General features: G+C 40.9%; 5 protein-coding genes and 1 long non-coding RNA gene across 11 annotated transcripts; 5 read left to right on the top strand and 1 right to left on the bottom strand.

Annotated features, from left to right (window-relative positions):
- Positions 1–7,905: 7,905 nt before the first annotated feature.
- On the top strand, positions 7,906–10,661 carry LOC9269912 (anthranilate O-methyltransferase 2). Its single transcript, XM_015786591.3, has 4 exons — positions 7,906–8,015; positions 8,898–9,308; positions 9,446–9,721; positions 10,091–10,661. The coding sequence occupies exons 1-4, from the start codon at positions 7,938–7,940 to the stop codon at positions 10,469–10,471; spliced, it is 1,146 nt and encodes a 381-aa protein (XP_015642077.1). The 5' UTR covers positions 7,906–7,937; the 3' UTR covers positions 10,472–10,661.
- A 24,100-nt stretch (positions 10,662–34,761) lies between these two features.
- On the top strand, positions 34,762–37,862 carry LOC4340627 (anthranilate O-methyltransferase 1). Its single transcript, XM_015787298.2, has 4 exons — positions 34,762–34,888; positions 35,491–35,901; positions 36,034–36,306; positions 37,169–37,862. The coding sequence occupies exons 1-4, from the start codon at positions 34,808–34,810 to the stop codon at positions 37,529–37,531; spliced, it is 1,128 nt and encodes a 375-aa protein (XP_015642784.1). The 5' UTR covers positions 34,762–34,807; the 3' UTR covers positions 37,532–37,862.
- Positions 37,863–38,959: 1,097 nt separating this feature from the next.
- On the top strand, positions 38,960–39,529 carry LOC136356790 (uncharacterized). Its single transcript, XR_010741783.1, has 2 exons — positions 38,960–39,067; positions 39,195–39,529. It is a non-coding gene; the product is annotated as an uncharacterized lncRNA (long non-coding RNA).
- A 1,516-nt stretch (positions 39,530–41,045) lies between these two features.
- LOC4340626 (LRR receptor-like serine/threonine-protein kinase SIK1) lies at positions 41,046–46,508 on the bottom strand. 6 transcript variants are annotated; one of them, XR_010741776.1, is made up of 8 exons: positions 45,968–46,508; positions 45,443–45,514; positions 45,284–45,356; positions 45,145–45,169; positions 44,791–44,850; positions 44,571–44,671; positions 41,470–41,607; positions 41,046–41,371 (listed from the first exon to the last, which is right to left on the bottom strand). XR_010741776.1 is itself a non-coding variant. In XM_015786188.3 (6 exons), coding segments are annotated over exons 1-6 (318 nt in total). In that variant the 5' UTR covers positions 46,054–46,508; the 3' UTR covers positions 43,815–44,669. The 6 variants fall into 6 exon arrangements, 2 of the variants coding, with proteins under 2 accessions (XP_015641674.1, XP_066167304.1); XR_010741775.1 differs by having other exon boundaries at positions 44,571–44,640; XR_001546478.3 differs by lacking the exons at positions 41,046–41,371; positions 41,470–41,607 and adding an exon at positions 43,815–44,017.
- A 5,383-nt stretch (positions 46,509–51,891) lies between these two features.
- LOC4340625 (G-type lectin S-receptor-like serine/threonine-protein kinase SD2-5) lies at positions 51,892–54,373 on the top strand. Its single transcript, XM_015786527.3, has 2 exons — positions 51,892–52,503; positions 52,634–54,373. The coding sequence occupies exons 1-2, from the start codon at positions 52,419–52,421 to the stop codon at positions 53,881–53,883; spliced, it is 1,335 nt and encodes a 444-aa protein (XP_015642013.1). The 5' UTR covers positions 51,892–52,418; the 3' UTR covers positions 53,884–54,373.
- Positions 54,374–56,470: 2,097 nt separating this feature from the next.
- Positions 56,471–61,073, top strand: LOC9267163 (benzoate O-methyltransferase). The gene is made up of 4 exons (XM_015786769.1): positions 56,471–56,548; positions 59,794–60,204; positions 60,358–60,627; positions 60,711–61,073. The coding sequence occupies exons 1-4, from the start codon at positions 56,471–56,473 to the stop codon at positions 61,071–61,073; spliced, it is 1,122 nt and encodes a 373-aa protein (XP_015642255.1).
- Positions 61,074–71,655: the final 10,582 nt, after the last annotated feature.

The raw sequence follows: 71,655 nt of genomic DNA, 5'->3' as shown, positions 1-71,655 counted from the left end.
CGTCTCCCTCCGCTGCTTGAGAGCGAGGAAGAAGAGACATGTTTACACCCAAATTTGGCACCTAGGATTAAAATAGGAAAGATGACCAAAATTTAGAAGTCTACCGGTTTTCTCCGAGTGGGCCGATCTGACCGCCGTGTGTTGGGCGGTCAGACCACCGGTTGAGGGCTGGTCAGACCGCCGGTGTGTGGCCGGTCTGACCGGCAGGTCCAAGTCCGACTGTGTTTCGTCGGGTCTCGAGGTTTCCTTGCTCGGGAAAGCATGTTTCGGGTTTCCTTTGGTTTCTATCCCGAGTTGGACGTGGAGGAGGGCCTGTAGAGGGCAAGATCAACCCCTATATAAGAGACATGGCCGGTTCTATTGTAACTAACCAATCTACAGTCAATCAATTGAATCGTTTTTCATATTGCTTTTAGTTTTCTCTTAGTTTGTCTATCTTTCTCGGTTTGCGCCGTAAACCGTTCGCCACCGCTGCGAGAGTGCGACATCTCTTTGTAGGTACGTCACGGTGAACGAGACGGCGGAGCGCGCGCTGTTCTACTAAAGGCGAGGCCGACGGCGGCTCCACTACGTCGTCCAAGGCGCCCCTCCTCCTCTGGCTCAACGGTGGCCTTGTCTGCTCGTCAATCCGGTACGGCGCCATGGAGGAGCTCGGCCCGTTCCACGTCAAGAGCGACGGCGAGACGCTCAGCGCGAGGATGAGGTGGCCACCAGTGTTATCGCACCACGTCGTGCTGACCTCGCCCCACTGCTCTCTGAGGCCGTCATGCCGTTCCCGACGATGTCAACGGGAAGGGGGAAAAGAAGAAAGGAGAAGGAGAAAAAGAAGGAAAGAGAAGGGGCAATCCGGGTATTTAGAAAACTATCTCACCTCTTTTATCCCTGGAAATAATAAAATAATGCGACCGGTGTTCTACGGCCAATTATACGCATTTTTAGTGTCCATTAGCTGTGTTACGTTTTTTAGTGTTTTCTAGCTAATTACATGTTTTTTACGTGTCCTGTAGCAAATTTTGCCGAACAAAAGAATAGGGGGTATAGAGAAAACGAAAGAAAAAAAGAAATAGAGAACAAGGAGTGTGAAAATGAAAACTAGTCAGCTAGATAGGAGAAGAGAAAAAACAGAGAAAAGAATATGGGTTACATTTAAAATGAAAAAAAAAAGAAATAGAGGATAAGGAGAGAAAACGAAAAAAAAAAGCTATATAAGGGATACAGAGAGAACGAAAAAGAAAATAGAGGATTAGGAGACAAAACCAAAAAAAAAAGAAATAGAAGATAAGGAGAGAAAAAAAAGAAGTTATATAGGGGCACAATTGGGGCTCGAACCTAGCACCTCTTGTCTCATACTCTCTCCATTTTTATAACGTAAGACTTTCTAACATTACCCATATTTATATGGATGCTAATGAATCTAGACACACACATATGTCTAGATTTATTAACATACATACGAATGTAGACAATGTTAGAAAGTCTTACATTATGAAACGGAGGAAGTAGCTATGATATCTCCATCATTAAGGACTTGTTTAGTTGGAAAAAAATTTGGGTTTGATTGTCACATCGGATATTAAACGTAGTCTAATGACAAAACAAATTATAGATTACGTCAGGAAACTGCGATACGAATTTATTAAGCCTAATTAATCCATTATTAGCAAATGTTTGTACCACATCGTTAAATCATGGCGCAATTAGGCTTAAAGATTCGTCTCGCAATTTACACGTAAACTGTATAATTAGTTTTTTTATTTTGTACACATTTAATACTCCATACATGTTTCCAAACATTCGATGTGATAGGTGAAAAGTTTTTATTTTAAGAACTAGACAAGACCTAAGCCAAGCAAACCTTTTGTAAATCAAAGTGCATATTTATGGTTTTATCCTATGAAGCTCTCAGCACCAAGTAGTATTGCGCTGAGCTCGGATGATTTAGCAAGTCCTTGCCATCTTGGACGGAATCTCAGTGCTAATATTAGTGGCGTTAAGATGTTATAGCTTAGCGCCAAGCATGATGACAATAAGTAAAAGATTTATTTTTTATTTAGTTTTTATCATGGTTCAATCTTCAAATAAGATTTCTGAAAGAAACATTTTGTCAAATTTTCGGCCGCTTTTTCCACTGCTCAGCCTGCACATGTATCACGCACGGGACCAGACGCAGTGTGAATGGCCTGATAAGACAAGCGAGGGCAGTACTTATTCCAGCATCGTGTCAATTGGCAAGTTGATTACAACACGGAAAATCGAAAGAACGTAACTCACTTGAAATATTTTTATATTTTTTTATGTTTAAATTGGGAAGAGTAACATTTTTTTATTATTCTCTCTTATTTGTTTCTTTTACTCTCCTATGAAAATTAGAAAGAACGTAACTTTCTTAATTCTTTTTATATATTTTTATCTTTACAGATAAAGAAAGAAAACAAAAAATAAGCTAGATAGGAGAAGGAAAAAAAGAAAAGGGCAAAATTTGCCACAGGACACGCAAAAAACGTGTAATTGGCTGGGAGACACCGTAAACACATAACACGGCTAATGGACACTACGAAAAATGTGTAATTGGTTATAGGACACCGGTCGTATTATTTTATTATTTCTAGGTCAAAAGAGGTGAGAAAATTTTTAAAATAGCGAGATTGCCCCTGACGCCATCTTCTCCAATCCGAAATAACAAAAGTTTTGTAGCTGCCGGCAAGGTAGCTGGCGGCGGCGACCGCGCGCCAGGAGCGGCAGATGGCGCGGAGGCGGACGTGCAGCGATGGCTGCTGCATCGCACTGTTCTTGCTGGTGGCAGCAGCGCAATGCCTCGTGCTGCTCGCTGGCGCAGCCGGAGCGGCGGAGCCACGCACGCGCCAGGGAGACTACCTGGACAGACTGCGTGGCTCGCCATCGTCGAGGGTGTCGCTGGCCGTCGTGTCAGCCGAGGATCGTAGCGCGCCATCACTCTCCGATAGGTGGCATGCGGCGCCAACGACAGCGCCGGCGGCGCTTGGGAGCCAGGAGGCGGACCGCATGGTGATGCTGCTAGGGCAGCCGAACAGCCTGGGCTTCGCACAATACGTTGGGTATGTGTGATGGTGGACGAGGTGACGGGGCGCGCGCTGTTCTACTACCTCGCCAAGGCCAACGGCGGCTCCGCCACGTCGTCCAAGGGGCCCCTCCTCCTCTGGCTCAACGGTGGCCTTGGCTGCTCGTCACTCGGGTACGGCACCATCGAGGAGCTCGGCCTGTTCCGCGTCAAGAGCGACGGCGAGATGCTCAGCGCGAGGATGAGATGGCCACCAGTGTCGTCGCACCACGTCGCGCTGACCTCGCCCCATTGCTCCTCTGAGGTTACCATGCCATTCCCGACGATGTCAACGGGAAGGGGAAAAGAATGAAGGAGAAGGAGAAAAAGAAGCTAAGAGAAGGGGCAATCCGGATATTTAGAAAAATATCTCACCTCTTTTATCCTGGAAATAATAAAATAATACGACCGGTGTCCTACGGCCAATTACACATTTTTTGCGTGTCCTATGGCAAATTTTGCCCAAGAATAGAATAGAGGATACAGAGAAAACGAAAGAAAAAAGAAATAGAGGATAAGGAGTGAAAACGAAAACTAATAAGCTAGATAGGAGAAGAGAAAAAAATAGAGAAGAATATGGGATACATTTAAAACAAAAAAAAAGAAATAGAGGATAAGGAGAGAAAACGAAAAAAAGAAGCTATATAGGGGATACAGAGAACGAAAAAGAAAATAGAGGGTAAGGAGAGAACGAAAAAAAAAAGAAATAGAGGATAAGGAGAGAAAAAAAGAAGCTATATAGGGGGACAATTGGGGCTCGAACCTAGCACCTCTTGTCTCGTAGCTATGATATCTCCACCATTAAGGCCTTGTTTAGTCGAGAAAATTTTAGGTTTGATTATCACGTCAGATATACAGACACACATTTAAAGTATTAAACGTAGCCTAATAAGAAAACAAATTATAGATTCCGTCAGGAAACTGCAAGACGAATTTATTAAGACTAATTAATCCATCATTAGTAAATGTTTGTAACACATTGTCAAATCATGGCACAATTAGACTTAAAAGATTCATCTCGCAATTTACATGTAAACTGTGTAATTAGTTTTTTATTTTGTCCATATTTAGTACTCCATACATGTGTCCAAACATTTGATGTGATGGGTAAAAAGTTTTTGTTTTGGAAACTAGACAAGGCCTAATCCAAGCAAACCTTTTGTAAATCAAAGTGCATGGTTATGGTTTTATCCTATGAAGCTCTCAGTGCCATGTAGTATGGCGCTGAGCTCGGATGATTTGGCAAGTCCTTGTCACCTCGCATGAAATCTCAGCGCTAATATTAGTGGCACTAGGACGCTATAGATCAGCGGCAAGCATGATGGTGCTAAGTAAAAGACTTAGTTTTGTAATTAGTTTTTATCATGGTTAAATCTTCAAACAAATTTTCTAAGAGAATCATTTTGTCAAATTTTCGGCCGCTTTTTCCACTGCTCAGCCTGCACATGTATCACGCACGGGACCAGACGCAGTGTGAATGGCCTGATAAGACAAGCGAGGGGCAGTGCTTATTCCAGCATTGGGTCAATTGGCAAGTTGATTACAACACGGAAAATTAAATTGGATGATCCTTAAATTGGAAGTATGTCAGAACAATAAAAGAGTGGCAGCCGTGCAAATTAGCTTTATGCAAAATCTAATTCGCGCGCGCTCTCTGTTTTGTCTTGTTGCGCCACATACTCATCGGCCGTCCGATCCAACAAGCTCTGGTGCGTCTGTACATAGCCTGGTGATTCACGGACGTGCCATCATCCAGAGGAATCCAAATTGGAAGCCATGTGACGCTCTACGCTACGCCGGCTTCAAAAATAATTTTCTCTTAAACAAATCATCCGATCTACGATCCGATTACACCGTTGTGTTCGTAAGAATTGAATCTTTATAACAAGATCTCATATGATTATGTTTTGATGAAAAATTAGAAATTACTTTTATAATATATCTAAATTACTTTTAGATTTCACTAAATTACTTCTTAGACCCATAAAAGTAAATTTAAAAAAGCCTAAAAGTAATTTACATATATTATAGAAGTAACTTAGAAAAAAAAATAACTTTATCACGACATTAAAAGTAAATCCGTTATGGAGGTAAAAACATGAGTCTATATAGAAATTAAATTTAATCAGCACAAATTACATCATTGACTAAAAATGATTATAAAATAAACAACTCACAACATGAATGTATAGATTTCTTTTAATGCCGTAACAAGTTACTTCACTTTTGTTTTAAGTTACTTTTATAATATAGGTAAATTACTTTCTGGCTTTATTAAATTAATTTTATGACTAAGAAGTAATTTAATGAAATCTAAAAGTAATTTAGATATATTATAAAAGTAATTTCTATTTTTTCATAAAAATATAGTCATGTGAGATCTTGTTATAAAGATTTAATTGCTATGAACACAATGGTGTAATCAGATCGTAAATCGGATGGGTAATCTAAGAGAAAATTCTATAAGAAGAAAAAAAATACATGCACTTTTGAATATAATAGTAGTAACTAGATATGAGGTTGAGAGGTAGCTGGTTATGACCATACAGAGAACGGTCTCGTTGTAGACACGTCCTAGCTTTATCTATTGTTGCCACGTTTATTTTGTAGTCATGTCTGATGACAGGTAGCTAGGGTGGTGGAGACCATTTGATTTTTTTTCACGAACATAAAAAAATATAAACATTAATATATTAAAAAATAGAAAAAAATAAGTAGAACCCATATATCAGTAACATATAGAAAAAAAAATATTTTTCTCCTCTCATTTTTCATTTATTTTTTCAAAATTAAAAACAACATTTTATTCTTTCTTTTTAAATTTAATTGTTTTCTATGTAACTGACATGTGGATCCCACTGACACGTAAGCGTTACCGTGGTATGCCACGTCATCTCAAGAATCAGGTTGAAGTCTATTTGAACCTATATGGCATTCATGATAAGTTTAGGGATTCAAAAATATATTGGTATGCCACGTCATCTCAAGAATCAGGTTGAAGTCTATTTGAACCTATATGGCATTCATGATAAGTTTAGGGATTCAAAAATATATTTTAATAGTTTAGAGATCTAAATAACACATCTGTAAGGACTACCCGTGTATTTCACTCTAATGTTAATTGTTTAGTTATGTGATGTTCTTCATAATAATAATAGGGATAGCATGGGTATTCTAATTAAATTAATTTTCTCATGCATGTACTTATACCAGCATTGCATCTATCGGCAAGTCGATTACAACACGGAAAATTAAATTGGATGGTCCTTAATTATGTCAAAACTATAAACGAGTTGCAGCCGCACAAGTTAGCTTTATCTATCATTGCCACATTTATTTTCCTACATGCGACACTGTCAGCACCTGGATCTGGACTTCACGACGCCGACGGCCTCGAGCTCCTCCCCAACCTGTCCTCACCTCGTCCATCACGTGCACGGTGCCCCGTTACCTCACCACCACATCGTCGGCTTCGCTGCCAGGAACTGCCGGCGCACGGTACCGGTGAAGGGGTATCCTCGCCATCACGGGCCTCTTCCTTATTTGTTTATAGTTGCGCCAAGCCGCCACTGCCACCGGCGGGGGAGGCGGTGACCTTTGAACGACGCCAGCCTCTCCTCGTCGCCCACCAGCTTGCTGGCCTTCTCCGCCACCAGCACCCAGTGTTTGAAATTTCGGTTCGAAATTTTCAAAATTTCGGAAATTTTGAATTTCGCCCCCCACCGAAATGCTAACATCTCGCCCGAAAATTTCGGTTTTTTTGTATTTTTTTGTGAATTTGGTTACATTTTATTCAAATTTATTAAAAATCTGTCAAAAATTCAAAAAATTTCATACGAATTTTTTCCGAAATTTCTGAAATTTCAATTCTATCGCTCAGCTGCGGCAGAAATGCTGATTTCGAAATTTAAAACCCTACCAACACCCTCTGTTGGCACCGCCACCTGCTAGCTTGTTGGATTAGGAAAGAAGTTTGATCCTAAGAGCAAAGCTATCATTTTGCAAAAATTATCTCTCCAAAATAGCAAGAATTCATACAATAACGTGTATGGTGTCTACCAGTAAATTACCACGTTTTTGAAGTGTCCTCGAGCAAATTTACATTCTTGTGGTGTCTCCCAACAAAAACAACATTTTTTGAGTGTCTTGTAGCAAATTTTGCCTAAATTCTAATAGGTGTTATATTATGATAGTGCTTGCTAAGGCAAATTTGCACATAGCATTTTTTTTCTAAACTAAACATTTGGAAAGTTATTGATAGTCAATTTTAAAAGTTTGATCAAATCTTGTGATATTTGAGTTTATTGCAATATCCTTTTTGTGTCAGATGATTGAAGAATATATAATTCTTATGTGTAGGAGTTACATTAGAATCGAAATTTTGGTTCACTGTTATGCTTTTTCTAACATTACTATTCTCAGAAAAAATGCAAAAAATGTTAATGCTTTTTCTACCTTTAGGAGGTATGCATTTTTAAAGTGATAGTAGAATACCCATGCAAGTGATAGTAGAGGTAGTCTCTTCACTGTTATATATATCTGCTAAACTGTTGGAGCCATTTATATCGTGCAATATTATATCTGCTCCTGAAATGTGTCTTAACTAATGGCATACCATTCCATATGCATCAATTAATTGGCATATACCATTCCACAACTCAATGGTCCTAGCAAAAGGCGAGTTAATTTGCGAGATGGGCTTTTCTGAATGGCCTTTTTTGAATGAGCTAATTAATTCTTTCAATAAGTACACTATATAAATAGCATGACAGTATACCTGGCCTCTATATAAATAGCATGCCGCAGGGTGATCAGTGTGTTGCCTAGAATTGGTGTGTTGTTCCCATCAGAAAATACAACCATGATCAACACGGAACGTGATTTCCACATGGTCGGAGGGGAAGGAGAAATTAGCTATGCCAGGAATTCTAGGGTTCAAGTAACTACTCTATCTATCTGTCTGGCTGTCAATCTGCATATATCTGTCTCTCTTACTCACTAACACATATGCGCGCGTTTCACTGCTTTTTTCCTTAAAAAAAAGAGGGTAAGAGGTTTGCCTCATATATATTGATATAGCAGAGTTACTTGCTATTGTGATACAAGGTATTTTGCCAATCATCTGCATGCAAGTTATGAGGTCTGTTAGAACAATAGCTTTAATTTATGATAGTATCAGCAAACAAGTAAACTATAAGTTGTGATAGTGCAAAGGTAAACTAGGTTGTACCCATGATGCATGATTGCATGGAGCATATTTATGAATTTGAAACCATATAAAATTCACTGACTTCATTAGTTACCAGGAAAAAAAATGCTTGTACAGCATACAAAGACAAGATTGGAAATTCTTTTTGTTGGCTCCTAGTATCGTACCTGATATGAACCTAGAAGTACAATGTTTTACGTACTTTTCATCCGAAGATTAAAGTGGATTAAAGTGTATTCCTTATACACCAGTTAGAATAGAGGGTATTTGCCCGGCGAAAAAGAAAAATAGAGGGTTTTTTCCTCTATCCATGGCGATCAAGGGAGCTTTACTCAGGAATCATTAAAAAGAAATTCTGATGAGTACAGCTTTTTGGCTTCCTTTGATTTGTAGAGAAAACGAAGAAAGCAATAGGTTCCTTGATATAGAAAGTAACATGTTTCATTTTTTGACACGAATGAATCGATGTTTTCTTTCTTTTTTTATCAGATTGATCAATGCACAATATTTAATTATTTGATTATGTTATACTCGAATTTAATTCCAGCTAATGATACATCATATATTAGTAGCAATAATTAACAATCTTTTCACATGCATGTACGCTGTTAGAACAAGGCTATGATGGAGACTAAGTCAATCCTCGATAAGGTAACCCAAGAAGTATACACTGGTCTTTTACCACGTAACATGGTTATTGCCGACCTTGGCTGCTCTTCAGGACCGAACACATTGCGTTTTGTCTCGGAGGTGATAAATATCATAACTAAGTGCCAAAATAAGCTAGGACAACTTGATTTAATGGATCTTCAGTTCTTCTTAAATGACCTACCTGGTAATGACTTCAATCACCTCTTTCGGACATTGGAAACGTTTAAGAAGGCAAATGAAACAAATCATGAAGGAGAAATAGTACCTGCATACTATATTTGTGGAGTGCCAGGTTCCTATTACACAAGGCTTTTTCCTCAACAAACTATTCATCTCTTTCACTCCTCGATATCTCTTCACTGGCTCTCTCAGGTACGCAATAAAATTAATCAAGTGTAACATCTATATATAGTACTACAAGATGTTCATACACATGTGGTCTCTGCCAATGCAAGTCAAATCATCAGCATGATACTTTGAGTTAATTAGCAGTGCTATCATTTACTTAGGTGCCTGAGGAGCTGAATGGCAGGAAAAAAGTGTACCTAAATGAAGAAAACATATACATCACAAAGACTACACCACAGTCCGTGGTGAAACTATTCCAAGAGCAGTTCTACAAGGACTTCTCCCTCTTCCTCACGTTACGCCATGAGGAACTCGTGCTTGGGGGCCAGATGGTACTGACATTTTGTGGGAGAAAGAATGAGGACGCACGCAGTGGATCAGAACTAAACAATCTCTTTGGTTTGCTTGCACAATCACTACAATCTCTTGTCGCTGAGGTACATATACAATTATCTATGCGAATTTGGTGTCACTCTCTCAAGATGCGATACAAGATACACCCTCTATCCCTAAATGTTTGACGCCGTTGACTTTTTTAAATATGTTTGACCGTTCGTCTTATTGAAAAAATTTAAGTAATTATTAATTTCTTTTCTATCATTTGATTCATTATTAAATATACTTTTATGTATACATATAGTTTTACATTTTTCACAAAAGTTTTTGAATAAGACAAATGGTCAAACATGTTTAAAAAAGTCAACGGCGTGAAACATTTAGGGAAGGAGGGAGTATATCATATATAAAAAGGAAATTTTCAGGTGAATACATGTAATTAAAATAAACTCTCGGCATGTATATAACAGGGCTTGGTGGAGAAGGAAAACCTTGAGTCCTTCAATCTACCACTGTATGGGCCATCCGTCGGTGAGGTAGATGAAATAGTGAAGAACGTCAATTTGTTCGAAATGGATCACATCAATCTGTTTGAGTGTAATTGGGATCCTTATGATGACTCACAAGGTGATATTGTGCATGACAGTGCCTTGAGTGGCATGAATGTAGCAAAGTGCATTAGAGCCGCACTGCAGCCCTTAATTGCATCTTATTTTGGAGAAGACATACTCAATGCGTTGTTTGAAGAATATGCTCACCGTGTTGCCAAGCACCTTGAGAAGGAGAAGGGTAAGTTTGCTTTTATTGTCGTATCTTTGAAGAAAAGATGCTACATAAAGATCGGGAGCTAGTACTCGAGTATATCACTAAATGTATTGCTACGTTAAACATATTTCATATCTGCTACTTGTTTGTTTCTTTCACCTACTTGCATGTTATTGTCCTCCCTGGATGTATATGTGCATGATCAAATATGGTCATTATATTTGTGTTTCCTTGTATCTCTATGGATATAAATAAAGGTTAATTGGATCCGTACCATTATAAATTTATCTGCTAGGAATAATATCATTGCTATTTAATAATTTGCTCTAATGTCATTACAATTTTATACTTATTTAAAATATATATATACCCCGTACTTAACCCTTCACTATATTTTCTAATATTTTTAGACCAAATCAACCCCTTCTCCTTGCTCGTCCTCTCATCTCTTCAATGGGTCTAAATCCAATCCAAATCCGCACCAACCCAACACCTCTTCAAAGCAGCTCACTCAACCAATCCACCCCACTTCTTCACCTCTGGGACCCAATCCAAACCAGTCCACAAGCAGTTTCAGGCCAAACCAACCCAAACCATAATAGTCTTAGTGGATTCAATCCATTTGGAATCCATGGATTCAACCCACATGCAGTCCACAACGGTGCTAAGCGCATCGCTCAATGGCCGCACAGATAGGAATCGTACAGCAAAGGCCGGACCCCACCATGGACTTCTTCGATACCAATCTTGCGAGGAAGAACGTGACATCCACACGCAGCGATGGCCTGCTTCTTTTTTAGGTGGATGAAATCAAGGCGACGGCGAGCAGGACGAACCCGACGTTCGCGGCGCTGGCGCTGCGTTTCGCCGTTCGCGTCGAGCTCGCCGGCCACCACGCAGAGCCCGAACGGCAGTAGGTCGAGCCCCAGCCATGGCCGCGGTGTAGTTTGTCGAAGGATTTGGGTAACGTGCACGTGAAGCGCCGCGACGGCGCGGCCTCCGCCGCAGCCCGCAGCAATGCAGGTGAACCCTCACTCCTGTCCGCATCTAGCCGGCTAGCCTCCGACCGTGCTGCGCTCTCCCGCTCCGCCGCGATGGCCCATCCCGCCAAGCACGCGCCACCAGCTCGGCTGCTCCTCGATGCGCTCCGCACCACCACCGCCGCTATTCGCGTGCGTGCGCCAGCTGCGCTCTCCCGCGCCGCCTCCGAGAAGATCGCCGTGCCGCGGATCGCACCAAGCCACGCCGTGCCGCCTCCGCCGCCGCCGCCTCAAGCACAGTAGGACTCAGGCCATTCAGTTCATCCACTCCTATTCCTGGGTTGAACCGATGGGTAGAATCCATTTTTGACCCAAAAAATTTAGGGAAAATTGGAACCATGCCATTATAATTTTGTAAAATTTAAGATATGTCATCCTGACCCACATGTCATTGACTCATGTAGGTCCTACATGTCATTGAGATACCGATGGCATATCTCAAACTTTGCAAAATTATAATGACATGGTTCCAAATTACCCAAAAATTTATTACGACATCGAAACCAATCCAACCCATATTTCAGTGAGTCCAAATCGCTCCAACCCATTCCAAGTCCTACCCCATTTCAATCCAACCGAAGACGGTCCATTTAAAAACCCAACCCATTCCACCATTTACATCCAGTTGTCGTCCTCCTGCATCAAAAGCATCATACGGATGCCACACGGCACCGGAAAGCTTCCACCAATTGAGGTGCTTGAACAGGGTGGATTGTATCACCATTTGTGTGAGACCTGCGGCGAGGAGCCCTCTCGAACAGTGCCACCCCCAACACCAGCATGTCGAAGCCCTAGCTCGTACAGCGCCACCACCTCGTGCTTGCGCCTCTCCTCCTTCATTTTTTTGCATGATGGCGTTGACGATGACGTCGACCGGCACGAACACAACCTTACTTGGCCTTACTAAAACTAGACTGAATTTAGAATCTAACAATCGATGTCAAACGTAATCTATTCGCCACAAAATTATCTACGACAACTTTATTATTCGATCGAGATAAAGTTTAAGATTGTTATTAGGCTGTAAAAGCTCCTTAATAAAATCTAAGTTTGGTGAAACTAGTGGTAAGAAATCTGATAGAGTAAGGTGCGATCTACGTTTATCCCACCACCAAACACTACATCAAAAACTGTAAAATCAAAGTGTTTTTGATTCTTTATTCTGTGATGAACAAGTGGCGTCTGTGATTATTGGTTTTGATACTTAGAGATTATTGGCGAAGTGGTTTTGGAGATGATTGGTTTTTACAGGTGATATACAGGTGCTGCTGGATATGTGGTCCGGTTAGACCGGGCAGTGGTTGCTGGTCAGACCGGCGTGTATCGCGCGGTCAGACCGGCTAGCCCGCGGTCTGACCGGCCGATTCTGTATTTCGGGTTGTTTGTTGGGATATCCGTGATTGTTTCATGTTTATGGCTTCTAGATGGATACTATGGGTATGTAATCACTACACTGGCCACGGTCACCTGTGACGGGCCCAAACCATCACCTTTGACGGCTTTGAGCATGGTCAGTGATCAGTGGTCACTAGTGAGTCCAGTCACCTTTTACGGGTGGCCGGCCGTCACAGGTGACACCCACCTCTGACGGGCAAGTTACTAGAAGGCCGTCAGAGGTGTTGGTCTCCGCTAGCCTAGGGCCAGTTGAGACCCGTCACAGGTGGCTCATCTCTGATGGCCCTTTAAGTAAAGGCCGTCAGAGGTGATGGTCTCCGTAGATAGAAGCGGTCACAGGTGATCTACCTGTGACGGCCCCGAAAGTAAAGGCCCATCACAGGTAGGTCACCTCTGACGGGCCTTTATTTGCGAGTCCGTCATAGGTGAGGTTACCTTTGATGAATTTTGGTTCCGACCCGTCACTGATGTATTAATTCCAGAAAAAAAAATAAATGCTAAATATTGGCTAGCCCTAGGATTTGCTAGCCATGCCCTTTAAAAACAGAAACATCACAAATATATTCCAGTTACCCCCCTAATATAACATCACAGATCCATCTCAAACATCACAGATCCCCAACATCACAGATCCATCTCAAAAATTGACATCATTCACATATGCAATTCAAATGCCACAATTTTGCACAGCAAATTCATACCCCTTGAAAGCCACAATTTCGGTCGTTACTCATAGAACTGCATATATGCTTAACAAATTGATTAAAGCCATAATGTCCTTGACCTCCACGACCTGTCAATTAGAAAAAAAGGAGAGAACAAATGAATAGTACAACGTAAATCGTAGTTGATCAAATTTGATGACAATTTAGCAAACTACCATAAATATTGCACATATGAAAGTAAATTACATTGCACTCCATAATGTAGAATCATAAAAACAACTTTTTTTACATCACAAGAATTTATCTAGCCAAGTTTATGAGTCTATTTGACATGAAAACATCCTTTCTTGTTCATTATTTCCGCAAGAATGAAGGTGGACACTTCGCCTCTAATAGCGGGAGGGTTGATGGGTGAGATCTTCAAGCCAGCTCTACCTTTCTGTTTAATAAATCAGAGATTAGCACGTTTAGAATAGCAATGTTGGTATTGAAATGAGCTTATTCACCATTAGCAACAACCTCAGTGTCGAAATCTTTCACCTCTCTTAGAAGTGTTGACATGTTGTGGCACACGTGGAAACCACACTGATCTCCGATCTGTTGTGCACATGCAAACTTGGTGTCATGATAGAGTTCGTCCTTACCCTCCTTGTGCCTACCACCCTTTTCCACATATGGGCCCCAAACCATATTTAAGGCCTTGGTGATTTCAGTGAAATCATAATCTTTCGTCTTATTGGAGTTAAGGTAGGTAACCCTACTCCACTTAGGTACGATGACTAAAAGAATCCAATGTTGCCTGTGCGGTGGTTATGTAGCATTAGTAATAAGAACCTTAACTTCAATAACAATATGCACAAAGGGTATTGTCCTCTTAATCCTGGTTGTGTGTACACATGATGTACTCCTTGTCTTGGTGGGCCCATAAACACCGGTTGAGATAGTCAACCACATCAGTGAAGCTCTAGAGTAAATTGACCTCGTTCACCATGGATGGATCATGGAACCCAACCTAATTACCAAGGCGACGACGCTCGATCCAACACAACCTTAAAACATTTACGTATTAGAACTAACTTAATTAGGAGATATAGTCCAATCATATCACAAGTATAGAAGGTCTGCACTTACAAGGAGTAGCATTTTAGAAGTCCAGTGTCCAACTTCCGGATCCTGAACAAGTCGAAGAGGTCATCAAAGCCTATAATTATATAGGCAGGCGACGATAGGAACGGCTGCTGGTCGTGATGTCCAACTATGGATGACTCCCTCATTTTCCGCTTGGCATTACTTAGCTCCATGTATTGCCTATATAGCTCTTAGCAAGCAATACCCATCACGGCTAACACATTGTCCTCCACCAATGGCATGCCTAGTTCAAATTGGGCTGGCGCCCTCACGACCTTTCCCGCTTTGCTCACCGACATCGATGTAGCAGCCTTGCCCCTTTTTGGCACCGGTGCCAACTCCCCGATCTTCCCCTTGCCGCGTTGACGCTTCTGGCCCTTGACAAGTGGTGGGGAACTATCGGCCTTTCTTGTGGTCTTAATTGGAGCCAAGCTTTGAGCTATATCTGCCAAGTCCATAGCAGCTCCACTAGGAGAATGAGGTACTGACAATGCCGAACCACGGGGAGCCTCAATTGATAGCTTAGACTTGGGAGGTGTAAGCTCCGTCGGTTGACTTGGACGAGGAGTCATCTTCACAACTATGTCTTCTTTGGGCCATTGTATGAACATCTTGCGCGCATCGCCCAAAGTCATGATTTCATCATTGGGGGGCACAGGCAGCGGATAGACTGACCAGGTGTCCTTTACTGTATCGATGGACACCTTGGCATACCCAGCTAGCAAGTCTGCGTTGTGGACCTTATCTATAACCGAGGGTTTGAAAGCCATGCCCTCAGCGACTTCGGGAGCGAAAGTTGGTTGGACCCTAGCCAGTAGGATACACTGTGCTACGCCCTGCATATGTAAAGTTTGAATTTAATATTGGAACGTGTAAAGGTTTTTGATTAGATATGGATCGGATAACATCATTTACCTCTATGTGGTCCACTGCAGCTAGTGGTGCGACCGAGAGACCAGGTGCCGGCACCTCTGTGGATGCACAACTACTCCTACGCTGTGACAGACTCGCGTTGTGTTGTGCACGAGGAGTTGGATGCATAGCGTGTGTTGTGCCTCGAGGTATATTCATGTCGGCGAGGACCTTTTTAACCCTTTCTTCCACCCTAGCGTCCATGCTTGCTTCTAGTTCTTGAATGACCTCTACCTTAAGCTCGGCCTTCAAACGAGCGTCTCTCTCTTCCTTGGAGACTTTCCGTTTCCTATATTGGGAGCTGTATTGTGGCAGTCCATGCTTCCAGGGCACATCGCTGCCAATTCCCCGAGTCCGGCCAGGATGTTCTTTGGTTCCGAGCGCCTTTGTGAGGATGTCATCTTCGCGCCTCTTCGGCGTGGACTCAACCTCGCTTTGTGAAGCTTGTTCAGCAACCAACCCCAACTATAAAAACAAGAATCGTTTATTCAAACTTCTACTTCATGCGAACGGTAATTAGTTAGGTTAAGTAGTGAACTCACCAGTTCCTGATAGATGACGGCAGCACTTTTGTTCTCAAATGTGACAGAGTCGTTCGGGTTGACCTTACCACATGCCCGCGCCCAGTTGCGAGCTCTTTGTTCAGGGATGTTCGAAAACGGGGCAGGGACATTCGCTGCTGCAGTGGCTGCATCCTCTTGGGCTCATATTAGCTCCTTGCCGATGTACCCTTCGGTGCCCAGCCGATGCGGGTGCTCGAGAAGCTCCTAGTTAATTACCTCCGTAGGTCTAGGTCTGCGAGAGAACGTCCGATTAAGCTGTCTGTGGTCTTCTTCGCTTCGCACTCTCCATACATGGTGTGATAGTGGTAGATGTGCAGATGTGGGAGCCAGCAGCGATCCACGGCCTCGTCGGTCCGTGCGCCGATGTTGGTGAAATAGTCTTAGCATCGTCTTCACCCGCCCTCGTCGTCTAGCCTCCTCAGTCTTAAACGACATGTTGGTGTAGATTGCTTGATGAAGACATGCGTGGAGCTGCGTAGCTCGAATAGCTTGATGTCACAACAGTTGAGTCGGGATTATATTAGGAAAGGGAGAAGTCGTTGGAGATGGTAGGTGCAGATAGCGGACTCCACTTAGTATATAGCGATACACATCCCCACAGCCAAGTGAGTATAGCTTAGTAATAAAGCATTTGATTGTTTTTGTGTGTCACTGTAGTGTACAGTTGCATGCATGCACAAGCATACACACAATGCAGTGTACAACACTAGCATGTGAGGATTGTGTCACAATATATGGCTCCGTCTATATATGACGCGCTCATCTCCGGGGACCTTCACGGATGACTTGGCCAGTGGCTTCACGGGAAAACCCCGACCACACGGATGCATAACGCGACGCCTGCGGCGATGAAGATGGAGAGAACACGTCAAGAAGGAGGCAGTGCCGGCAAGGATGATTGAGTAGTCATCGACGATGCCCAAAGAGACCGCGACGAGCGTGAAGGTGTCGCCAGCCAGTGGACTCTCAGTGAGACATCCTCACTCCTCATTGTTGTTGCAAAATCCAACATGCATGGCAAGGGCATCTCTCCCATAGGAGAAAACCCAAGCTTGGTCCCGAGTGGACCAGGAGAGTGGATGGAAGAGGGTCAGAATCAGTGGAATGGGGGAGAGATCTCCCTCTCTTGCCCTTGGAGGGCTCCTTTTATTCATATGTAACAGAAAATTACTTCTTTGCCATTGATTTATTATACATATACAACACCCTTTTAGAGGTATTTTAGTCATTTTATACATTAGTTTATGCAACATCCTAAGTATGGGGTTATTCCCCAACACTCACTCGACAGACGACGTTAGCAGTAGCGTCTGAAGACACCATCGTGTCTTTTAGGTGGTGCTGCAGTGGTCACAATGGCGGCATCCTCGGTGCGACGATGTCGGCATGCACGTCGGCCACCTTCTTCAGCGGGATGGCACTCGGCGGACGGCATCACGGTGGTCTGACGGGTACGACAAGCGTTAGGGCGTTGCCCACAAGGAAGACGAGATAACCTCACGGTTGACAGCGGCTCCGCTCCATGGGGACAGGTAGCGTAGGCGGCGATCGACCGACAATCTGACATGATGACGATGGCATGCCGGCCGGCGGCCTCTGATGGGATGGCATGGACGAGCACCGCTTGGTAGTGCTTCAGTGACTCTATGGTCTTCACAACATGGTTTTAAATTTCGAAATCAACATTTCTGTCGCTGGTGGGCGATAGTACCGAAATTTCCGAAATTTCAAACAAATTTCGTATGAAATTTTTTGAATTTTTGATAGATTTTGAATAAATTTGAATAAAATTTGACCAATTTCATAAAAAATTGCAAAAAATCAAAATTTTCGGGCGAGATGTGAGCATTTTAGTGGGGGCGAAATTTTAGAAATTTCGAACTGAAATTTCAAACCCTGCTTCACAGACGCGGGAATGATAACAATCCGGCCTAGGTGGGGTTGGCCGAGGCCCAACAAATTAAGGTTGACCAGACCCCAACAGTTCTTAGGGACACCCACTCAGGGAAAGGCCCAATCTCTCTAAAAGACTAGTCCAATAGGGGAAGGGTGGCTCTCTCTTTTAAGGTAGCTTCCTCCTCCCAAGCTAAGCAAGGTGGGATTATTTAGAGCCTCACACGGTCGCTGTCCGACGTTGGTGTCTTTGCCAGCGGGTAATAGTGGAGGATGTCCTCATCAGGGCAGCTTGGCGGCATCCGCGTTGTTGTCAACAAGACCTCCTGAATCGGCATGAGGCGGCGTCCGCGGCTACTCTGACGATCTCCATCACGATATGACGAGGTGCACTACTGGAGAAATGCTTTGTACTCCTAATTGGTAACCCCTGTAGTCCCGGTTTTCTAACCGGGACTAAAGTTTAGTCTCGGTTAGTCCTGTTGGTTCAAATAGTCCCGTTGCTTTTATAAACCAGGACTAAAAATTGTTTTTTGTCCCGATTTTTAATGGAGCCTGGACTATTGTAGAATTTGGTCGACCGACCAAAAGATGGTTTCTCCAGTAGTGGTGGCGTCACGATGGCGATTAGTCGACAAAGGCGAGCACTGCTTGGCAGCGCTTCGGCGACTCAACGAAACGGTTGATGGCACGGATGGAGTAGATGACACCGTGCGGGCGTGAGTGTTGGCGCTCCGGCTGATGTTCTCCTCGAGCGGCTCGACGATGAGTGTGAGGAAAATGGCAAAGCCGACGAGGGCAAGCAGACGTTGGTGGTGTCGCGAAGAGGAGGCTGCGACCGGCAAGTTGACGACGTCCAGCGTCTCGATGACATATCACATCGCCCAGCTAGAGACGTCGTGAGGTAGAGATTGCGGCCGGCGAGGCGAGGACGTCGCGGCAGCAGGTACATGTGTCACTGGTGGCCGGCGTCTCCGACGAGAGGGACCAACACGATCTCCGGCAGGCAGCACCGGCAACTCGTCTCGTCGCCATCTCGTGCACGCATGATGAACTGAACTGAAAGAGAAAGAAAACAAGAAGAAGACTCAAGAAGCTATATATATCCATGGCGATGGCTGACTACGTACGCGCTCCCCTCCGTGTTCTGCGCAGCCGCTGTCCACGCGTTCTGTCCGGCCACCGGCGTGCAGCGCCTTGTCACCAGGACGATATATCGATGGCTGTGCTGTCGCGAGGTGTAGATGGGCTGTAGCTGAATATCGATGAAGGTGTGGATGATTCTGAATCGGAGGTGGATGTTGTGGTTGTGCACTTGTGCTGTGGAGTGTATGTGAAATGGCTATGTGTAGTGTGAGGAGATGAAAGGAATGGCAGTGGATGATCTGTGTGGAATGGCGCCTGTCGATGGCCTCCTTTTTATAGGCACAGGAGTAACCCTAACCAGCACCGGCCGCGCACTCCTCGGCGCCGCCGCGGCCACGCGTTGGTTTGCTCCGAAGCCTCCGGGCGCCATTGCTGCGGATATACTGTGGGCCGGCGGCCTGTAGTTGCGCTTCACGCTCATCGTGTATATGCGGCCGGATATCCACGCCTGTACGCGTACGCGGCCAGGATTTCTCGCCAAATGGCAACGACCTACAACAGGCCGCCGGCCCATATATGCAGCTTCGGTGTTAGTCCCAGCTTGCCGCTGCTTTAATTAAACCCATGGAAAACCATCCGGCATACATATAAGTATACGTATACGGTAGGTGCACGGCCACGAGAACTCACGTATAACTGTACAAGCTTCTCACATGTCGCTCAAGTCGGGGGGCGCTGATGCGCAGCTAGTAGCGCGGCCGTGCACGCGCGCGATCAGCTGCCTCCCTCTAGTCTCTCTTCTTCGTATCACTATCGCTACTTACTTAAAAAAATAAGAGGGGCTTCTATAGTTCGTCAAAAATATCAGACGAAAAAAACCGAGAAAAAAAAACCGGACGAAAAAAGTCCGATCCAAAGACGGAGTGATAAAAAAAAGGGAGAAAAAAAAAGTCCGATAAAGAAAACGGAGCGAAAAGAAAGGGCGAGAATAAAATTCTGTCCGACCCAAAAAAAAATAGGAACCTAACGAAAAAAACGAGCGAAAAAAACCTGGTGAAAAAACAGTCCGATCCAAAAAAAAATCGGAGCGAACAAAACGGGAGAAAAAAAAATATCCGACCCAAAAAAATACGGGAAAAAAAAGCGGAAAAAAACGAAACGAGTCAGTAAAAAAATAGGGCAAAAAATTTAAAAAATTGTTTGATTCCAAAGAAAAAGGAATTATATGTGATATGGTAAAAAAATCGACCGGGCGAAAAAAACCGAGCGAAAAACCGGGCGAAAAAATAAAAAAAAGTCCGATAAAAAACGGGGCAAAAAAAAAATCTGTCCGATCCAAAAAAAAAGGAAAAAAGGGGAAGAAAAATCGAAATCCAACTCTATCGACACGGTAAAAAAAGGGCTAAAAAGATAAAAAAATATCCGATTCCAAAGAAAAACATATTATATGTGACGCGGTAAAAAAATCGACCGGGCGAAAAAAGAAACCCGAGCGAAAAACCGGGCAAAAAAAAATAAAAAAAGTCCGATAAAAGAACGGGGCAAAAAAAAATCTGTCCGATCAAAAAAAAGGCAAAAAAAAAAGGGGAAGAAAAATCGAAACGAATCCAACTCCGTCGACGCGGTAAAAAAAGGGCGAAAAAAATAAAAAAAAGTCTGATTACAAAGAAAAATGAATTATATGCGACGCGGTAAGAAAAAGAATCCTATTATATCCAGAAAGGTCCGACACTGTAATAAAGTGGTGAAAAAAACCGTTCGTAAAAAAAATGCACGAGAAAAAAATAAAAAGGCAGAAAAAAGCGCGGCGGAAAAAAGTCTAATTTCTATTCGTTGTTTTAGTTGTCCTTTTATATCTCTTCTTTATCTCTAATCTAATATAACCTAACTATTTAAAAAGAGAAGTTTCTACCGTATATTTAAAAAGAAAAAAATACGCGAGAAAATAAAAACGGTTTAAAAAATGCGTGAGGAAAAAAATGCCAGAAAAAAGTGCAAAAGAAAACACGCTAGAAAAAAAGTTCTATAGTCCAAAAAAAACACATGAGAAAAAAATACGTCTGTAAAAAAGCAAAAAAAAAGCATACGAGGAAAAAATTGTTAGAAAAAAACGCTAAATTGATGGACACTTGGTCGGATAGGCTCCATCCACTTTTTTTCATCTCCTACACGACTTTTGTTTGTCATCTATTCTCCTATAGTGGAGACCCTGCACATCTTTATAGGCAATTATCATACTATTTTTTGAAGTATAGCTATTATTCTTGATAACATATTATATGGAAATAATCTTAGAAAATAAACATATTTTAATTGTTATTTAGAGAAGAGTGCACAGTGACACTATTTTGTGTAGACTTGACCATACGAGGCAGTGTAGGATTTGATTGGTTGCAAGAATGAGATTAAAAGAATATTTTAGATTATATGCATGTTGTTATATGAATAATTCAATTATTGGTAAAGCAAACATCTTAAGGTTGCCATCATCGAGGTTGGGCTATTACATTTAAGATGTTCCAATTTTCTGATTGTCATTGACATGGTTATGAATGAAAAACGTATATTATCATTACGTCTTTTTCACCCGTTGCAATGCACGGGCATGTTTGCTAGTATATATACTATATATAAAAGCTTTGTATAAGCGTATACAAAAGTTTATATACGGGTATATAAACTTTCTGTCGTATACAAAGTTTGTATACGTGTATTTTTTTGGTTTTTATATGTACGTATAAAACTTTGTATGCACGTACGTATAAAATCTTAAAAAATATGCATATACATTTTTTTATACACGTATACAAAATTTATATATGTACGTATAAAAAACCGAAAATACTGAAAAGATATGGAAAGAAAAAAAGGAAAAAAAAGAAAAAAAAAGAAACCGTGCGCTGTGAAAAAAAAAACCACGGGCTGTCCGCCACCCTTCTCTCCGCACGTGACACGTGTGCAGTCACAAGGGGGAGGGCTCACGCGGCTGGTCGCTAATTAGCATTCTCGGCTGAACAAATCAAATATGCGCAACATGTCGAACTCTCCCGACCCTGCGAGGCGAGCTAGCGCACGCAAATGTGTTTCACCTCCTCTCTCCACCACACATGCTTCAAGTGGCTAGGAGGGCATCCTCCCTTTTAAGGAGGTCCCCCTCTCCTAGAATAAGTAAGGTGGTACTAAACTTTACATGCATGCCATCCCAGGTCCCCCTCTCCTAGAATAAGTAAGGTAGTACTAAACTTTACATGCATACCATCCCATGAGGTGGGCTTTTGTGATTTTCCAAAGAATTAATCTTCGAATGGGCCTTAGCCCATCTATTAATTCCAACAGCATACGTATGCACCAATCATGCTCACATATATGATATATGTGATTGTACCGCATACATGCGATCTTGTTTGCTTGATGTATAAAACGACGAAATATCATCAAACAAATATTTCATCGCTCAATGAAATATATTTCTAAATAGTTTGATCAGATGCACTGATTGCAACGCCCTGTTATGTAGAACATCGAAGAAAACATAGTGCACGTATGTACAAAATCCTAGTAAAAAGATGATGAAATGCTCAAATACAGCAAAATGGATAAATGATGGCCTGAAACAAGCCCATCATGCGGCTTCTTCCTCTATTTCAATGATTGGATCTGTCTTCTTCTAGAGTGGTTATATCTGCCTTCTTCCTCCACTATGGTGGATGGATCCGCCTTCTTCCTCTGGCGTCACCACATGCGTGGCCAGACAGAGATCATTGGTGGCAAACTGGGCCTCCATAATGAGAGAAATCAATATATTGTCGTGATATGAGAGGACTTGTTTGATTTGTCGCCAACGGTGGATGAGATATACCCACACACAACGAAATGCCATTGATAGAGACTTCATTCACGTCTGTGTACTCGCAACAGCATAGATTGTCCCACCTGTATGAGTTGAGGCTCTGCAGGAGGTTCGGAAATGCAGTGGAGCGTCACGTCTTATTTTTATCCCCGTGTCATTTCTCTATAAAAAAATGCAACTTTTATACAAGTGAAGTTCAATTATTGATTTGCTTTGTTTTTTATTTTTTTATTAATCTAGATGCATCATTGTGCTTAAATACATTATATATAATTTATAATTTCACATTGGTACGTAAGAATTTAAACCAAAGCACACTTTATTTCATGTAGGTAAGCATTTAGACCAAAACATTCTCTCTTTTTTTAACATTTAAGGTTGGAACCTTACTTGTTTCGCCATTAGAAAGAATATATGTTAAAAAAAGTGATTGATAGATTACAATCTAACAATTTTGCTTCTTCTACCTTTATTTTAGCTTCCTAATCTTACATGGTGCTATTAATTTCAGTAGCATGAAATTAAACATCCAAGTTCCCCGAAAGGATCAATGCATAGATTAGTCGCATGGTCGAATGTGTTTCTAGCTACCACTAAAAATTAAGTACCACCGTCAAGTTATTTGCTGATTTACTGAACTTTTTTATCATGCTAAAGTATCACTGCCTCAGTTACCGGCTATGTTTCTTCAGGAATCCAATATTTTACACGTTCCCTCGCAACTAAATTAGTGCACACCTTATCCACTTATCCTTTTTCCGCACCGCTCGAATCCCTTCATCCGTGGTTCCTCCTATGATTCTTTTCTTCCTTCTATGGTTACTGTTCTGTCTTCACCCGGTGACGCAACTGACTTGGGCACCATCTACTTACTCCTTTACCTTCTCTTAAACCAGACGATGGCAAGCTAATCACATCCTAGTGGCTTGTAGGGCATTGTCTTTTTCATCTCTTCAACAACATGTTGCTCCCCCCTACCCCGCCTCCTCCACCACGGCATACCAGTAAGCCTAGACTTTTGTGTTCCGATGACCTCCTCCCTTGCTGATTCGCCCTACCGCCTCTTCCTCTACTAGACTACCACGACAAGATGCTTACAACCGTGGGCTCATTCTTCCTAGTGAGATGTCAGTGCCCATTTTTTCCTCCTCTTTATCAGACCCAGATAGGAGTATCTGTAGAAACTTCCACTGATTTGAGTAGAAAGTGTTGATTTTTTTAGTTGAAACATTTCAATTGAAATACTTTTGATTTGAAAGTATAGGGATTTTGGTTAGAAAGTTTTGAGTTTTTCAATTGATTTTTTTAAAAAAATATTTGAATTGCAAGTTTAGCCCACAACTTAAAAGGTTTTTAGATTTTTAATTGAAAATTTTGTCATTTTTTAGATGAAAGATTTGATATTTTAGTTGGAAGTTTCATATTTCATATCAAAAGCTTTTTTTTACACTGAGTTGTAGTTTTAATTCAGCCTAGAAAAATGCCTATGCGTTGCAATAGGGGAAGATAATTTTCATGATTAATAAAAACTCTTCCAATTTCAACGGCAAACCAAAACAAGACAAACAAAGCAATAGTAATACAAAGTCAGAAATCATGTATAGTATTGTACTCAGTTGCGCTCGCTTCATTCGTCATCACACAAAAAAATCCATTACTACACATATCGGTAGCCTCAAATCGATCAGGTGGCTATTCCATAAGTTGACACGTGTGTGTTCTGCTATACGTCATTGATCAAATATTTAAATTTTGATTATTCAATTAGTGAAAGTTTTTCACCTGTAGATGGAAATTATTTGCAAAGTAACAAACTTTCCTTATACACAACATAATGATAATTTTAAAAGGAAGATATTTATGAGAGGAATTTGGAAGAGAAAAAAGAGGGAAAAAAAAGAAAAGGAGGATAAAAGAGAGGAGATAGAATGGAGAGGGAGAGGACAAGATGATCAGGAGAAAAAAAGGATAAAATAGAAAAAAGATGCCATCGGGGTAGAGACGCGTGCCGCCAAGTTAGGGCTTTCAACGAGCACCCCAATAGATTACAGACAGACCATAAGTATCCGCATCTGTAAAAATCAAATCTCATTTTCCAATAGGGCTCCTAAGACATCCGTATAAAAAAATCCATTTTTCCAGACAACCCACTTAAAATAAGGGTATTTTGGCATCTCGGGCTCTTAACTCTCCCGCATGCAAATTTTTATTCTCCAATCCTCTCTCTCTCCCATCACCCCACTCCACTCCTCTCTTCTCCCAGCACACAAACACACACTCTCTCTCTCCCACTCCTCTCCCACACTCCTCTCCCCACTCGTCCGTCTCGGGAGCAGGCTCTAGCGGCGGCGGTAGCGATGGCATCTTCCTCTTCTCCCCCACTCCTCCTCTCCACTCTACTCCCTCTTGACGGCAGTGGAAGGCGGAGGAGGCATGCGACAGTGTGGATCCGACGGCGGCCACGCTCCCCATGTGCGGTGGGGACGGATCGGACGGTGGGGAAGTGCAGCAGCGGCGGATCCGGTGGTGGGGAGGCACGAGGGCGTCGGATCCGGCTCCGGTGACAGTGACAGCGACGGGAGCGGGATAACCTAGCCGCCCCTAGCCCCCTACGCCCCCATGACGATGTCGACGACGATGAGGATGAGGTCGACGGCGACGATGACGACGACGGCTTCCAGCAACGATGGTGACAACGAGGAGGACGGTGGCGGCTTCTAGGGTTAGGGTTTAGTATTTTTTGGTTTTTATTTTTTTCGGATTTTTATTTTTGTGTGCTGACGACAGATTTTCGCGTGCGGGTACAAATAGTGATTTTCGCAGACCATTCGGTGCGTGCGTCTAGCCCTACTGCATGTGAAAACCCCTTTCAGGCCATCTGCAAAAAATCCTTTTTTAATAGTGTTAGCAGCCCCCATATTTCCTCTGAGATGAGAATAAGATTAAATATCAATCGCTTTTCCACCTATGATTTGCCATAATTATCCGTTAAATAATGTATTTTTTATGAGTGATATATGATCGATCGATACTTCTCCGTAATCCATATTTGTTATATTGGTTCTGAAATCTATCTATCTATCTATATCTATATCTATATCAATATCTATCTATCTACCTATCTATCTATACCTATACTAATTAGTCACTTCCTACGAGCTCACATATTAACCAGAAAAATCTAGCCCTTGATTAACTAGATCGCAACATCTCAACCATTAATCACTATGTTTAATATTATGGGCTTCTTTAAGAGTCAATCTGTTTAATATTATGGCCTATTTGAAAGCCCATCTTGAAAAAAAAAAATAATCCAATCTGTTATTGCCTATACCCGTACGTCTATCTATCTATCTATCTATCTATCTATACATCTATACATATACTAATTGGGCACTTCCTACGAGCTCTCATATATATTAACCAGAAAAATCTAGCCCTTGATTAACTAGATTGCAACATCTTGACCATTGATCACTATGTTTAATATTATGGGCTTCTTTCAGAGCCAATCCAAGGCCTATTTGAAAGCCCATCCAATTTGTGTTTTGAAAAAAAAAATCCAACCTGAGCCTCTCGCAACAAAAAGAACAGAACGCGAGACAGTATCATGAAAAGCAGCTCCCGTTGCGCTTCATCCTGATCAATAACGAATTTGGACTCCATCCGATCCAATTAGACTGTGAGCAAATGGGAACGTACATGAGCACATGAGACTTCCGCTAGAAAGATGGGAGACGTTCTAAATACACTTTGTTCTGATTTGGGCTCCAACTGCTGCTGATTATATCAGGGATGATCCTTCCCAGCTAAATCTTAGGTGTGATTTTATTATTTTTTTAAGCTGAAAACTCTACAGAGGTTCGACATGTTCTATGCGCATCTGCAGGTAGCTTGCAGTAATGTTTTTGTTTCTTCTGTTGCTTCTCCCGTCTTGCACATCTCAGTGTGATTTGCTGATAGGCCAGTTCTGTTATGTGATTTATGTTTTATAGCAACCTAACAATGTATGATCAGTCTAGAATTTGCAATAGATCGACTACTTCATTAATTTGAGTGTGGGCACTGCGTATGATCAGTAATTAAAATCATAGGAAAACTCTTTCTTCTTTAAGAAAGGAACAATGTATTTTTTAAGACAGAAAACTATAATTTTTTACAAAGGAAAATTGCAAATTCACACAAAACCCAGGAACTGCTTTATATTTATTAATTACAATTTCAAAAGTAATAGATCATGTATAAGGGATAATTGAGACTTCAAACTCCGTACTTATTAATTTCCAATTTATAAATTAAATTAGTAAAATAACTAAATTAAAATTCCAACATGGCATAAAATGTCGACATATAGTTAAATTATGATTTTTTTTATTTTTATAACACCGACAATAATAACCCATGCAATGCACGGGTAGACGACTAGTAATTCTAATTGTTTAATTAGCAGTACAGTACAGTAGAACACTAGAGGGCGGTACAGACGTCAGGGGATATGTTACATCCTGACCAGTACATCTGCCGACACCACGCACTAAAATGTCGTCGCGCCTCAACATGGATCTACAGTCAAACTAATCGATCTACAGTCCCGTCTTCCCTTCAGTCCCACTGTCGCTAGCGACACCGAAACAGCTGAATATTAATCATCTCGCTAAATTCGCCGCCAATTTAGTGGATCTAGCTAGATCGTGCCATTGTCACACGAGGTCACGACTTACGCGTGATCAATTGTTTAATTGAACCTCTCGATTACGCGTCATCGCTCTCGTACTGCCGAGGAGGCAGACTGATCACCCGGCCGGTCGTCCTGCTATACGCTTGAATGGAAACTGGATATTGGATAGACTTGAGTAGTTCTCACCTTGTTGAATGCTGTGTCGCTCTGGGTTTTCTTATCCAACGTTTCATTTCAAGTGCCGTGTCCCTTCGTCCTATTTCAAGTGCACTTGTGAGTTTTCGTATTTAACATTTGACCGTCCGTATTATTTAAAAAATCTATTATATGCTAAAAGTCCATGAAACTTCCTACAAACGCTCTCAAGCCGCCATGTAGGATTTCTATAAACGCTCCTAAGCCATCATGTGGCACTCCAATAAATTAAAAAGATTCTAAATATTCTAAAAAATCTCAACCGTTGATTTCCCCTTAACTGCAGGACCCACTATTTAAATTGTAGATGTATTATGTTTAGAAATAGTTACATGTACGTACTCCCTCCTCTCCCGTGTCCTCTTTTTTAAGCTAACCTCTCCTATTTTCTAGCTAACAATTAAATAAAAAATAATTTAATTAGTATTTCTTAATTTAGACCTATATTAAAAAAAATATGGTACATGGATGCATATTCTAACACTGTACATACCATAAACCGATGTGCAAATATTAGAGTACAATTTAATATGTGGATTAAGAAATCATGCACTTCTTTTGTTCCAAAATTATAAGTATAAAATATAAGCATATATAAAATATTGACATACCAAACGTGTTAAACTTAATAAACATTACCACATACATACTTAAAAAAAATCGTAGCACCAACAAGTACATTGCACACATATAGCACTCTAATCAACAAATCCCCAATTTCAACGGTCAAATTCATAAATTTGGGGAAAAAAAGGGTTATAGAATTATTCTCTGATCTATAAATTTCACCAATTAAAACCAAAGAAAGAGAAAGAGTGGGAGAAGATTTTTTTTTAAGATAATGGAATAAATCCTGGCCTTTACTTCAAAGAAGCTACAACTACTTATTAATCTCACAAAGAGAACAAGCACTCAGGCAACTACATAAAGAGTGACTAAAAACCAACACAAAGGACAAAACAAATTTGAGAGGGGGAATTGAGGAGTATATCTTGCTCTTCGATGTCCCCAAAAGTTCCCGCAAAAAATGTCTCCAAAACGAGTGGATTTTGAGAAGGAGAGGTGAGAGGGGAGAGAGCAAGAGCTCTTCTCAGGCTTGCGCATGGGACAAGGGGGGAATGGATGGGGAGAGGGAGGGGGGAGGGGTGGGGCCTGTCGGTTAAGTGCTACCCACCACCCAGGAGGAGCGTGCAAAAGGCACTGGCGCCTTGGGGTGGAGGGGGGGCATGATAACACCAGCTACTCTGGCGTACCAAAAAGGATCATTTCTAGAATAAGTTTTTTATGGGTCTATTTTTAAAATAAGTTTTTGGAAAGGACCAAATGGTAAACAATCTAGCATCTCAAACACCGTACCAAAATCCAAATATACATATATTTTAGAGACCGAGTACGTATTGATCTATAAACACGTGTATCTAACAAAATTGCTTAAAAATAATTAATTTCAATAAATAATATTTTTGGAAAAAACTACGATTATTAAAGGTACAATTTTCGATAGATGACGCCGTTGAATTTTCGGTACACATTCGGCAGTTTATTTATATTAAAAATAAATAATAATAATTTATTTTTTGACTTGGTTTATAACTTAACATGACTTACATTTCCACATGTTTTCATAAAAATATTAAATAAGACAAATGGTCAAACGCGTGTAAAGAAAATATACTTACCCACGCAAATGCGCGGGTTACCTTCCTAGTTTATGAAATAGTCGCACGCTATAAAAGACGGAAACCATCATCACATCCCTAATTTCATTAAAATCTTATTGAAAGCCCAGCTACATGTTTAATATTTATAAACATCAGAATTTAAATGGTGAGTGAAATCTCATACACCAACGATTCTAGTGTTCCCTCCCCACGTTTGACCACCATCAGAAACAGAAATAGTAACCATCGATTTTTATACAGCCAGTTCCTTTACTATTGTCCTGTTGTTTGTTTCTTCGTTGCTGAATCGATCAAGATTTGCATGGGAGTGCTTGCCGTACGGAGACTGATAGTATAATCAAGTAGGCCACCTGCATGAAAGCCCAGTAACGGGCCAAAAATCAGAGTAATCAAGTTTTTGACCCCGTAGAAAAAAAATCGGTTTCGATGACGCGTAATATAGCAATACACTAACATTATTATAGAAACGTACTAAAAGAAGGACTAAAACCGATACCTATAATACTTTTCCCACCTAAACACGTGCCAATAGGACGCCAACGGCTAGAAACCGGTACCCCTGTGACCAAATAGTTGCCGGTTTTTAACTGAATCTTCACCTATCTTTCCTGCCAGAGAAAGGTGCATGTTCCAGCAAAAAGCTAGCACCTTTTATTCTAGGGAAATTTTGCTGTAGGACACAGTGACTTTGTGTTTTAGCTCTAGGACACATCAAAAGTTGATTTTTGGCGGAATGCATTCTGAAAATATGGTTATTGACTGATGGACACCGCAGACATTAAAATATTGATTTCTGGTTGAATAGGAGAGATAGACAGTGTGAAAGGTTAAAAATGCACCTAGGTCCACTAGTCATATTCTTCTGCAACATCAGACTCCCTCCTGGCATCATCTGACTCCGCCACGGTGGCATAGCCTGGCAAACCCTCAGCGCATGTGGGTGGTGGCACAGTCTGGCTACCCTCAGTGCACATGGGCACAGTGCGGCCTGGCTCGTGTTGCTGATGGAGGTGCGCGTGAAGGTAGCCGCTGCACACGGAGGGAGGGAGCTTCGGTGGCGACACGAAGGAAACTGCGGTGATTCCGGCGGCAAGTAGAGGACATTGGGGTGGTGCGCAACCCTCGGCGTCCCCGGCAATGCGTGAAGGGAGTTGCGGCGGCGCGTGGCCCTCGGTGACCCTAGATGCAAGTGTCCTCCTCCCCGCTGCGGCCGGCTTCTCTAACTCCTCTATTAGCTTCCCCTTCCCCTCCTTGCCGCCGTCGGTTGGCACTATCCATTCGTTGGCTTTCCCTCCTCCTTCCCGACATCGCTAGCTTCCTCTCCCCCTCTGGTGAAGACCTCGACAGCGGCGCTCTGCGCTGTGCTCTATGCACTTGAGCACACGGCGTGCCAGGGTTAATTTTGTCCTGACGCGTCAAAAAGTGGGCCCTCTCTCGCCTAGTCAGCATTAAAACACTAAAATAATTAGCATGGTGTGCTCTTGCAAATAACCAAAATTACAGAGTATTTTCCTCCAAAAGTGACTTTGTGCAACGTCTTATAGCTAAAACAACGAAATCTCAATGTCCCGTAGCAAAAATTTACCTTTATTCTATCCCATCATAGTGGTTGGTTCCGAGGCCCAGTTTAGAGCCAATACTTTTGAGACATTCACTCCCGGAAGTAGACATTGGAGGACCCACTTAAATAATCAGTACCTATATAGCTGTCAAACATATGTGTCGGTTCTAGTTAAGAACCAACACCACCGACACCTATGAGCTCTATATATAGCTCATCCCCTTCCTCTCAAGCTGATCGAGTAAAGAACATATTTTTTGGTGTTGTTGGAGATTGATTGCTAAAAGGTTATTTTTATTTCTCACTCCATTTCACTCTTGCTTGTTGAACTGAACTATTTGCTATGTATATATATAAAGTGTGCAACCGAAACAATTATTTGTATTTGTTTTCTACGGTAAATATTTTTTTATCTGTTTTGTTTATTTAATTAGATCCATCCTCGGATGACCACATGACAATTTTGAGTTTAAGTATTGACATGACGGTAGTTGATTTTGTACATAATATTTATTATTAGGTGCTTTAAATAATATTCATACAGTAGTAAAGAGAAGTGTAACACAATGTTATAATAATTAAATCATTGAATTGCTTGTAAATTATAAAATCCAAATTGTATTTATACTGCATGGTTTGTAACAAAATAAATTATTATATTATTTTTCAAGGGGTGGTAAATTTATTTTATCTTTTTCATGTTCGTTTTATTAAATTACGGCTGTTTTTGGTCCATTTCAACGGAAGAAAATTGGTCTCTCATGGACACAGGGTCATAGTTTCTTTTCGATAAAAGCAGGCCTCAAGCTCGAGTTCGCTTTGTTTATCATTCTGTCTTGACAGCTCGCCTGCACAGTTACTGCAACTGCTGTTAGTGTGTGCCCGATAGTGTTCGTTTAGGGAGTATAAACCAAAATGTCCACAACGCTGTATCTGATTGCAAACATGGCGGAAACAAACGATTTTTGAGGGGATAACTTTATAATTGCTTCCGAAAGAATCAGAACTAAACAGGTTTGATGACAGATAATTGACATGGTGAGAAAAGCAATGGTTTTGTCCACAAGCAAAGGTTTTATATATCGTGCTATACAAAGGAAACGAATCTTACTGTATACTGTATTAATCATGTCACTAAATTCGCCGTCATTTCTTGGATCTAGCAAGAGTTGGTAACTTTTTTTAGAAGAAGATAATCACGATCGAGACACCTAAACGCCTTGCGGTGATATAGGAAAGCTAGACTAAGATGGGTTTTGATAGATTAAACTGACTAGCGGAGCCGATTTAGATAGAATGATGGATAACTACCCGTCTCATGGGCAAACGGAAGGTTTATGGGACAAATCTACAAAGGATTTCGCATTCTCGCAGCGAAGGCAGACGATTTGTGACGCAAATTGACAAAGATGGACGAACTAAACTAGAAAAGTATATGCGATATAGGAAAAAACGATTCAATAGCTTGTATGTAGATTGTGTGTTGTATATTACAATTGAACCGGCATTGTCTCTTATATAGGGGTTTGTCTTGCCCTCTAGAGGCCCTCCTCCATGTCCAACTCGGGGTAAAAACCAAAGGAAACCCAAAACATAGCCTCCCGAGTAAGGAATCTCAAGACTCGACGAAAACAGAGTCGGTCTCGGACTCTGCCGGTACGACCGGCCAAATGCTGCAGGTTAGACCGGCCCATATATGGCGGTCAGACCGGCCTAGTAGAGGAAACCGACAACTTTCTCAAATCTTGGCAATTTTCCTTGTTTTGAACCTAGGTGCCAAATTCAGGTGTAAACGCATGCCCCCTGCCTTTTTGATGAATAATAAAGCATCATATTCGGCTTGATTATTTGTACAAAAATATTCCAAACAAACCGATGTTTCAAAGCATGTACCATTGGGCGAAAACAAAACATATCCTCTTCCGCCATAAAGATTTGATTGTAGCCGGCGTTACCATCCAAGAAACTAATCACCTTATGTCCTGAAGAATCATTGATCAACATGTGGGCTATAGGCACGGTAAAAAAAACATGTGAGCTATAGGCATAGAATATTCATCTTTAGGAGTAGGTTTTTTCAAATCTCTAAAATCTATGCACACTCTAATCATACCACTCCCCTTCTTATCAACCGGAATAATGCTAGACACCCACTCCGCATACCGACATGGCCTAATAAACCCCACCTTCAATAACCGGTCTATCTCTTCCTTGACCCGATCATATAATAGAGGATTAAAGTGACGAGGTGGTTTCTTATAAGGCCTAAATCCTGGTTTTATCGAAAGCCATTGTTCAACAAGATCAGGGCTAAGTTCCGGCATCTCATGGTACTCCCATGCAAAGCTATCAATGTATTCTTTAAGCAACTCGATTATCTTAACCTTATAATCGTTAACCTTATAATCGGCTTTCATGTTTTTGTTTACAAAAGTCGGCCTTGGTATATTTCCATCACCTATATCTATTTCCTCTAATGGATCGGCCGATATAAACCCTTTTCCTAGCTTTTCTACTTCATCAAAATCTTCAATGGTTTCCCTAATATAGTTCTTTGTAGACCGATATTCTTGCACTCACTTTTGTAACCACTCTAAATTAACGTATGAGAAGACGAAGACTCTAACCATTAGCACATCAAAGAAAACTTTATTACTCTTCTTTCGGCTTCCTTGGTCATCCCAATGCCACACAACTTTTTTTAGAGGTTACGAGGTGGTGTTAAGCGATGTTAAGATTTTCACTCTTCTCTTATATGTCACCAAATATTTTTCATAACTAGTAAGGTGAAGATCTCACTGTTAACCGTTCTACACATACCGACGGACCCCTAATTTAAATTATCTGTTAAATTTTTTCCCCTATACAAGCCAATGATTAATTATATTTTTCGATAATTAAAAGGGTACACCAGGGGAACGAGCTAATACAGTTCATTCTCCTTCCTAAAGTGGTGTTAAAATTAAGAGGGTGCTATTTTGGCAACAACAACATGAGTGTGACTATGTTAAAGTCGAATGAATGTTTTTGTTTAACCTTTAGAACTTTGATTTCAAAAATTTACATGACAATAAGTTTATAAAACCTAGGCAAAATTTGCTATATGATATTAAACAAATGTGGTCTTTGTTGTGTGCTGGGTAGCTCTCACTGCCACCGCTCCACCCTAACTTAGATCTCACCACCACCTCTTCAGTACTTGGATCTAGACTTCATGACGCCGGCGGCCTCAAGCTCCTCCCCAACCCATCAATCACCTCGATCTGCGTTGACCTCGGCCGACATCAATGTCCTCACCTCCTTCATCACGGCACCCCATCGCCTCACCACCACATCGTCGGTTTCGCCGCTAGGAACCACCAGCACACCGGGGAAGGGGCATCCTCGCCATCATGGGCCTCTTCCTTATTTGTTTATAGCTGTGCCAAGCCACCACTGCTGCTGGGGGGAGGGGGTGACCTTTGAACAACGCCAGCCTCGCCTTGTGACGAATCTACTATTCCTCCTTTTTTCGGCCAGCACCCTTATTCTCCATATTTTTCTTATTTCTATTTTATTCAAATTATAAATATTTACTCTAGGTGTGTTACCTTTTTAGAAGGTTGCAAATTGTACTTTCTCCCTCTCTGGGCTCTAATCACCTACTTTTTGTTTCATACTTCTAGAAAATGACAAATCTGCCTGGCCTTAATTTCTATAAATAGCACACCATAAGGGAGAGCCAGTGCAACATTATTGTATTAGCTATTATTCCCATTGGAACACACAACCACGATGAATGTTAACGTAGAACATGACTTTCACATGGTTGGAGGGGAAGGAGAAATTAGCTACGCCAAGAATTCCAGGGTTCAAGTAACTACCCATCTCTCTCCCTCCCTTACCCCCCCCCCCCCTCCCCCTCGCTTGGTGTGTCAACAGCTTGCATGTAAGTAATAAGCAATGAGATAGCATCAATTCACATTGGCAACAATACTTGTACCATGCCATGATTAAGGAAAAACTAAGTTGCACCATCCATGATGCATGGAGTGCACATATAGATCCATTTGGAACACTACTCCCTGATCAGCGTCTAGATTAATTGTAGAAAGTTGCTCGGACCTCTTTCAAACACTATTAATTAGACGTTATTTTCGTTTGTCATAACTCTCCTACATATGCCATGTAAGTATTTTTATAGTATGCAGCTGTCTTAAAGAACTGCCTGTGTAATCTGCCTATAGGAAATATTTGTTTTCTACAGGTCTATTATCACAGGCAGTTGGTTAAAAGCATGTAAAATGGGTTACCGGCTGCCTGTAAAAAGTATTTTCCTAGTACTATGCTATCTAACAAAAAAAAGAGTTCCTATACATAGATATTAGATGGTCTATCCTTCTCCTTTTCTTTCTAAAGATCCAATGTTTAATTATAACAATAAATGAATTTTGACATGTATGTATATATGGTGCTAGGCGAAAGCTATGATTGAGGCTAAGTTTGTCCTTGATAAGGCAATCCGAGAACTGTACGCAACCCTTCTAGCTAATATCATGGTTGTTGCCGACCTTGGTTGCTCTTCAGGACAGAATACATTACATTTTGTCTCTGAGGTGATAAACATCTTTACGAAGCACCAAAACAATTTGGGACAAAGTGATACGGTGGATCTTCAGTTCTTCTTAAATGACCTACCGGGTAATGACTTCAACCACCTCTTTCGGATATTGAACACATTCACATTCAAGGGGGCATCAAATCACAAAGGAGATATACTACCTGCATACCATATCTATGGGGCACCAGGATCTTATTACACCAGGCTTTTTCCTCCTCAAGCTGTTCACCTATTTCACTCCTCGTTGTCCCTTCATTGGCGCTCACAGGTAGGTAATGTTGATGATAGTATAATGCAAAATGCTCTTTCAAGTTTCAAACATGTATTTTCTCCACTCTTATTAAGTCACATAATCGTCATGATAATGTTATATATTACAAGTGCTATATCACTTCCTTAGGTGCCGGAGCAACTTAATGGGAAGCAAAAATCATATCTAAATGAAGAAAACATCTACATCACCAAGACTACCCCACTACACGTGGTGAAGCTATTCCAAGAGCAGTTCATCAAGGACGTCTCTCTCTTCCTCAAGTTACGCCACGAGGAACTAGTGGATGGGGGGCGGATGGTACTAACAATTTATGGAAGAAAGAGTGAGGACCCATATAGTGGAGATGTAAATGATATTTTTGGTTTGCTTGGAAAATCACTACAATCTCTTGTTGCTGAGGTAATATACTCCTTTGATCCCATTCTATTTTACTTGTCATATATATGAGACATTGACATAATCATCTCTGCATATGTAATTTTAGCATAACTTTTCCTTCAAATAGATCTATGGAAAATTATTGAAAATATATCTACATAAAGGCATTCTTGTTGACTAATTATTGAAAATATAATCTACTAATCAATTTCATTTTTTTACATATATATATCATGTCTCAATAGTTTTGCATATATCGTTAGTAATTTATGATTTTTATGTTTGACTACACACATCCTAAAGTGCAATAGATTTTGTGATTGGAGTATTCTTGGTTAACCAAATATATACCTACATCCTGTCATATAAGGGACTTTGCCTCTCCTATCTTATCGATGATATAAGAGATTTTTGGTGTACTATTTGTGTGACACTCTGGGCCCAATTAGGATGTGGCCTATGAGTGTCATGTACACTTAATTGGTACTATCTTATGAGTTGAGCAAGAGTAAAACCAACTTATAAAACCTTGTCGCTCTAACCATACAACTTCTGAGTTAACCCTTTTACATGAAACGAGCACAAAAGTATAAGTAGATTGCTATGTGTAATAAGTGGGTCTGCCGGGCTAGGCTGTGCGGATTTACAGCTATTATAGGTTGCCACATTAATCAACTCAAATTTTATTCAATCTTATCCACCAATTAACCACTAACTCTCACTTAATATAGCTAGGATAGTCCTTTATCTATATTCTAAATATCTAGAAAAGAGAGAATATAGATAAATGACTATCCTAGAGACAGTGTGTGTAGTAAAATTATGGGATTTCCACGTTAATAAAATCTAAACTAAACTTTCGATGTGTATTAATACTTAATAGGGTCTCGTGGAGAAGGAAAAGCTTGACTCCTTCAATCTACCTGTATATGGTCCGTCGGTTGGTGAGTTGGAGGAAATTGTGAATCGCGTCAATTTGTTTGACATGGACCATATGCATCTGTTTGAGTGCAACTGGGATCCCTATGATGACTCACAAGGTGACATTGTGCACGACAGTGCCTTGAGTGGAATCAATGTCGCAAACTGTGTTAGAGCCGTAACCGAGCCCCTAATTGCAAGCCATTTTGGAGAGGGCATATTAAGTGCACTGTTCACAGACTATGCTCACCGTGTTGCCAGCCACCTTGAGAAGGAGAAGACAAAGTTTGCTTGGATCGTCATATCCTTAAAGAAAAGATGCTAGAGATACTTGCAGTGTGTTTATGTGTGTGTGTGTATATATATATATACACTATAATTATTTATGTACTATATAATTATTGAACCTAATTCCCCCCTAAAAAAAACACTAGGTGGGTTGCAGCATCAATGCATGTACGCTTGTGTTGTTTGTTTCTTCCTCGGACATGCGCGGTATGTGCATTTGTGTCTGTGTGTGTATGGCGCGGACAAGTCGGATCGAGAGCAGCTGAAATTGAAGTACGAAGTAGTGCTTGTTTCTCCTTGTATCACTCTACCACTATGCTTATAAATTTATAAGAGAATGAGAAAACAGAAAAGTTGCAGACGTTTTGCAGCACAAGACTCTTGTCTCTTAACTATATATATTTGACGTTGATCAGTTGAAATTCATTTCGAACTAACCAATGTCAAATAAAAAGAACATACTGGGGTACGTGGTGGCTTGTTTGGTAGTGTGTATGGTTATCACTTACTGCGACTTAATTGGAGTATGATCTCAAAAATAAAAATAAAAAGAGACTAGAGTAGATGCATGTTTGTTTTGATTTGTCCAAATTCTGAATATTTCTTATGATCGCCCCTTCTCAAGTATGACACATACTCTATTAACACACCAGCTAGCTTCAAAAATGCCACATATCTACATTAGTAAAATGTGTATTTTTTCTCACAAAAACGCAAAGTATCACGTACAATTAAAGACATGGACCGTCTGATTTATTTCACCGGGCTTTGTAGGATATTGGATCCTCTTATTGGTGAAATCTCTTCTCGGTTTTTAAGCACTTTTTCTTAGAACCACACATATCCTACCACATGATCGTGTTTCCTTCATCTTGCAGCAGCAGCAGGTAGTTCACGGACTTGATCAACCTTTTGTCGATGGTGTGTTAATGTAGCATGTAAATGTTTTCTTCCTTCGGAGGGCCAGCGACACTAGCCAGGAATAGCCGCATGAACAACTTCCAGCGCTTGGAGATTGATTTGGCTCTCTATAGGGTTTTGGATTTTGCAACCAGAACTTAGGCGTTCCCTCCTCCTCACGCCTCTCCCCTTAAGTGCACTGGTGGGGCACGGGGGCTAAACCAAATTGGTTTATAATTTGTTACCACCGATTACAGTAACTACTTATCTCTATTTTTATTGATCTCTTTATTTGTTTCTTGTAAATAAAGGTTAATTAGATTCATACCATTATAAATTTGTCTGTTAGGAAAAATATCATTACTATTTAATAAGAGAATTTTTTCTGTCCTTGAGGCTCTAAGGTACCGTACGGTACCAAATCTGAACCATCGATCCGGCCTCATTGGACGGATGAGATTGCAGCGTACCGCCTGGTACCGCACGGGCTAATATATGCGGTATGGCAGGTGGAGGGGTAGGAAAGTAATTTTGCCTTATGCCGCAACAACCGATGATTCTGCTCGGCTCTTTCCTTCTCTCATCTCTCTTTCGTTCTTTCGTCTCTCAAAGAAACGAAGCCGGCCTTCTTCTTCCTCCGCATATTTCGAATCCGGCCTTGGTGCACGCAGAGGTATTTCCATCTCTCGTTTTTCTCTCCGATTTCGTGGGCGCACGCAGAGGGAAGACCTCTCTTTGATTCTCTCGGCTCTCTTTCTTGATCTCGTATTTCTCTTCGATTTACATGTGGGCGCAAACAGTGGGAGCAGCGCAGATGATGGGGGATGGCAGATCCCTAGATCGGTCCATCCGCTCGCGCCCCCCTTCGAGAAATGGAGGCGATCTTGCCGCATATAGGGTGGGGCTGGTGTTCAGAACTGCGCAACGGCGGGTAGATTGGCAGCATGCATCTTCATTCAGTCATGCCCTAGTAATCGTTAAGACTAAATGATGATGTGCTTAGTCTTAATGTTCCTTCTATTATGTACTGTGATGCCTTCCTATGATGTAATTAAGTTAATGGATGAGCCATCTACATCTGTTTAATCCTAAATGGATGCTTCAGTATTGAAAATCTGGCTGTTTCGGTTCTGTATATGAATTTTTGCTGCTGTTGTTTCTGAACTGGCTAGTGTCTAATAGTTGCCCATGTGGAAGCTGACGAAAGCTGGTGTTTGTTTCACTTATGAAAGCTGGTGTTTCTGATTCTGCCGCATAACATATTTGGCACTAATACACTTACTAGCATGGATAGTTGGGATTTAAACACAAGTACAAATCCAGGAACACAACATGTGAGCTTTGTACTGAAACGGCCAGATTTAAACACAAGTATAAATCCAGGCACACAACATGTGAGCTTTGCACTCAATACCGATGCAGTTTAACAACATGCTGGGCAAAATCAACCCCTAATCCATAAGAAAGTTTGCAAATATAAAATGCAGTACTTCTAGTGTAATACAGGTTTGGAACAAATGTGCAAATAACAACAAGCTGGACAAAATCAACCCCTAATCCATAAGAACATCCATCCTTGAGCACAGCTGTTCAATACCCATAAACTTACGATACTCTTCCTGATACTCAAATCTTGAACCATCACCAATCATTTTTGACAACAGCAACAACCTGTCAAACACATACCAAACATAAAAAAGCAAGTTCATACAGATTCGGACTAATTGCTAATAAAAAAAAAACAGCAAATGTTGTAAGAAACAGAGACACAAGCGATGGTGATGGAACTCACAGAAGGCGTACAACATAGGGGTGCGCTGCTCTGTCCAGGATCGCTGGCAGCGACGGACAGAAAGGTGCTCGGGCGGCGGGCGACGGAGGTGAGCACCTGTGCTCGGCCGGCTGTGGTCGGGTGGCGAGCTACGGCGGTGGGCAGCTGTGGTCGGGCGCCGGACGACGGCAGTGGCAGGCTGTCGTCGGGCGGCAGCGGAACTAAAAGCTCCCAGCCGGTATTGGCGCTGGCGGTGGAACTAAATGGCGGCACCGGCGGATGAGAAGGGGCTAGAGCGGCGGAACTGCTGCGGCGGACGACAACTCGTGCTGGACTTGAAGGGATTGTTGCGCGAAGATTCTCCGTATTCGTTGCTTTGGCGGTGCCGACCGAGTGGCCCAATGAGTGAATGCCTCTTTTTTTCCGATCATGCCCCAACCAAATCAATGGCTAGATTTGATTTGGTACCTTGTAGTACCTAGTACCACATAGTACCTTATTGTACCTCATAGTACATTCTCAAGGATGGGAAAAGAGCTCATTTAATAATTTGTTCTAATGTCAATGTAATTTTATACTTATTTAGGATATGCCCATACTTAACCTTCACTATATTTTCTAATATTTTTAGACCAAATCACCCCCTTCTCCTTCCTCGTCCTCTCATCTCTCTCCTATCCACGAGCGTGCTCAAGCCAAGCTCGAACCGAGCCTATAAAATGTTCGAGCTTTTTGGCAGGCTTGCCTCGAGCTCGACCAAGCTCGAGCTCAACTACCGAGTTTGATTTTTAAGTAAAATAATATATATTTCAAAGATAATCTTTTAAAAACAATTAAAAAATAATTAATTTCTAGTTCATCATATTAATAGAAGAGGAAAAAAGAATAAAATAAATATATGATGTCCATATGAGGCATACAAATAACATATTTGATCTCCTAATTTATTAAATAACAATAAAAATCATATATTACTAGGCTCGTTGGAAGCTCGAGCTCGGCTCGACAAAGCTCGCGAGCTTAGGGAGAGGCTCGGGTTCGGCTCGTTTGGAGCTCGAGCCGAGCTTGAATCGAGCCTAGGACGAGCCAAGCTCTAGCAGCTCGCGAGCCTCGAGCTTTTTTGACAGCCCTATGTGCAGCCCAGAGAGCCCCTAGTCAGCCGCCAGCACCACCTCGATCACTGGGCAGGTACCAGCTGTCGTCCTCCTGCATCAAAAGCATCATACGGATGTCACGCGGCATCGGAAGCTTCCACCAATTGAGGTGCTTGAACAAGGTGGATTGTATCACTATTTGTGTGAGACCTGCGGCAAGGAGCCCTCGAACAGTGCCACCCCCAACACCAGCATGCCGAAGCCCTAGCTCATACAGCGCCACCACCTCGTGCTTGCGCCTCTCCTCCTCCTTCATTTTCTTGCATGATGGCATTGACATCGACCGGCCTGAGCACAACCTTAATTACTTGGTCTTACTAAAACTAGACTGAATTTAGAATCTAACAATCGATGTCAAAAGTAATCTATTCGCCACAAAATTATCTACGACAACTTTATTATTCGATCAAAATAAAGTTTAAGATTGTTATTAGGCTGTAAAAACTCTTTATTAAAATCTAAGTTTGGTGAAACTAGTGGTAAGAAATCTGATAGAGTAAGGTGCGATATAAGTTTATTCCACCACCAAACACTACACAAAAAATCTAATAAGGGGCGTCATCATAAATGTCGGTACATAGAAAGCGAGCACATATGAGGATTTTCTCGCCTTTACATGGGTGTATAAATAAAAACCGGCACCTATAACCACTCATGGACGCCAAGTGAATAAATAAACCGTTATTAACAGTACCCCCCAAGTCATTGGTACTGGTTGTTACAATAAAGTGGCACCTATATATGAACATCACAAAGATGTCAGTTCTTCTAATAAATCGGCACCTATGAATACAACGCAACAAGTGCTAGTTTTTATTGTGAACCAACAGATATGGTCATCACATTTGTATCAGTTCTTAATAAAAACCCGCATATGTGTTCACAGGTACAAGTTGTCAATTAAAACCGGCACTTATGATGACGCTACGCATATATATGTGTGTGTTTTTTAGCTAACTTTTTATATGAAATCGACTGAAGATAAACTTTATATCAAACTAGATAACGAGCGCGCCAACCAATTTATAGCTCATATTTGTTACTTCTCATCATCTGCTTGTTAGTTTATCTGTTGCAGCCTTAAAAAAAATGGAACTTAATTTTAGACTTGGTTTTAGTTTTTTCTAATTGTATATTATTTTCCACAGTTTTCTTTTTTAACCACTAATAATATAATTATATTATAAAAAAAATGTTTGCTTAGTTCATTTTTTATATGGCTTACCATTAATATCTCAAATGAATAATAATATATCTTGATTTGTGGGTTTATTGTGCTATATAGACTTTTTAACTTTGAGAAATCACTGGATATATATGATGTTAGGGAATAGTTGGGGCTATTTCCATAAAATAGATAGTTTCACACGTGAGTAATAGAATAGCAGGAACTCTATATCCTAAATAAATGTATCTTGGATTACTGATTCATGCCCATCATTTTGCATTGAAACTGCATGAAAAAACCATGCACAATCGTTTTAATTTATGCAAATATTTTCATTGATCCTAGCAATTTCTTGTTACTAATTACTTCCATACATTTAGTTTCCCTATTTATTGTTTTCATTTAGATAAATTTATTGCTTACTTTTTATTTCTTGGATAAATTTAATGTTTATTATATTTATAAAAAAAATGGTTATAATGTAGTTCTTGCTGCCATTTTTTTTTTTTTGCATTTCAACGTAGAATATTTTCATGATGAAGCTAGTTACTTTGTTCAGTTTTGATTTAACATTTTTTTTATGAAAAGCTAAAAGTCATATTTTTTCCATCTTCTCTCAGTTTCCTTTTTATTTATTTAATTTACTTCTCATATTTTTCTGCATTATAATGCATGCCAGATTATATTTTAAAGCCTATAGAATGTTTAAAGTTTTTTTTCTGTACTTTTTTATTACTATATGCTCCCCAGATTTAGGTTAAATTTAGCCCATGATCCTACTGACGTGTATTTCTTTATAATAGTTTAAATTTTATGCAATAATGATTGAATAAATTTGTGGGCTTTATTTAAACGGTCTAGGAACAATTTATGGGCTTCATTTAAACAGTATAGGAACAATTTCTGGGCACTAGTAATATGCCCGTGCTAACACTACGATGATATTTGATGATGCAAATCCCTTCTCTACTATTATAAAAATTGAAGATCTTTTCATCAGAATTTTGGTACATCATCCGTATTGAAATAGGTTTTAATTTTATATTTCTATCAAATCATTTCCTTTTTTCTTATGTCAGAGTGTCCCTCTTATCCAATACGCGGACGAATTAATTTGGCCTGCACCTTTTTGCGTGCCCCTTGCTGCTTGCAGACCTGCGCCCGCGCTGCGATTGGGCCCGCAACGCCCTCGCGTGTGATTTTTAGCATGCCCGATTGGCCATCGTTCCATTTTACTGCTTATTACTGATATGTAAACCACCATCCTAAGGTACAACAACAGAGGTGATCCATATGTAATTATGAACATCAATATGCCAGAAAGAACTATGTAGTAACCTGAAATACCCTGTTAAAATTCATTAGTCAAACCAGAATGCGATGAGGACAAAAGGCACTTAACTAAGCCTTTGTTAAACCTACAATGAAAGCTCCAGCAACATTACTTTAAAAAAAAAAAGCTCCAGCAGCATCAACGATGGCGAAGTTATTGGTGTTTCCAAGACCAAAATGTCCAGACAAACCCAATAACTGCATTAGTTCATCAACAATGATTAGCATTAGTAAACCACTAAAAAGGAAAGCGCGGCGCCACGTCGTACGATAGGGCAGATAGAGGAATTTAGTTGAGAAAATTCTAAACATTATGAAACCTTTAGCTGTTTCTCAGATGATTTTGATAGGATAATATACATGCATGCAGTGCTCAATAGCATTAACCTTAACCTTATGTACCTTACATCTTCTTTGAAAGTTGCAGTGCTTGCAAACAGGGGCGAAGCTAGCATTAAAACAAGGGGGTGCACTACCATTGAGAATTTAGAAATTTTCAGTACAACACTGTACATTCTAGTGTTTTTAAGTGAGAAGTTAGGAATATGGGGGTTCATATGCACCCCCCAAGATAATATAGCTTCGCCACTGCTTGCAAATTAAAAAAAAAAATCTCATATTGGCAGAAGGCTATTTACAATCTTCTTTTGCGGCATTTGCAGTCCTTTCAAGGAAAACAATTCCCTCTTTTCTATTTTGCATAGGAGATAGAGAACCACTATCAGGCTTGAGGTCAAGGGAACACACTTACATTACTTGGACGCTTTTCAAGTTTCCAACCTCAGCAGGAACTGACCCATCAGGCCATCACTCAGCAGGAACTGATCCATCAAGATGGTTTTACTCAAATTTCTTCAGTCAAAGCATAAAAAATTAGGCATCAATATTAATAATGGCCATATGAAATAAATTATGGTTTTTCATTAAAAGTAAAAATAATATGGTTTCTAGGAGGTTGGTCCGCAACATACAGTTCAAGAAGGTGCTCCAGATCACCAATAGTAGCAGGAACTGATCCATAGAATTTATTCCTGGAAAGATCCATGTTCAGAAAATAAAGGAGTATCATTTAGTGCAGCCCACAGGTCATTTAATTCATTCTTTTGGTTGAAAGAAAAAAAAAAAGAATGATGGAACAAGTTCCCAACTCCTCTAAGAAGATGATCACCAGAATTAAAATGTAAAGACAAATCATGAATTCTAGCAAGTAAATCTGTAGGTGCCCACGGGTCTTGTAGTAGCAGGTAAATAATTATAGCAAAAGCGTTTACTTATAGTGCGTCCAAGTTGATGATGTGACCAAGCTCAAAAGGATTATTTATTACCTTGGAATTGTTTGAAGATATGTTCCTGCATTTTTTAAATATATTTTTAAGCAAGGAAAACATTAGTTCAAATACAATAACTTCCCTAAGTGAATTGAGTAATAACTGTAAGCATAATGCAACAGATACAATTACTCACAAGTAAGTCAAGACTCTCCAACTTCTGGAAACCAGCAGGAATAGAACCATTGAGCTCATTGCCATAAACATTGCTGAGAGGCAAAAGAAACATGATTAATCAACCGGAGTAAAAATTAATGTGTTAAATTATAAGTTGGCTTAGTACTGCCTAACTTACAATTTGTTTAGAGCAGTGCAAGAACTGATGTTTGCAGGAATAGGACCTTGAAAATTGTTGTCGGCAAGATTCCTATATGCAAAATTTGGTCAACAATTGCACATAATAAAAATAAAGCACACAACGTAATTCGTAGACACGATACAATTTCTTACAGTTCAAAAAGCTCAAGTTTGCCAAGTTCAGCTAGAATTCAAGCTTTGCACAGGCACAGCTCTTTTCATGATTGTTACAGGGAGGAGGGTTGTCAGTTGATGACAGGAGGTCAGGATTAGTTGGTTTGGAGGTGACAGGCTAATGGTCTCACATTTGCTTTAGCACATGTACATCTCTGAGTTTCTATTGAAAATTAGACTTGTGATGGTGATGACAAATTCTATTTCCCTTAGAGTTATTTTGAGACTCCTACAGTGCTTCCACTATTCATTCATAAAAAACATTAAAGATTGGCATGTGGTAATCCATGGCAAATGATTACAAAACTACAGAACACATCAACCATGAAACTCAAAAGTACCTGCAGACCTAGTCAATAACCTCCAATAATTTCTTGTTCGAAGAAAAGTAGCTGTAGAGAAATATTTAGCAAATGAGAGAATTATAACGTCCATTCGCCATCCGCCGCCGCGGAGACGGGGCTCAAGCTCCTCCCGTCATGATTGGCTCCGGTGAGGGCAGCGGCTTCAGTTCTCTCCTCCCTGCCACTGGATCCATGTTGGTGCGGCTCCGGCGAAGCTCCGCCAGTCATGATCTGCTTCCGCCACCTGTGCCGACCTCCCAGTGCGTTGCCTCCTTCGAGCTCCACCTCCATGAGCGCCTCGATCTCGAGGAGGAGCTTGTGGCTGCGGTGAACCTTGGGAGGAGAAAAGGGGTCTTTTCTCCGTGCCGGCGGTGAGCGGCGGCTCGTCCTGTGAGGCTGTGCCCGAGAGAGAGAAGAGGAATCGCTGGCGGCCATGGGGTGAGGGAGATCTGGAGGAATCGGCGGCAGCGGCTATCGCGGGCGGCGGCGGTGAGGTGCGGTTCTGGGAAGGCAAGAGGGAGAGGGATGTGCGAGATCAGGCGCGCTGATGTGAGGCCGTGAGGAGGGGGCGATGTATGCGTGATTGACGGGGTGAGGGGGCGACGTAGCGGTGCTGACCCGGTCTTCATTCCATGTGGTGCTTATGTGGTATTAGAATTAAAAAAATATATGTGGGACCAATCTGTCATTCACACACAAAATATATTATGGGACCCACTGACATGTGGGGCCCACATGTTATCATTTCTCCTTCCCTTCTTCCTCCTCCCCCTCGCTCTCTCCCTTTCTCTCCCTCTTCGCCGTATACGGCCAAGGAGGCCGCAGACGAGAGTGACGGCGGTGGGCGGGCGAGGGTCGGTCGCAATGTCGCTGAGCTCGTGTGCGCCCTCCGCGCCGTCGAGCTCCAAGCACCTTGGCAACAAGGGCAACGGGACACGGGGAGAAGAAAGCACGTGCGCCGCCGGCGCTCGAGAAAAGGGAGAGGGCGTGACCCTTCCCCGAGTGAGAGAGACCCCTCCGCCCGTCCACCACCTCAGTGCTAAGCGACCGGCGAGCAACAAACGTGGCGATGGTCACCGCCCCCTCCCTTTTCTGCTAGATCGATTCCATGGGAAGTTCAATCCATCCGGTGCCATTTAAGATCTCACAGCGTATCTCTCGTTTGGTCACCGGCGGCGGTGGCGGGCTCGCTGGCGGCGAAGAGAGCGTATTTAGGGTGTGTTTGGTTGGTGGGATATACCCGGATAGGACATGGCCGTCGCTTTTTTGGAGGGTGTTTGGTTGCTGGGTGAAAGTGGGATAGGGCGGCCCGGAGGGAAATATTCCCCCCAGATGCTGGATAGAGGGATCCGGCCGATTTGGCTAGATGCAGTCGCCCGAGGCTCGGGCGAGCGAGTCGCGTGACTCGCGTCACCCCTCACCACGGCGACGCGAGCGAGGCGGCGGATAGGGCGGCCGGCGTGGGCGACGAGCGCGGTGGCTGGCACGGGCGACGAGCGCGGTGGCCGGCGAGAGAGAAGGCAAGCTCGGAAGCCGGCGCGGGCGACGAGAGAGGAGGCAAGCTCGGCAGCCGCTGAGACGAAGATGAGAACGCGGCGACGACGATGATGAGAACCCGGCGATGACGACAATGATACGGGTGGCGAGCGCCGCGTCGGCGTGAGGAGGTGGCGGTGGCGGTAGGCGGGGGGAGGAGGTGAGCGGCGGCCGGCAGGAGGAGGCGGCTGGCGGGAGGAGGCGCCGGCGGCGAGCCCCAGATCCGGCCATGTAATTTTTTTCTTTTTTCTTTTTGTTTTTTTCTATATATGTGTATTTATAATGGAAGTAGCGGTGTAAAATTGTATTATGTATTAACTAACATGGTGGCCTGCGTAGATTGCACGGCTAGCATCATTATATTTTCTTTCATATAATAGCATATATGTTTTCTCATTATATTATTCAAATATATTAAAATGACATCATAATTTTAAATTTTGCAATAACTTTATGACACTACAAATGTGTAATATTCATATTGTATTTTATATACGTGTTAGTTATTAATTATTTTTATTCCCGAATTTTCTGTAAATTGTATTTCTATATGGACTCTATGCTCTTCTTCCAATATTATTTATTTTTATTTCTGAATTTTTATTATTTCTAATTATATTTCTATGTAGACTCTAAACTCATCTTTTAATATTCTTTAATTTTAATTTCGAAATTTTATTTACTTCTAAATTGTATTTCTATATTGACTTTAAACTCTTGTTTCCATGTTTTTCTTAATTTCTAATTTTAGTTATTTGTAAATTGTATTTTTATACGGACTCTAAACTCTACTTTTAATTTTATTATATTTATTCCAAATTTTAGTTAGTTTTAAATTCCTATTATTTCCTAATTGTATTTCTATATGGATTCTATACTCTACTTCTAATATTCCTTATTTTTAATTCCGAATTTCAGTTATTTCCTAATTGCATTTCTATATGGACTCTACACTCTACTTCTAATATTCCTTATTTTTAATTCTGAATTTCTATTTTTTTCTTAATTGTATTTTTATATGGACTCTACACTCTACTTCTAATATTCCTTATTTTTAATTCCAGATTTATATTATTTCCTAATTATATTTCTATATGGACTCTATACTTTACTTTAAATATTTCTTATTTTTAATTCCGAATTTCAGTTATTTGTATTTCTCTATGTACTATATACTATACTTCTAATATTCCTTATTTTTAATTCTAAATTTCTATTATTTTCTAATTGTATTTCTATATGAACACTATACTCTACTTCTAATATTCCTTAGTTCTAATTCCGAATTTCAGTTATTTTCTAATTGTATTTCTATATGGACTCTAGTCTCCTCTTGTAATATTTCTTATTTTTTAATTCCGAGTTTCAGTTATTTCCTAATTGTATTTATATATGTACTCTATACTCTACTTCTAATATTTGTTATTTTTATTTCCGAATTTCAGTTATTTCCTAATTGTATTTCTATATGGACTCCATACTCTACTTCTAATATTCCTTATTTTTAATTCCAAATTTCAGTTAATTCCTAATTGTATTTCTATATGGACTCTACTTTCCTCTTCTAATATTCCTTATTTTTTAATTCCGAATTTCAACTATTTCTAAATTGTATTTTTATATCGACTCTAGTCTCCTCTTCTAATATTCTTTATTTTTAATTCTGAATTTCAGCTATTTCTAAATTGTATTTATATATAGACTCTGCTTTGTCTTTTTCACTGATTTATGTGAGAATTTGTAGGCCATGAGAGCGAATGTGGAGGCTCCTTTTTCTATTCTTTTAATAATATAATAGATTTGATGGGGTATATTCACCATCTCAAGTGAGAGGTGACCACACCTACAAATCCACCATACTCCCAGTCCCTCCAACCAAACAAAAAAATTGGATCATCAAATCCACCTTCGTCCCTACAACAAAAAAAAAACTGGATCGCCATATTCACACAACCAAACAAAAACTATACCACCATATCTAACAAAATATGAACTATCATATCCCACCCAACCTTGACCGAGAACCAAACACACGCTTAGTTTGCCGTTTTGGGGGTCGAGGAGGTGACCAACTGTTCCTTCCGTCGCTTTCCAAAAGCGGCAGCTTTTCAGGTTGGCCAATCCCTCCTTCCTCCTCCTCCTCCTCGCTTGGGATTAATCAATCCGAATCTTTTCTTTTCATGCTGCTGTTTGTTAATTGTTTGATTTCGTTGCTATCCAATGCCACCTGCTGCCGATTGATAGGAGTAATAGGAGGAAGAGCTCTCTCCTCTTCTCGTCTTTAATGGATTCTACTGGTACTACTACTAACCTTGCTTGTCTCGTCTTCTCCTACCACCTACCCATCCATCCCATCTGTTGTCTACTCCAAACCGGATCCATCCATGGGGACCATGTCGATCGCCTCTCCCGCCTTTTCCTCCTTTGCACTGGCTGCAAACTGCAAAGCAAACATCTCCTGCTGCCCCGGCCCGCTTCTTCTTCGCCTTCTTCGCGGCATTTCCATGGATTCACCGAGGCGATAATAGCATTAGCAAGACCCCAATCACGCGACCTCCATAGCCGCACTGCCGTAGCGCCGCCACATAAGCGCCACGTCAGTAAAACCGCCCTCCAAAACCATTAGAGGAGTCAAATTGCACTGGTTTCAATAACTCGGAGAGTCATCCTATCTGATTTTCTGGTTGAGGGGGTATGAATTAGATTTGACCTACTTTTTAAGAGAGTCAAAGTGGGCTTTTTCCTTGTATTCACCAGTTAAGAACATCACCTTGTCCCAACACAGGAACGAATTGAGCCCAGTTGGGGGAATCTAATGGGCGGGCGATCACTGGGAGCGATCAACCCGCCCCTTCCCCCTATACTCCTCTCTATTATGTCCTTTCATCGTAAAATTCAAAAAAAAAACACAAAGTTAGTAAAAAAATTAGAAAAAAAAATCTAATACTCTCATTCTCATTCATGTGCATAAACTTTGCACGCATAAACTTTATATATAAAATATTTTATATATATAATATTTGAATCCGAATTTTAATTTGAATCGGGTATATAAACTTCTGACTTATAAACATTCGCTCTACAAACTTTAACTGGATAAACTTTAAATGTGTAAACTTTATATGTATAAACTTCCTAAAAGGAAAATATAAATATTTGAATTCAAATTTGAATTTAAATCAGGTATATAAACTTTTGTCTTATAAATATTCGCTTTACAAACTTTAGGTGGATAATCTTTAGATGTGTAAATTTTAGGTGTATAAATTTACTAAAAAAGAAAAAGAAAAAAAACTGATCGCTGGCAGCTATCGATCGCCCGTTAGCCTTCTCGATGCCAGCAGCAGGGCCCAGTGGGACTCCGGAGGTGCAAGCAAGACAGCCGAGCCTAGCATACGCACGAGGAGGCAGGGGCTGGCCGGCGTGGTGCGCTGCAAATCGGACGAAGAAACGCGACAAAATCACGTAATGGGCTAGCCAATAGGAAATATACTCAGCACACCCAGCATAACATAATTATTGGTGATTAATAATTGTATTTATATATTTGTAGTAAGTAATAATTTTATTATTATTTATTAATGGCACTTAACTTTCTTAAATTTGCCTTTTGTTTTAGTTTTCCCTTTATACGGTTTTTTCCCTTGCGTCTTCCCCCTGCATGTTTACCGATAAATAATTCTTTTATATCAATTTACTCAGAAAATGATAAAATTAACTATAGGAAATTCTCCATTAAAAATTATGAACCATATGCTATTCATCCAGAATATGATAAAGCGATTGATTGACAGGTTGAAGCGATTGACAGGTTGATAGCTGATTGGGATTGATAGTTGTGTGTGTGTGGAGGGGATACCTGCGTCTTCTCTTGATAATCTCTCTGTGTTTCTACTCCCTCCGTCTCAAAAAAAAAAAATCAATCTAGAATTAGATGAGATGTTTTCTTAGTTCAACAAATCTGGACAGGAGCTTGTCCAGATTCGTTGTACTAGGAAATGTCCCATCCATTACTAGGTTGGTTTTTTTAGACGGAGTGAGTACTTCCTCCGTCCCATTTTAAGTGCAACCGTAAGTTTCCGCGCTCAACTTTGATCGTATGTCTTATTTGAAATTTTTTTATAATTAATAGAAAAATCATGATTGCACTTAAAATGGGACGAATGGAGTAGAGAATTGAGAGGGCCAGCTAATCTATTTGAACTTTTTTCTAGAACATTCACAGATGTGTACTATACTGGAGCATTATACTGGAGCATCATTGGACACGTGACAGATTTTGAAATGGGACTTTGCCTGATTGATAGGGCGCCACGTGGCCCAACAGGATGCAAAGATCTTGCACTCAGAATCGAAGTAATTAAAGATGAAGGCGATCTGCTTGCACCAGAGTGCTCCGAGGCTTTTCTTACTGGCATGTTTGCTTCCGGTGATGGCCACGTCGCCTGGTGCAGGAGCTGGCAATTTTGCAAAAAAGTCCTCGCTTAACTTGATAATCTTTCTTAAGTCCCTAAATGTAAGTTCACTATCTTATGTATTCTTATGTAAAGGCCCTCTAGATCCTGATATATCTTATGTGAAGATGAAAAAAAATTCAAGTATAGGACCGCGCTCTGAAAAAGAGAAAATAAGGGAGTTTTCTGCAAAATTTGATGAATGGAAGGGTCGAAACTGAGTGATTGCGTCGATGAATACTTCATATCAACGGCGGCAATGAACAGTTCTTTGGTTGCTGTCCCAACACGATAGCCCCTTGAGTGCTATAAATTCAGCCCCAGATTACAGCTGCATATGCTACACGCATTGTTAGTTTGCATGCAAGCTTGATCGATCAGCTTCAGAGTTTGGATCACCAAGAAGTTCAGAATCCTCCCAATTCGTTCTTCATTTGCAGCAGTAATTCATTATTCATCCACCAACATGTCTGCTAATCCCAACCAGTCGTTCGACGATTTCAACAAGCAAGCCTCCAGCAATTTCAACTCCTTCCTAGCCATCGTCGTCGGTGCGTGAAATCTCGGCAATTTGTACATGTTTTTTCTTTCTTTTGTTCTTTTCAATTTTCAGTTTCTTGTTTCGAGATGATGAGCTGGTTTCACTGAGATGATGCTTGGTTTTGATCTCTGGTGATGCAGTGCTTTCAGTGGTGAGCATTGCTGGATCAGTCGCCATTGTTTACCTCGTGTACAGATGTGTCAAGAAGAATGGCCTCCCGGCCGTCAACATCAACACCAACCCGACGGCGGCGGCGGCGATGTACGCCGTGGTGCCCGACTCCCAGATACGCGACGCCACCGTCGAGAGGTTTCTCAAAGAGATCGCCGGCGAGAAGCCCATCCGGTTCACGGCGCAGCAGCTGGCCGGATTCACGAACAACTACTCGGCCCGGCTCGGCGCCGGCGGCTTCGGCACCGTGTACAAGGGCATGCTCCCGAACGGCCTCACGGTCGCCGTGAAGCGCCTCCACGTCGGCGGCCATGGCGACGGGTGGTCGACGTCGCAGGAGCAGTTCATGGCGGAGGTGGGCAGCGTCGGGAGGATTCACCACATCAACCTCGTCAGGCTGTTCGGCTTCTGCTTCGACGCCGACGTGCGCGCGCTGGTGTACGAGTACATGGACAACGGGGCGCTCGACGCCTACCTGTTCGACCGGAGCCGCGCCGTCGCCGTCGCGACGCGGCGCGCCATCGCCGTCGGTGTCGCGAGGGGGCTCCGCTACCTCCACGAGGAGTGCCAGCACAAGATCGTGCACTACGACATCAAGCCCGGCAACGTCCTGCTCGACGGCGGCCTGACGCCCAAGGTGGCCGACTTCGGGCTGGCGCGGCTGGCGAGCCGCGGCGACACGCACGTCTCGGTGTCCGGCATGCGCGGCACCCCGGGCTACGCCGCGCCGGAGATGTGGATGCAGGCGGGCGTGACCGAGAAGTGCGACGTGTACAGCTTCGGCGTGCTCCTGTTCGAGATTGTCCGCCGGCGGCGGAACCTCGACGACGGCGGCGCGCCGGGGAGCCAGCAGCAGTGGTTCCCGATGCTGGCGTGGAGCAAGCACGAGGCCGGACACCTCGCCGAGGCCATCGAGGGCTGCGACGCCATGGACAAGCAGGAGAGGGAGACGGTGGAGAGGATGTGCAAGGTGGCGTTCTGGTGCGTGCAGCAGCAGCCGGAGGCGAGGCCGCCGATGAGCGCCGTGGTGAGGATGCTGGAAGGGGAGGTGGACATCGACGCGCCGCCGGTGAACCCGTTCCAGCATTTGGTCGCGTCGCCGGCGGCTGCGCTTAGGTGGACAAGCACTACAGATTCAGCTGAAAGTGATAACTCATTGAGATCAGGGTCTCGTCAGTCTGCAGAGGTGATCATTCCAATTGGATCATTACATTGTTAAGAGCAGGTACAATAGCAGGCTATAATTCAGCTATAAACATATTTTAAATAGATAAAGGAAGAGTGAGAAGAGCAGTGGGTTACAGATCTGTAGCCAGCTGCAGCACGAACTCTAAGACGTAATGTGTGTATGACAGGTAGGACTGGGTATTAATAGTATAGTAAGCAACTATTGTATGAATTGGCTATTACATTAGCTGTAGATGATTTGGAGTTAGTAATTGGCTATACTATTAAACTTGCTCTAATCAAATACCATTACGGTGATAGCACAGAATGTGACACATCCTAATTTTATAAATCTGGACAGACGTCTATCCAAAATAAATTAATCTCAGATTAATTAACTTATTCTGAGGAAGTAGTATGTGGCAAAAGATATGGGTGGAGTTTGGAGCTCGTAGAGTGGAGTGGTCGTTGGTTTGAAGCAAGTTGGAGAGGAGATGATGAATGTTAGGCATTGCGCAACACCATAAAGTTGTTTGGATTGACATTACCTCTGTATTAGCGCTTCTCTTAATTTGGATGTTTCCTGGAAGTTACAGTTGCACAACTGTTAGTTTTTGTTGACAGGAGTATTGCACAGTTTTGGTCATGTACATGTAGGATGTAGAGTGTGGGTTTTAGTTAATCCATTATCTAAAAGAGAGTATTGCACAAATGCACAAATAGTGGCATCACAAGTGTTCCCTTTTGCTTGAAATGTCAAACAAGGGTTCCACTTATATATCCTTAAATATATATATATATATATATATATATATATATATATATATATATATATATATATATATATATATATATATATATATATATATATATATATATATGCATCTCATCACACTTGAGAGATGGGCTCTAGCTCCATGAAGTGTTGTATTCAAACTAATACAAGTGATAATTCACCTACATATTTGTTCAAGTTTTTTTCAATTTTTGACAACCCCCATTTAGGCAGGGGGGGGGGGGCAGGAGGCGAGAGGAATGTGTTGGCTGCCAGAATTCTAAAAACGAAAAATAATGAACTTAGCAATGATAAGTTCCAATTTTTTTTATAGAAAATAAATCCAAATGATAACGAAGAGGATGAGCATGACGAGCGGAGGGGTGGCATATGGCCAGCTAGCCAAAATACCGGCAAAAACATCTCTAATTTTTATAATAGTAGAGATACGTCGGGTGACAAATCCAAACTTAATTACCTCACATGGCTAATTAATCTACATATATATCCTAAGTTGATCTTATCTTACTATAAAGTTGATGCCCACTAACTCATAAAGCTCAACATGCAACCATGCCACACCATCACCTACTAACAATAATTATATATTTAATTTAACCTCATGCAAACATACAACACCATCTATAATTTATTTAATTCTACAAATCAACATGCAAGTATATCAATCATTACCCCTCACATCATTTCCACAATATTTTAACAAATATATCTATCATTTTCAAAATATTTAACATATACGTATGAATATATTCCACATTAAATCAAAGGTATCATTTTGTTCCACATCAATATGTTTCATTATTTTCTTTTCCTTTTACTACTAGCTCGATTTTTGAAAATAATATATTTAAAATTGCTTAGTAATTTCCAAAACAAAGCATGGGGAATCACCTAGTATGTAATATTTTTGTCACAATCTTAGTAGGACAAATCTGACTAGGCACGCTAGCTATAAAACATGCTACGCACTGTGAATTATCACATGAGTCACTTCAGCAAGACGCATATCGGCATATGGTCCTCCAGCCATATATATTGTGGCCAATAACAATTAAAGGCTATCCGTTTTGCCATTTAATTAGTAGAATGCATATGGATATGGAGTTTCATGCTACTTGCATTGTTGCCATTTAATTGGGTGCCTATGTGAGCTAACAGATAATTAACCTGTGAGTTCCATGCATGCTACGTGTTGCCATTGGGTTGCCTCATCTCTGGAAACCAAAGCCTTCCGTGGTTCAGATTAAAAATACGCGGGTGATGTCGTCTTGGTAGCTGTTGTTATCTGCTCAAACCTACTGTCAGACAACTCAAAGCACTGTATGTGAACAGATAATATGCTCAGTTAGAAGGTGTTTTTGGCTGAAGATTTTGTAAAATGATATGTATGACTATTACATATGATTACTTAAGTATTAACTACTCTCTCAGTACTGGACAGGACACAATTTAGTACGACTAATCTAGCTAATTAAATAAAGGATCAATCTCCCGTTTAGTTTTAAGGTGCTATATTTAGGACTCAGACAAAAAATTTGAATTTTTTAAGAAACTTCTATATTAAAAGTTTCTTTAAAAACATATCATTTAATTATTTGGGAAGCGTGGCCATCACAACACACGAAGAAATTGTAAAATTAAAGCTAAACAGGCTTTCAAACCGAGCCTTATGGCTTATTATGCGAGAGTGACACGGCAGGACAATTTAGCATGTGGACAGGCACAGATATTCTCTTGCACATTAATTTTAGATTGATTAGTATAAATAATGGCACCTAGCGATGGGGAGGATGCATCATATCATATTAGCTTGCTGGCTGTTCTTGCTAGTCCAAGACAAGCCATGGTGAACGTCGAATGTGATTTACATATGACCAGTGGGGAAGGAGAAGGTAGCTATGCCAAGTACTCCAGGCGTCAGGTGATTGCTCTTCGTTTTTTCTCAATCACGCACACTGCACAGATATATATATGTACGTGTTTCCCTTTATGTTCTTCTCTCAGGTCGCATGTACAAATAATGTAATACCCAGAGTTTCGAATTAGTGTATTTCGGGGAATCTTTGAACAATCACGTAAAAATTCAACTTGTAAACCGTTGTTCGAATAGACGATCAGGAACCGTGAATACGTAGAGCTCGCCGAGTAGTGCGAAATAAACTATAAGTTTACATGAATCGGAGTCCGAACAAAGTCCCGGTGATCGAATTAATGTGGGCCGTTCGATCTTCATTAGTCTCTCTATTTAACTAACAGAAAACAGAAAAAAAAAAGAATCGAGGGATAGATCCTGTAGCCCTAGCCGTTAGGCTCCTGCGCCCTGCCGCTGCTGCTGTGTTCCGGTCGCGCCGGTGCAGCCGTCGCCGGTCATCACAAGCCGTCGTCGTCCACAGCCGGTAGCTGTTGAGCTGCTGCGGCTCCTGTTAATTTCCCTGCTGCTACCGATCTGATTCTCTTCCTTGCTAGTGATGCATGGTTTGCTGGTGCTGCTGATCTTCGTTGATGCTGCTGCTGCTGATCATCTGCATCGTACAGAGAGGAGGGTTAGAAGGCAGAGAAGAACAGGAAGGAGTCAGAGAAGGGGAAATTAGATAGAAGAAAGGAGACTATGCTAAAATTTCTAATAATTTTAAGAGTTAGTGGTTTTGAGTGTATTTTGATGTGACACTCTAGATATGTGGTTACCTGAGGTATTACAAATAACAACGAAATCATGTCATATATACATGGTTTACTTGGCAAAAATATTTTTTTCTAATTTATCAGATATATATAAAACAAGGTTTTCCTCGAATTATCAAATTAAAATTGTAATATATTTTTGCTGCACTTAAGGTACGGTGCCATGTCTTCTTTTTTGCTAAAAACGTCAATCTCTGTCCTCATCTCACTCAATATATATGCTGCAATTCACAAGTAGCCATAATCGTTGGTACCACCGAAGAAATGTGTTTACATGTACGGATACATCTGTTATGGTTATTGATTGACCTAAAATATATCATACAAGATACATAAATATGTGCAAGCTCGTCAATGAGATAGTGCAGAGTGGATGACCCAAGAGACCTCTAAAAACCACATTTTTTTTAAATATCATAATCCATATCAATATGTTTCAATATATTTAAAGGTGTCTCGTACCATTTTTTTAAAAAAGCATCACTCTTACTCCTCTTTCGATTTGTCTACAACGGGTCTATTTTTTAGCTCAGGTGAGTGTTTGGTGGTATTTTATGGCCACCTCAAAGAGCTATGGCTCATGACAATGATATAAACGTGCTTTTCAGAGAATTTATTTTTTCACTTAATAATAAATACATAAATGCATCAGGACATAATTCTTCTACCAACCAATCTTCTTCTAACTTAGGTAAAGGGCCACTTGTTAGGGAATTGACCCCGATAGCAAGGATCTGGTGGGACCCTCTTTCAGTGAGTTCCGCCGTGCAATTGGTGCAAGTGAGCCTGAGGTTTAGGCTCTGTTTGGTAGAGGTCTAAATTCAAAATTTAGCTCCAGAAGTTGAGTTTGGAGTAGAGTTGTGAAGCTGCCTAAACCCAGCTACACCTCTCTAGTTCATTTTGTAATAGCGCTCCACCCAGCTCTAGGAGAGGTGGAGCCGGAGCTGGAGCTGTGCCAAACAGGCCCTTAGAGGCCCCCAATCCTGCAACGCTAAGCTAGATAGACACGAAATTATACAGGTTCAAGCCATCTGAAGGTGTAACAACTTACTCCTATCGTGATGGTGATTTCTCTTTTCTCAATTCAAGAATATTACAAGTTTTTCTCTACTTAGAGTATTTTCTCTTCTTTTCTCTTCTAGGCTTCTTAAGAACTTAGAATAACTGTTTTCTAACTGTGTTGAAGTCTCTCCTAATCCCCTCTCCCTTGGTCCCCTCTCTCCCCTATACTTGCTTTGGTGAGACACCACATGACCAATGTTTCAAGGGAAGATTTGATTCGTACCCCTATATAGTAAGTATGGTAAGTCTTGTTAATAACTCCTTGTCTTGCCAACTCCACCGGCCTTGGGGCCTACCCTAGCAGGGCCTGCTATTAGCTGGGAATGATTAGAGCCTTCCACTCTATGGCCATTCCCAACCCAAGACACTTGACATAGTTTTCATAAACTCCATATCATCAAGAAACTAGTACTAGACACCACTCTCCCAATGCAAACACCACTATTCCATACTTAAATTTAATGCTACTTATCTCACATAATGTCTTGGATATTGTGTAGAAACCATGTCTCATGCAAGATATGGTTTCCTTCTCTTTCCTCATTTATTCACTTGCCACATCATTTTTCATCTTAGGTGGCAGATTATTTAATGCTATAAACACCATCCTAGTCATTGGATTAGGAATGGCCTAAGCCACTGGAACCACTATGGCCTAGGGAAAGCTAGGAGCAGGGGGCCTACCAAAGACAGGGCACAGTGGTAGCTCTTCACATACCCCCCACCAAATTCACGCATGCATGTAGTTGGCTAGTTGGCTGTGGGTCCACCTGTTATCGTCTGATGAAATGTTGTTAATGAAATGGGCCCTAGACAGGACATGGTAGTCAACCGTCCCCTCCAGTTCACCATGACTGTGTTAGGTCTGACAGCAAAGTGATGGGCAGTACCTACCGTAGTTGCTGCCCTGCGTTCCATGCTTTTTGCCCCTGGGTCAATAACACTCCCATCAAAGTATCAAACATACGAGTAAGTCAGTTGGATTATGTACCCAAGAATGGTCTAAACGCACAGCTCATACTTTGACTGGGGACGCCATCCCTCAGGAGCCCCGAGGGGTATGTCCCTTTTTCTCCAAGATGAGCCACACGCCACATCCACTTTCATTCCGAACTTAGATCTTGGGCCGCACGTTTCAACACATGGTATCCTAATAGCACGCCTGATTGTCTGGGGACCCTCATTCTTAAGTCACCGACACTACTATTAATTTATTCTTCTGTTTCTTGGCTATTTTTCTAAATATAGGGTCTGAATTTATATTTCACACCAGGGCCTCAATTTTTTATGTATGACCTACATATGTATATATTAAACATAGGTTGATATGTATTTTTTTTAAGGTAGCAATTATACAACCTTATAATATGTGTATAGTCATGATTAAGAGCTCAAAATTTTCTTTTTTTTTCTCATTGCTAGACAATTGTTACAAATGAAACTAAGCCAGTCATCGAGAAAGCTACAATAGAAGTGTACAAGGCTCTTCTCCCGAAAACCATGGTCATTGCAGACTTAGGTTGCTCTACAGGACCAAATACAATGCTCTTCATGTCCAATGTCATCAACATGATAGCACACCACTGCAGTAAGTTGGATGAACATGATCATGTTGAACTTCAGTTCATCCTTAACGACCTACCAGGCAATGACTTCAACCAACTCTTTCGATCACTCGAAAATATCAAAAACTCAACTACAACAGGTCACAAGGGAGATTTACCTCCATCATATTATATATCCGGTTTGCCAAAATCCTATTACTCTAGACTTTTCCCACGACAAAGTGTTCATCTTTTCCACTCCTCCTACAGTCTTCACTGGCTTTCCCAGGTACAACTATTGATGTAAATAAGTTGTTTATGCATTTGCATATATCTTCCTTATATGATCTGTACCAATCATCTTGCATGCATGCAATTTTGGTTTTGTTCCTGAATAGAATAGTTGTGGGTAATTTTCTGAAATACTAATATGTACCTATAGGTGCCTGAGGGACTAGAGGCTAGTGGAAAATCTCTCTTGAATCAGGATGTATACATCAGCTCCACCACATCACCATTAGTGGTGAAATTATTCCAAGAACAGTTCCAGAAGGACTTTTCCCTTTTCCTTCAGCTCCGCCATGAAGAACTAGTAAATGGAGGACGCATGGTGTTAATATTTCTCGGAAGGAAGGATGAGGATGTATATAAAGGAGATCTCAATCATATGTATGGATTTGTCACAAAGGCGTTAGAATCACTTGTTGGGAAGGTAATTAAAAGTAGTGATATCACTAATTAATACACTGAGAAGAGGTGTGCTTGTACGAATTAACTTTTGATTGATCATGATAGGGCCTGCTGAGCAAGGAAAAGTTGGAATCCTTCAACCTACCTACCTATGGGCCATCAGTTGACAAAGTGAAGGAAATTGTTACGAAAAGCCATATGTTCGACTTGGATCACATCAAACTCTTTGAGGCAAACTGGGATCCTTACGACGATTCAGAAGGTGATGTTGTTCTTGACGGTGCCAACAGCAGCCTGAATATCAGTAATCTCATTAGGTCAGTCCTGGAGTCCTTGATAGCAAGCCATTTTGGAGGAAACATACTCGATGCGTTGTTTCAAGAGTTTAGGTCCCTTGTGGCCCAGCACCTTAAGAGGGAGAAGACAAAGTTTGCACTTATCGTTATGTCCTTGAAGAAAATATACTAGCAATAAATGGCCTCAGACCCCTTATGTTTATAAAGAGAACAAACATAATAGTAATATATAGTAATAAGATCACGTGTGTACTTGTTTCCCTCCTTTCAGTCACTGCATAATGATCATGTCCAGTAAAAACTATAAATGGATAGTTTCTCAATCGATTAGCTATAAAGGGGTTTGTTACTTGGCTTTATAGATTATTAGCCTTGGCGAGTATCTATAGCTCATTTGCAAAATGTAACACAACATGCATATATATAATAATTGTTCCGTGTAAGGTAATTGTGTTAAGTTTATCTCTTATAGCTATTGTGCCAATAAAACATTTGTATAATATCATTGCCAAACTAATCAGTTTCATTTAAAGTTTATATGTATATATATAAAGTATGTACAAACGTATATATAAAATATATTTTTTCTTTAATATGTATACATTTTTAACGTATAAAAATATATACATGTATATAAACTTTGTATACATACGTATACAAACTTTGTATATCTACACATACAAACTTTGTATATCTACATATTAAAAAATTGGAAAAAAAACCCAGAAAAAATATCACATATAAAAAGTTTGTATACGCGTATACGTATACAAAGCTTGTATACGCATATATAAACTTTAAATCCCGTACGTATAAAAAAAGTAAAACCGAATAAACCGCAAAAAAGAACCGAAGAAAAAAAATAAATCGGGAACTGGGGGACACGTGTCCACTCCCGCGCGCATACAAGATTACTAATTAATTATGTATTACTTTTATCTAACATTAATGAATGATTTTCAATTATTTATGTTGGGGCCATTCACTTATATATACTTGCTGGGTTATTTTGCATGATTGTAATATATATGTATATAGTTTTCTTCTTTACCACTCTTTATATATGTTTTTTACCTTGGGGTTCACATGCGTACTCTTAAGATTAATTCTTACAATTGACATCTTGTTTGTAGCAGTAAAGTATAGTAAAACCAAATAAAAATTTTTCTTTTGTACGAGTTGTAGAGACAATGCTTGAAAAATGAATTGCGAACAACCTCTTCTTTTTTTTACAAACAGGTAAATAATAGCCTCAATGCCTTATGTACAAAGATTTAGAAAATGTCTAATAATAGCATGCCTACGAAAATCAATTTTCATATGCGGATCTCTTAACAAACCCACTTGTGAAAATAGGTTTATTTGCGTAGACGGGCTTGTTAAGAGAACCGCATATGAAAATTTAGTCGGTTTGCTGCACGTCCACCCCTTCCTCTCTTTTTCGTGTTAAATCCTCCTCTCATTCTTCTCAGTCCACTCCGTCCTCATTCCCTCCCTCTCCTCCCTCTATATCACCCCCTCCCTCTACTACACTCTGGCGATGTGAGCATCTGGCGTGTGACGATAGGAGCGACCGGTGTGGTGTGTTGGCGCTGTGACAAAAGTGAACAACGTGGGAGGGGCGACAACGACGATGGCTACACACGGTTGGAAGGTGGCCGGGATTCGGGCGGTAGGGTTGGCCACCGGCTTCGAGCAGTGTGGATTCTTTGGCGGTGACATGGGGAGGTGTGGATCTGCCGTCACCGGTTTTGAGAGCGGTCTCCCCCTCCCTCCCACGTGGATCTGATGGTGTCGGCCTCGGGAGGGGTAGATCCACCATCGCTAGCCTCATGAGGGGCGGATCCACCTCCAGGGTGGTCGGGGACGATGGATTTGGCACTCCCGCCTCCTCTCTGGGGTAATATCCCGAGTTTCGAATTAGTGTATTTCGGAAAATATTAAAACAAACGCGCAAAAGTTCACCTTTTTAACCATTGTTCGAATATACGATCAGGAATCATGGATGCATAGAGCTCGCCGTGTAGTGCGAAGTAGACTATAAGTTTATGGTAATTGGAGTCCACTGGTATTTCGCATGATCGAGTTAATGTGGGCCGTTCGATCTTCATTAGTCTCTCTATTTAACCAACAGAAAAAAAAGATTCAAAAAAAAGGGGATCGCTAGCAGCTAGCGCTAGCCGCCATCGTCCCCATCCCCGCCTCATCGCTGCCGCATCCGACGTCGGTCGCCACAGCCGTCGTCGTCCTTCGCCGCCAATTTGATTTGTTCTTGGTGAGCTGCTGCTGCGTTTCCTGCCGCTGCTCCTGCTAATGTGTGGCCAGCTGTTTTTTGGCTGCTGTGTGTTGGACTCCAACTTCTGATGCTGCTGTGTGTGTTGATCTGTTGCTGCTATGGGTTGATTCAGCCTCCCAAGTTCAGAGAAAGGAAGAGCAGAGAAGGAACAGGGAGGACAGAGGTAAAGCAATAGGAGAAATTGGGGATTTTGGGTGATTTCGCAAATCAGTGTAATTTGTTGTGAATTACTGTCCCTACTCTGGAAGGGCAACTTCTTTTTAGTCCCGAAAGTAAAAGATTCAAATAGAAATTGATTCGATAGCTGCTCACAATTTTTGAGGTTCTAATTGATTATAGGTTTGAAACCGTATTTTCAAATCTGGTATCAAACGATCAGGATTCAGGTTATGAATCCTAAATAAAGTTTGTAGTCATTGTCAATATCTTTCTAACGGCGCTGGTTTCGCTCAATTCCGATAAACGGTTTAAGAGAAATAACAAAAAAAAAAGTACTGCTGCCAGATCAAAAAATAGGGACAGCATTTCGTTTTCCTTAATCTGAGACCTACGGAAGCATAACCTGATTTTTCGCCCAACATGAAAGTTGTAGATAATTTTATCTAGATGAATGAAGTTGTATTACTTGCTAGATTCCATTAGACGGTTTGCGAGTTATGCATAAAACAGTAATGGAACTGCTATAGGTTGTTTAATACAAATCGGTAAAAAGTTTACATGTTCTAAGTTTTGAATTTAGTAAATATCCCTTGTAACTATCATTAGTTGAATATAGTGATTTATTCGTAGTTTTGCTTCACAGGTGTGGAGAGATCTGGAGTGGAGAGTGTTGCGTCGAGTTACCGTCAAGGTTAAAGGCAAATGCATGACGAACTAATTGTGTGATTCATGAATTGTTTGCTCTATCTATTTATTTTCGATATATTTCTGTATGATAGCTTATGTTCAAATTGTTGTTCACACCATATAGATTTCAACTTTATCTTATCTTTACGATGTTATTCTTGTTTAAATATTCCGGACTCTGGTTCTGGTTAAATAATTCAAGTTTCATACTTGCCATAGATGTGCAATATGGTTTCAATTTGGTTCTCTATTTCCGGATTCAATTATTCATGTTCCATGCGAGTCCTGGATGTGCTATCTGGCTTTTATTCATGTTCCTGTTAGTAAGTGCTGATCACGCTTACTCGGCTTTACCGACAAATGCTAGGATGTATTCACAATTATCCGGAATGAAAACTACTATTTCAATTCATGTCTACCAGTATGGGAACTACTATTTTCTTTGATTTAGTGTTTGAAAATGTGTTTCTTATCAAAGAAAGAAAGCTTTCTGTTCATACTTTATTGATAATGTTGTGTATATGTGTTTTCTAGTACCATATTGTACTTACTGAGTATTTTTGTATTCACTATTGTATTTATTTGGTTTTAGGTACAGCTTGAGATCGGCATGCATGAGCGGGAAGTAGCACCCTTATATGCAAATCTATCTGCACACTATCAAACTATATTGCTTAGGTCCATAATGACACTTGAAATATATCCTAGTTTAGTATTGTAATAATCTTTTATATATCTATTGGTTATATTCCATGGATTATATGGATGGATATCACTGTGGAAATAATATTATTATTAGTTTAATTTTATTACCGCCTGTCGTGGAGATTTATATTTACATGGGAGACTGTCGAAATTCTTAATGAATTTAGGACTTAGTGGTTTTTGTTCCGTGGTGTGTAGCATTCTAGGTAAGAGGATACCTGGTGTGTTACATCTAGCTTCGCCCTACTTCCCCTCCCACCCTTCATCTCCGTGACAGATTTACCGATGATGGCACCTACATCTCCGCGACAGAGATAACGTTGGTGACAACTACCTGCCGGCTGCTCGCTGCGATGACGGCGGGCGGGGTCAGTGGCAGGGGTAGAACGGAGGCACCACCACTGGAGCTAGGGTTTTGCATTTTTGGAATTTTTGACTTTATTTAGGCCAGTGGCATAACTGATTACTTCCTCCATTTCATATTATAAGACTTTCTAGCATTGCACATATTCATATAGATATTAATGAAACTAAACACATAGCCCACATTCATATATATGTTAATGAATCTAGACATATATATGTGTTTAGATTCATTAATATCTATATGAATGTGGGCAATGCTTGAAAGTCTTATAATATGAAACGGAGGGAGTACGTGCGAAAGTCACTTTTCACGTTCGGTTGTGCTGGCCGCTTGAAATATATTGATCGTAACATACGTGAGGGCAATGGGAGGGAGTACGTGCGAAAGTCACTTTTCACGTTCGGTTGTGCTGGCCGCTTGAAATATATTGATCGTAACATACGTGAGGGCAATGGGCTGCTCTACCTGCTTGCGTAGACCTCTTATTATGGCTATTTGTAAAAACTCTTTCTGTAGGACTGAGAGAAAATATAGAAAGTTTGTTATCTAAGATTGGAAAATTAGTATAAATAAATTTCTGCTTGCATTATTCTTGTTCCCACATTTTTCATATTTTTATGAGTTTGATCGAAATTCCTCCTAACAAAATGCCAACATAGTTTTGCACTTTCCGTAACAAAATACATGCGGACCAACGGAAGGTTACCTCCGTTCGAAAATAACTTTATTTCTCAACCATCTCATGCGTACCAATACGAAAGAAGATTATTTGTCTTTATCAAAATATAAATAACACAATCCATATATATTGTCTTCGATTTTATCTAGTCTCAATGTATTTGCTCTTCACTTACACAAACTTGAAAGATTTTATTTTAGGATAGTTAAGATGATGAAAACAAATTATTTTGGGACAAATTGAGAGTAGCTCACATGTACAAATCCTGTACCTACCGGTACCTATTGGCAACTTTTGTGACAAGTCGACAAGCACGATCGCAGCACCTAAACGCCTTGCGGTGATTGTAGAGTCGCCAACCACCCTAACCCAGCAAAAGCTAGATCAAGATGGGTTTTGGTAGAACAAACCGGCTAGCGGAGCCGATTTAGATAAAACGATAGATAACTTTCCGTCTCATGGGAAAAATGGAAGGTTTTCAAGATAAACCTACAAAGAGATGTCGCACTCTCGCAGCGGCGGCAGACGATTTACAGCGCAAATCGACAAAGATGGCCGAACTAAACTAAAACTAATTGAAAGTAGAAAGCAATATTGAAAAAAAGCTATTTTATTGATTGATTGTAGGATATTTTACAATTGAACCGGCCTTGTCCATTATATAGGGGTTGGTCTTGCCCTCTACAAGCCCTCCTCCACGTCCAACTCAGGATAAAAAGCAGAGGAAACCCGAAACATGCCTTCCCGAGTAAGGAAAACTCGAGACCCGACGAAACAGACTCGGACTCGGACTCTGCCGGTCAGACTGGCCACATGCCGCCGGTCTGACCGGCCCATACAAGACGGTCAGACCGGCCCTCTGGAGGAAACCGGCAGATTTCCCAAATCTTGGCAATTTTCCCTATTTCAATCCTAAGTGCCAAAGTTGGGTGTAAACGCATGCACTCCTTCCTTTTTATGAACATTGTGAATCTAAAAGCATAGAACATGTTGTCTTAGGGCGATAATCCAATTACTGGTCATAGAACTCCCTAAGCATCTTGCCAAACGCTCGGGAAGTATTTCTTCAATTATTTCCCATTGATTGCTCTCCGAAAACACTCTCCTTAAAGTGTCTCCAAAAAATATGCGTTCCCTCAAAAAATCCCGCATACTCGGTAAGGACCTTCCCAACTAGGAGACCACTTACCGAACTCCTTAGATCGAGTACCTAAAGGCAAAATCGTCTTCCAAACCAAGTCTCCCACTTGAAACAACTTTTCTTCAACCCTTTTGTTGTATGCTTTAGCCACTCTCTTCTTCTCTTTCTCTATTTCTTCCAAAGTCTTCAAACGCTTGTCGATGACGTCATCAAGATTATCCCCCATCACGGTCTTGTAGTCCTCAACCGACAAATCATCTAGCTTGATATATCGAAGAGAGCCAAGATTTACCTCAACCGGCAAAAACGGCTTCTTGTTCATAAACCAACTCAAAAGGAGTGACCTTAGTAGCACCGTATTTAGATATCCTATGTGCCCATTATGCTTCAGAAAGCACCTCATGCCACTTCCTTGGGTGTTCCTCAATCTTCTTTTTGACCAATTTCAACAATGTCTTATTACTCGACTCGGCTTGTCCATTAGCCTGAACGTAGTAAGGAGAAGTACTCAACAATTTAATACCTGTTGACGGTCGTTATCGATCAGTTTCGACCGTCAATATTACCAAAATAGAGGACAACTAGTGATGCTTGCAATGCATATATCTGTTAGAATAATAATATTCCACTAGTATTAGGTATACTAACCTTTTGCAGAGAATGACAATAAAGTGGAGGAGAATCGACATCAACTTAGACGATAAATCAATCGGACGATGTCGAGAACCAGACTTATGTATGAATGGGCCAGGAACTCAAAATTGACACGACACACTGGGCCAAAATTCACAAGTCTACGGAGAGGAACACCAGAGGAGGCCACCAGCCAACTTGTGGGCTGGTTGGGCTAGCCCAGGGTTCGAGCGAACCAGGGGGTTCGGCCGAACGAATGCCAGCACCGATGGATGCAGGGTTTTGAGGGAACGGTGGAGATTCACTCCCTATGGTGGTTGGAGGGTATTACCGACCTTTCCAACCACCATAACCGTCATTGCCTGCCTATTTAAGGAGTTCACTCTCTTCACTTCAACACACACCTCAAGCAAAAGCTCTCTCATTTCTCTCAAGTTTAGTTTAGTAGTATCTAGCTGGTGGAATAGGAATAGAGTAGAAATCAGGAGTCCGGAAGCCTAGTTCGAATATGGCTATAGTAGCTTTCCTTTTCTCTTTTGTAAGATTTGTACTTTTATTAGAATACTCTTCTATATACATTTATGGTATTGAAATACTTTCTGAGTATATAAATGTCTACTTTACATTATGTTCATATTATACTGAATATACGGCTAGCTTATCTGGGAGATGCTTTGGTGCGGGTATAATTTTTGCATATGCAATTACTCTATGTCATGACGATGATATTATAGTAGTATCTAGTAGTTTAGGCGTTGTGTCTAGATTACGGGATATCATTATTTGGGGTTATATACTACGGATGAGAGGTGGACCTCTGATGGTGACAACTCAGTATGGGTATTCCTCCGCGCCAGTATATAATCCTAAGTTAATTCCCTAAGGAGGGTATTCCTCCGTATTTAGCCTCGGTTGTATGGTCATGACGGGCTGTTGTAAGGAACTCGGCAGTCAGGGGTGGCTTCTCGAAGTAACAGGAGGGCATCGGATAGAGGGTATTAGCTAGTATATCGGTTAATGCATGTATACTATGTATATTAGAAATATAGGAATAGATTATTTTTCTCTTTTCTGTCCACTTAGATAATATATTATGAGAATGTGTAGCTAATGCTTGTGTGTCACTCTACCCTTAGATTATCTTAACCCCTATTTAGGATATGATTATCACAAGTAATGTATAAATAATTAGTCAAGTTCTCTCTACATGATCTTCCCACGGGATAAAATAAATATGATACCCTTGGAATACTCTCGGGTGAAATGCTACAATGGTATATCCGTGCGCTTGCGGATGAACTCTGTAACCATAATATACCATAAGTATTTCTGCGCCATTGCTGGGAATTATATTTCTAGTAATGTCGTTAAGAAATACCAACAATACCATAAGATTCGGCAAAATTGTTCACTTCCTTAGACATAAAAGAAGTTCCTTGATCCGTAGTCAATGTTTGCGGAATGCCGAATCTATGGACAATATGTTTCAAAATAATGTAAATTACCTCCGTATGAGTCATATTCTTGAGCGGCACGGCTTCGGCCCACTTGGTGAAGTAATGCGTTGCAACTAGCACGAACCTATGCCCCTTTGATGACGAAGGATAAATTTGACCATTGAAATCCAAAGCCCAACCTCGGAACGGCCATGGTTTGATGATAGGATTCAACACGGCGGCAGGCGCCAATTGAACATTGCCGAACCGTTGACAAGCTTCACATCCCCTATAGTACTTGAAACAATCATCAATCATCCTCGGCCAATAGAATCCCGCTCTCCTAAGTAACCAATTCATCTTATGGGCCGACTGATGAGTTCCACAAATTCCTTCATGAACTTCACCCATAGCAACCTTAGATTGATCATTGTCTAAGCACTTTAATAATACTCCCTCTATGTTTCAGCGATATAGATCTCCATCAAGCAACATGTATTTGAATGCTTGTCGGCAAATTTTCCGATCAACCTTAAGTCTAGGATCTTTCAAATATCTAATCAAAGGAATTCTCCAATCTGTTTTCTGAACACAAACGTAAGAAATTAAAATTAATTTGGCCTTTGTTTTAATTAAATCGTGCCCCGTAGCATCTTGTCCAAAACTGGTCCGACCGGCCACACAAGGCCGATCAGACCGCACAGGCTAGCCGGTCAGACTGGTGGCGTTCGGCCGGTCAGACCGCAGGTGGCCACCGGTCAGACCGGCCATATAATGCTGGTCAGACCGCCCCTAGTCTGCAGTTTTGCCAATTTTGTCCAAAGATTTAAAATCAAGCACCGGCTCTTGTTGATCAGTGAATGTGTTTGTGAATGTTTCTGTGAATAACTTTGTGGTGATGTGCTGTGAGCCTATGAATGAAGAATTTGTGATGTTGTGAATGAATTTGTGATGATCTGTTGAATTTGTGATGTTATAGATGAATTTATGATCTGTGAATCAATATGAGGAAAAGAAAAGAAAAAAGAAACCGAAGGAGGAAAAAAAAAAGACATTACTCCCGGTTGGTAACTCCAACCGGGACTAAAGATGGTTAAGTCTTTACTCCCGGTTGGTGTTATCAACCGGGACTACTCCTAGGTATTTCAACCGGGACTGAAGATAGCGATATTTAGTCCCGGTTTATAACCCGGGACTAAAGGGGGTTGCAAACCGGAATTAAAGAGTGTTTTCCCACGTAGACAGTGTATATATTGATCGACATCGCAAGATGTCTATCGTGATTTGTATATCGGTTTATATTTAGAGGTGTACATTAGTATATATATAATTGGGACTGTTTTGAAAAATAAAATATTCAGAGTACGTATAAGTTTGCCCTGCTGAGTGCGTGGTGCGATGCCTATTTATATAGCCATACAACGTACTTCTTCCATTCCAAATTGATCTACATATTTCATAGGTACACCAAGACCCAAAAAAGCTAATAACTCTCTCATACTATATTTACTCTAGCAACAAACTCAATGCATGCACCATCCCCACTATTTCCTAGCCAATAGCAAATTAAGATATTACATGTGAGTTATAAATACTTGTGTGCATGGATGCATGCATCGATGTCCATTTACTCCAATGCACAAATAACGAATAGACTTAATCAATGAACACAAATATGTAGATCATTTAGGAATAACCTATAAAAACTATATGTAGATCAATTTGGAATGGAGGGAATATATCTCATCAAAAGAACATATCAGAGCAGGTACAATAGCAGGCTATAAGCCAGCTATAAACAAATTTTAAAGAGATAAAGGAAGAGAGAGAAGAGCAACGGGCTATAGATCTGTAGCCAGCTGTAGCACGGGCTTCAAGACGCGATGTGTGTATGACAGGTGGGACCAGGTATTAATAGTATAGCAAGCAACTATTGTATGAATTAGTTATTACATTGGTTATAAATAATTTGGAGCTGGTAGTGGACTATACTATTTGCTCTCACTTGTAAATTATCAAACTAGCAACATGGCAGATCTGGCACAATGATTTGGTAGCTCCCACGCACTTCAAGGATGGTAAATGTGGTATTGTCGCCGGGCTGCAGGGTTAGCAATTTGCTGGACCTGTGCGGCTGTGCCTGTGAGCTGTCTGACTGTGTCTAGTTGCACTTTCTTAATTATAAGACTCAATCCTAGCTACTCCTTCCATCAAGGATTTTAATTTTTTCTTACACTATTTTACCACTCGTCTTATTTAAAAAATTTATATAAATATAAAAAATTAAAAGTTGTGCTTAAAGTACTTTGGATATAAAATAAGTCACAAATAAAGTAAATAATAATTCTAAAATTTTTTGAATAAAAAAATGGTCAAACAGTGTAAGCAAAAGGTCAAAATCCTTTATATTATAGGACGGAGGGAGCAGCCAGCTATCTGTAGACTGTAGTTCTGTACAAATCAAACGCATCACATTTTAGAATAATACTACCCCTATAAAATAAAATACTTGTCACTTTGAATTTTTGTTTTATAACTTTTAACCATTCGTCTTATTTAAAAAAATTATGAAATTATTATTTATTTTATTTGTGACTTGCTTTATATTATTAAAAATACTTTAAGTATGACTTATCTTTTCTTTTATATTT

This window comes from Oryza sativa, chromosome 6 (genome assembly GCF_034140825.1).
Source record: "Oryza sativa Japonica Group chromosome 6, ASM3414082v1".
NCBI lineage: Eukaryota > Viridiplantae > Streptophyta > Magnoliopsida > Poales > Poaceae > Oryza > Oryza sativa.
The sequence above is the reverse complement of the archived record's forward strand: the minus strand, read 5'-3'. Positions and strand labels throughout refer to the sequence as shown.

Bases quoted from the DNA above. Each gene is read 5' to 3' on its own strand.
- LOC9269912 (XM_015786591.3), top strand. From the start codon at position 7,938: ATGATCAACACGGAACGTGATTTCCACATGGTCGGAGGGGAAGGAGAA. The intron at 8,016-8,897 runs GTAACTACTCTA...GTACGCTGTTAG, and splicing joins CCAGGAATTCTAGGGTTCAA to AACAAGGCTATGATGGAGAC. The intron at 9,309-9,445 runs GTACGCAATAAA...TCATTTACTTAG, and splicing joins CTCTTCACTGGCTCTCTCAG to GTGCCTGAGGAGCTGAATGG.
- LOC4340627 (XM_015787298.2), top strand. From the start codon at position 34,808: ATGAATGTTAACGTAGAACATGACTTTCACATGGTTGGAGGGGAAGGA. The intron at 34,889-35,490 runs GTAACTACCCAT...ATATGGTGCTAG, and splicing joins CCAAGAATTCCAGGGTTCAA to GCGAAAGCTATGATTGAGGC. The intron at 36,307-37,168 runs GTAATATACTCC...AATACTTAATAG, and splicing joins TACAATCTCTTGTTGCTGAG to GGTCTCGTGGAGAAGGAAAA.
- LOC4340626 (XM_066311207.1), bottom strand. From the start codon at position 46,053: ATGGACGTTATAATTCTCTCATTTGCTAAATATTTCTCTACAGCTACT. The intron at 45,357-45,442 runs GTAAGTTAGGCA...TTTGCCTCTCAG, and splicing joins TGCACTGCTCTAAACAAATT to CAATGTTTATGGCAATGAGC. The intron at 45,170-45,283 runs GTGAGTAATTGT...TAAAAAATGCAG, and splicing joins TGGAGAGTCTTGACTTACTT to GAACATATCTTCAAACAATT.
- LOC4340625 (XM_015786527.3), top strand. From the start codon at position 52,419: ATGTCTGCTAATCCCAACCAGTCGTTCGACGATTTCAACAAGCAAGCC. The intron at 52,504-52,633 runs GTGCGTGAAATC...CTGGTGATGCAG, and splicing joins CTTCCTAGCCATCGTCGTCG to TGCTTTCAGTGGTGAGCATT.
- LOC9267163 (XM_015786769.1), top strand. From the start codon at position 56,471: ATGGTGAACGTCGAATGTGATTTACATATGACCAGTGGGGAAGGAGAA. The intron at 60,205-60,357 runs GTACAACTATTG...ATGTACCTATAG, and splicing joins GTCTTCACTGGCTTTCCCAG to GTGCCTGAGGGACTAGAGGC. The intron at 60,628-60,710 runs GTAATTAAAAGT...TGATCATGATAG, and splicing joins TAGAATCACTTGTTGGGAAG to GGCCTGCTGAGCAAGGAAAA.